This window comes from Sprattus sprattus (assembly GCF_963457725.1).
Source record: "Sprattus sprattus genome assembly, chromosome: 7".
Classification (NCBI taxonomy): domain Eukaryota; kingdom Metazoa; phylum Chordata; class Actinopteri; order Clupeiformes; family Clupeidae; genus Sprattus; species Sprattus sprattus.
The window spans coordinates 37,241,402-37,313,490 of record NC_137926.1 but is presented as its reverse complement, the minus strand read 5'-3'; the positions used below and the strand labels follow the sequence as shown (position 1 = coordinate 37,313,490).

The window sequence follows — 72,089 nt, the reverse complement described above, 5'->3', positions numbered from 1 at the left end:
TGTCTCCGGACACGGATGTCATAGTTATCCTGCTCTATCATCAGGCGAATAGATGGTGCTTAAAGGAGCTTCACCTCAAATCTGGCAGGGGTCGAACAAAGAAAATAATTCCTATTCATCTCCTTGCCTCAAAGCTGAACAGTTGCCTTGTGAGGAATTTGCCTGGCATACATGCCTTGACAGGATGTGACAGCACAAGTAAGGTTGTATCAAAGGTTGCCTGTTTGACCAAAGCATTGGATACGAGCTCCATTGATAATTTTGGGAAACTCCCGATTGATGATAACATGATGAAAGGAGCAGAAAACTTCCTTGTATGTCTCCCTAAGAACAGGGAGGTTGAGACCTTCGACCAATACAGGAAAGAGCAATACTACGATCAGGTCAATTTCAAAAAGCTTGTTTGTTGCTCTGCATCAATTCATGAGCATATCAAACGTTCTTATTCTCTGGCTTTTAAATGGTATCGTTCTGCTGACTCCACAAACACTTTCCCCAACCCAGTCGATTTTGGATACCAGATCAATGATCAGGGTATCCTGACCCCAATTGATGTACCAACTACTGCTCAGCGCCCTACAAACATCCATGAGCCCTGCCGTTGCTCTACTTGCGCCAAATCCACTTGCTCCTGCAGAGTGTCTCGTGTGACATGTACAAAATTCTGTAAGTGTCATGTAAATGCCACCAAAGCTGGGCTCCATTCATGCAAGAACATTTACAACAAATCGCAGTGAAACATGGTGAAACTGACAATTCAATTGACTGTAAAGAGTGACAGCTAAATGCGTAGTCATTGATAAGGTTGCATTACCTACACGTATTTTGTATGAATAGTATTTGCTTATTTGGGCAAAATAATTAGGAGTACGTAGATTGAGTGTTTGTTATCGTAAATTGGATTATTAAGATACATGTGAAATGCTTGCCACTGTTTTGTTGTGGTAGAAACGATTTGAAATGGTTACATGAGAATTAAAACACTATTTTCAGCCAAAAAACCTTGTCAGCGTCTAGTTTTAATTAAATTTAAGGGCCTTTTAGTTGGTTTATGTGGTTATGACTCAGTAAAAGAACATTAATTGGCCTAATACTGTTTTTAAATGGCTAAGAAGACATTTATAATGCCCTATTGAATGCTCCTGCTGAAGTAGAAATATAATTTGTGCGATTTTAAGCTTTTTGCGCCCCACGCATTGTTTTTCTTGTGTATCTCGAAAGTTAAAGGGTTTAGAGCTTAGAAACCTTAATAGTGCATATATAAACATATATATTCCATATAAATTTAAGTGTCTACGACCTTCAGAAGCTGAGATACAGATGCGCTGGATGGGCTGCAAGCGCGCTAAAAGGGCGTGGCAAAATCTCAATTTTCGCTCGGGTTACATGAAATGACAGCACCCTAGTTTTGTTCCTCATGGTCAAATTAGTCAGAATCCATTGAAAAAAGTCATGCCGCTCATACTGCATACTCAACCTATTAGCTGCTACTGGAGTAGAGGGAAAGGACTGAGAGAAAATTGACTGATGCAGAGAGATGGAGTGTGAGAAAGGGGAGTTGGAGAGGGATAGAAAAAACTAGTGGATGAAGGTTCTGCAGATAATGCAAAAGTTAAGAAAGGAAGATGAAAAGAAAGAAGAGTGAAAGGAGGAAAGAAGGAATGAAGGGAAGAAGAGTGACAGAAGGAAAGAAGAAAATAAATGGAAGAAGGAAAGAAGAAAAGAAAGAAGACTAAAGAAAGGAAGAAAAATGGAAGAAGGAAAGAAGAAAAGAAAGAAGAGTGAAAGAAGGAATGAAGAGTGGAAGAAGAAAAGAAAGAAGACTGAAAAGTGAGAAAAAGAAAGAAGGAAAAAGAGTGGAAGAAGGAAAGAAGAAAAGAGAGAAGAGTGAAAGAAGGAAAGAAGAAAGGAAAGAAGAGTGGAAGAAGGAAAGAAGAAAAGAAAGAAGAGTGAAAGAAGGAAAGAAGAAAGGAAAGAAGTGTGAAAGAAGGAAAGAAGAGTGGAAGAAGGAAAGAAGAAAGGAAAGAAGAGTGGAAGAAAGAAGGCAGAGAGGACAGAAGAGTGAACAAGAGTGGCTCTGGATAAAGATAGTGAGGAGAGAGTGAAGGGGGAAATATTAAAAGAAGGAGAGGAAAATGGAGTGAAGCAGAGAGATGGAGTGAAGCAGAGAGATGGAGTGTGAGAGAAAGTAGATTGGGACAGAGAAAGACGGAGAGAAAACAAGTAAAGTATGGAAGGTGTCTCTTACATTAATAATAGTTGAATGGAGAGGCACAGAGAGAAGAGGAGACTTGGAACCTTGGCGCAGGTGTCAGTGAAGCACAGGTGCAAGCTAGTTTAATGACCCTATTATGATGTCATAATGGACCAATGTAAGTCAATGGGAAAATTGACATTCGTTTTTCTTTAATATCTAAAAAAGTATAAAGTTTAGAAAGGTGAAAAATACATAGCATAAGTGTCCTTTACATTTACAAGACCTACGCGACAAAGTTTGAACAAAGTTTCTAAGTTAAGCGTATGAGCTGAATTAATTGCAGAAAAAGGTAAGAAGAATCAGAAGAAGAAGAAAATGCCTAGGAATAACAATACAGGGCATTTCATAACTGTAATAAGAAGCCTGGGAATAACAATACATCCAATGTGCGAAAGTGCTGCCAAAACATACGTCGGTAAACGTGCCGCTCCCTCCAGTGGTAGTGCGCTAGATTCATAGTTCTTGTAAGGACGGGTTTATATAGCCCTGAAACGTCATAAAACAGACACGTCAAACGAACGCAACATCAGAATTCAGAAGACGTTCTACACTAGCAACTGTGGGCAAGGCAAATGTTGTCAAAGACATCGGGTAACAGCCAATCAAATAGCATTATAGGCCTACCATCTCCAAAAGATGCATTTTGCCATCTCTCGGCTGCCAGCAAAAAATAACAATCTAGGCTAAGCAAAGGAGCAGAAGCTAACCATAACTTCAGGGATTGCAATTGTTCTCACAACAACCACAAAGTCCTCTTAAGTGAACACCTCGATTACCTAAGGACATGATAGCCCAAATCTGGTGAATAAAAACCGATGTTTTAGGTGCTAGAGCTGTATCCTTTAAGTTTCATAAGAAACCGCGGTGTGTGAGTTAAGAAGAGTTGTCTCAATGTGTCTGTTACCACGTACACCACTCAGTCTCACTAGTTTCCAGTTCCTCTGTTAAATTCCTGACCGTTAGTCCTACCGTTTCAATTTAACCACAAAAGAACGTTAAAAACTTTCCAGCATCAACTAAAGTTAGCAACGGTCTCCCAAACGCAGCATGCAACACGGGATTGTTCTGTGCGAAACATGACTTAAGAAAATCGATAATAACAGCAATCGCCGCCATTTTCTTTATTTATTGGTCCCGCAATAAATAAAGCAGGATTCCAGTCAATGGAAAAATTGCCTCTCCCCACCGGCGATTGTTGTTGTTTACGATTTTCTATCAGTTGTCACCACATAACCATCTCATCTTTGCTCCTTGAATGTCGATATGTAATGGTATGGAGTTATTGAAACTTACTACGTGAAAAAAGACTACAAATTGAATGTTTATTTTTCATTAAATGTTAATATAAAGTTGCACTGGGTGCCTTAAAGGCAGTGACACCTGCCATAGAGATTTTTCAGCATTCTAAAGCTGGTTTCTCCAGACGGCTGTTTCTCACTGTTTTGTTTAAAACATGGTTCTGCACATTGCATAAAAAAAGCATGAATGGCTGAAATGAAAGACACTCAGCTGCCAGCTGCTCACACAGAGCCTTTCTGAAGCTCTTCATCTTGAGAGGCTTCTGCCTTTTCACCTGTGCCATCTCCAAGGAGATAATGAAGCTGTTCACCACCACAATATCTACAAAGTGCAGAAACATCCTCTTGTACCACTGGTTTTTTATCGGGCCCACAGAGAAGTACTTGATGAGGGTGTTGGAGAGGTCCCCCCACCCCCCCATGTACTCGTCGTACTGCTTGACCGGGTCAGGCAGAGGAATCTGCCTCATGGTCCAGCCTCCATTAGGGTTCCGGACACGGCGATTCATAAACTCCCCACTGAAGGCTTTGTGGATCGTGGAACACATGGCCACGTCATGCCTGTCCTTCCACTTCATATAAAGCAGGGGGTCCTCACGGATCCAGCGCATTTCCCCTCGAGCAGCCCCGCTGCCCAATGCATTCTCCGCTGTGCATGGAAACCCCACACAGTCCGTCCGGATCATCCCACAGGCCCCAAAGCCCAGCTGGTGGAGATGGCTGAAAAGCTTGGTGCTGGTGTAGAAGCTGTCCACAAACACATGGTACCCCGTGCCGAGATGGGGCACCTTGAGCAAGCCGGGGACTGCGTCAAAGCTCAGACCATTGCCACTCGGAGACTGCGCCATTCCCTTGAAGACCGAGATGTCGCACGTGTAACCATTCTGGCTGTCGACCAGGACGAACAGCTTGTTACCCCTGCTCGTGGGCTGCGTACCCTTGGCTACCAGGCGCTCATCAACTACAAGGTTCTGCTGTGGGTGGTAGTGTGCCCTGCAGGCCACGAGGAGGCCGTCAAGAAGAGGCTTCACGCGGGAAAGGTCATCATACCCAGGCTGACCACGGAGCTGGTCATTCACCTCATCGGCAGCTGGGTCACTCATATGTAAATATGCAGTGATGGCTTCATACCTGTCGACTGGCATGACACTGGAAGCAAAGTCCAACCAGAAATGGCAATCCTCACTCCAAAAGTCCATGTCAGATGTCACCTGGACCAGGCCGATATACACCACAAGGCTCAAGTAGTTGAGCATCTCATCTGGCGTCACGTCTTTCCACAGCGGCCTTGAACCCGCCGCAAGCTTCCGGGCAGCGTATTTGTTGGTGTTGGTGCACAGCGTCTGAAGGACATCAGGTGTGAAATACAGCTTGAAGATTTCCAGGGGGCTGTATGGCTGCTGGAAATCGAGCTGAGCGCCAGGCGTCCTCTCAGGGCAGAATGGAAACTGTGGGGGGCACACGTCCTCCTCAGAACCATCATGCCACCTGTCCACCAGTGGGGCGGGTTTGCTCCTCCAGCCAGGAGGCTGCGTTGGGAGAGGGGTGGGGACAGATGCACTCATTGGAACCTTTGAAGAAACACTGGGTAGTTGGGGAGAGGATAGAATAAAAAAGAAATTGGCAAATGTTACACAAACAACCCAGCAATCCAGTAGCAAAAACACATGCAAGCATGCAGGGCACAAGCCGAAATAAAACTACACTAACCACATTACTGAGTAAGCATACCTGAACAACTACAAGAGACATTGTAAAATAACAAAACATAATTTGCCTATATTGTTATGCAGCTACGATGATATATAATTACATGTCCTCTGATTCGACCAACAAAACTCGGTAAATAGTCATTATATATATATATATATATATATATTACAAACAACATGTATAAGTTGTCATTAGCACATAACAAATTAGCAACTCATGAACTTCTGCATGCTAATAGTATTATGCTTGTGTGCAACCATGAATGCCAATATGTACTTACATGTCGAGGACAGGGTCCAGTCGTCCCCAGAACACCTCTTCTTCAGAGGAATCTAAGCTAGCTCCATCTGAATCGCCTGAATAGCATTCGTCAAGGCTGTGGTATTCCTCGTCGCTGTCAAAGAGCATCTGAATCACTTGATCTTGTGTATATGTCGCCATTTTTTAAGCTGCAGGAGTCACAAAGCAATGCACATGTTATAAAGAATATCGGCCATTTAATTGATCCATCCACTGATCACTAAAACCGTGTAAACTTGGTTGACTACTGTAGCGTCCGTGTTAGGGCTCTTTCAAGAACTCACACTGAGAATATCTCTTTGGATAAAACCGTAGCTCTCCGTTTAATAAAAGCGTATCTCTTTCAGCTTAGAACAACCACCACAACTCAACCCATTACCATGGCAACTCCCCAACAGAAATCCCGTTGCCACTAGTCCCATATGGAACGCTACATTCGTCCCCCCCATCAAAAAGGAACGTCCACGTTACTTAAGAGAATATAAACTAAGCAAAATTGCATTACACTGCACTCCTCCCAAACAAAACATAGCAGAAGAAAGAACTCCTTGCATAACATCCGCATACTGGAACAGGAACCTGTTGTGAGAGAAAGGGAGGGAGAGAGAGAGAAAGGGGGACAGAAAGGGAGACATTCTTTTTTTTTTTTTTAAGTTAGTCCATGACAAAGTTCCTCATATGTCCAGGACGTTGGATAGCCCTGCCTGCCCGTGATGTTCTCTCCTCTGCAGGCTGGGCCATGACTGGGCAGTCATCCTCTTCCACCGGCCCCTGAGGATCATTCAGCCAAACAAGGTCCCCCCTTTCATATGGGCGATGTCTCATGTTCAGGTCATAGTGGGCCTTCTGACGGTCCTGCGCAATGATCACATTCTCCGCCGCCCTCTTGAAAGCAGTGTCCAGGCCTGCCCTGAGTGAAGCAGCAAAACTCCCCAGGGAGGCATTTCCCCAGCCTGTACCCATGTGGGGCCCGAGGAGCACATCAGCGGGGATCCTTGCTTCCCTGCCGTGGGTGAGAAAGAAAGGGGTGAACCCTGTACTGGCATGCACACTGGTATTGTAGGCGAAAGCGACCTGCTTGAGAAAAGAGTCCCACTCCCCCTCACAGGAAAGCAGGGTCTTGGCTAATTGGTCAATTAACGTTCGGTTAAGCCGTTCGACCATACCATCGGACCGAGGGTTATATGCCGTGGTGCGGGTCTTTTTTATACCTAGTAACTCACACATATACCTGACTAGTTCAGACTCAAACTGCCTCCCCCTATCTGTGTGCAATATCTCCATTACTCCATGGTCCATCACATAGTCCTTGAACAGACAAGAGGCCACGGTCATAGCTGTTTGGTCTGGAATGGCATACAGATTGACATATTTAGTATAGTAGTCTTCCACCACTAGCACATATCTGTTATGCCGTGACGTCACAGGTAGCTCTAGAATGTCGGCAGCCACCCGCTGGAAAGGTCTCATCACCGGCTGTGAGGTCTTTAAAGGTGCCTGTTGCTTCGGAACTGGTGACTTCCTCCTCTGACATGCGTAGCACTCATCACACCACCTACGAATGTCACGGTGCATACTGGGCCAAAAACACATGCCACGTGCACGTGCCAGCACCTTCTCGAAAGCCAGGTGACACACCAGCGGGCCACCATGAAACTGCTTCAGGACCTCTGGAACGAGAAGATGAGGGATGACAGTCTGTGTTATTTTCCCCACCCCAGGCTGGTCCACTTGACGGCATAACAGCCCATCTATCAAGGTAAGGGCAGGGAATTCACTCCACAATCGCCTCACTGTCTGTGGGGCCTTTTTCACCTTCCACCGTGGTGGCCTCTGGCCTCTCTCTACCCACGATATCACCAAGCTGATGTCTGCATCCTCCCTCTGCATGTCCTTGATTGAAGCACCATCATGGGACAAGGAGTATAACATAGACTGGTCCGGTATGGCGTCGGGTGTCTGCCCGTGTGCAGGCTGGTTCACTGTGGTGTCCACCGGTGGGCAGACCGGACTCTGGGCAGGGAAATCCACAACACAAACGGATAAGGGACTGTCCCCCTCGGTCTGTGTAGCTACGTGTGTCTGCTCGGCAGGAGCATGACAGGCAACATCACAGACATTGTCCAATGATGGACGGCGAGACAGTGCGTCTGCGTTGGCATGCCGTGAGCCATCCTTGTGCACTATCACCCATTCATAGGGGTCTAGCTCCAGGGCCCACCTACTGCCTCTGCCTGTCTGGTCGTTATCCAGCGAGAGATGTCGTAGTCCAAGAAGGGGCTTATGATCAGTTACAATGGTAAACACCTGAAGACCCAGATAATGCCTGAAGTGGCGCACAGCCCACACAATGGCCCAAAACTCCCTATCAAAAGTAGACCATTTACGTTCAGTGGCTGTGAGTGACTGACTAGCATAGCCCACCACTTTTTCCACATCATCCACTCTCTGGGATAACACGGCCCCAACTGCAACTTGTGATGCGTCCGTGTATAGCACAAACGGGAGTGAAAAGTCTGGGTGAGCCATTACTGGCTCGGAACAAAGAGCCTCACGCAGAAAGTCAAATGAGGTCTGGCAGTTCGACGTCCACTGAAAAGGCACGTCTTTCCCGATCAAATGGTTAAGTGGAGCAGCATGTAATGCAAAGCCTTGGACGAACCTCCTGTAATATGAGCAAAGTCCAAGGAACGCACGCACCTCTGTCGCAGACCTCGGGATAGGCCATTTCTGCACTTTAGTGATGTTACGTGGATCTGGACGTATTCCCTCCTTTGAGATCACATGGCCAAGGAAAACCACATGGACTCGGGCGCTGTTTGATTGGGGGGTGGCCACCCATGCGAATGTGATGCTTGATAGGGCACCGTGCAGGTTGTCGGGTGCGTCCTGGCCGGAAGACCTCCCGACGCTCATGCAGCACAGACTCCAGTTTATGCCTCTGCTGTGGTGAGATGGGAGAGTCAGACACATCAGGCAAAACGTGACTAATTGACGGGACTGAGTTACCCTGCCATGAGTCTGCTGGAGTGGCAAGGTCATTTTCATTAATATGATAACACAGCCCTAGGTGTGAGCCTGGATGGAGTGTTAGTGTTTGCTCTGTGGGGTTAAGCAGACGGGCCACAGTTCTGCCATCACTAACCTGAGCGACTGTACGAGCCATCACAAGCTGCTTTTTGTCTCGTAGATCGGGCTCTAGGTAACCCACATATGAGCATACAGGGGCTCCTGTATCCTCTGAAGTGTCTATGTGCACTGGAACAATCATTTCACTGAGAGGAGGTATATTAACAAGAGTGGACACAGAAACATTGCAACAGTCTGGGACAAAGTCGCTGGTACGCATCAGGGGAATTGTGACGTTCCGCAGCGTCAGCACACCTTGTGCTATGTCCAGATTAGCCTGATGGCGACACAGAAAGTCCCAGCCGAGTAACACACTCTGCGTAGCTTCACGCACTACATGCACCTCTTGTTCCCAGCTCTCATTCCCCATATGTATTGAGAGTAACAACGTCCCAAGTGTATCCAGTAGTTGCCCATTGACAGCCCTAGCCAGTATATATTGCTTATTCAACACACGTTTGCGAAGTGAGGGAATGGACATTCTAAATCCCTCTGTAATCAGTGACACACTTGAACCAGTGTCCATTAGCACTGTCACCTCATGACCCTCAATAAGTCCCTTTATGTATGATGTGTGCTTAACAGAATTATGCACAGTCCCAGGCATTAGCATGTCAACAGGACTACAATGATGGCCCTCCGCAGGCAAAACTGGTGTTTGGGCCCCAACACCAGTCACTGGCAGTTTTCCTGATCCCTTCTCGTGTATGCCGGGGAGGGTGAACGGTGGCCTGGTGAGAGAAATCTCACGTTCCGCCTGAAAGTCCCCTCTGTTTCACGAGAGGACCAGGGTCCAGCTGTCGTCGTTCGTGCATCTGCCCTCTCTGGAGAGGGCGGGCGTTGGGCTTGGAAACTGCCTCCGCGCTGTGGAGAACGCCCCCTGGCATTGACATCAACAGCACCTGAACGGCAGCCATACTCCCCACAATCACATCTGCAGCCCCGGCGCTGAGTCCAGTATGGTGAGGGGCCTCGCCTGTCACGCCCTCCAGAGCGGTAAGTGTCCGATCGGTCATGTCCACTCCTGTGGCTGTGGTCTTTAATGTCCCTCATCTCCGTCTGTAGATTATCCACTTTCATGGACAGATGCTCAACCGCACTAAGGAGTCCAGCTGTTGCTGTGGCATTACAGTCAATGGAATCTAAGGCGTATACAGTAGTGTGTTGAGGGGCCAATGGAGGAGCCCGTGCATTCACACACAGAGCCTGCCTGGCACGTTCACATCGCGCAGCAATCGCCATGGCCTCCTCCAAGTTGGTGGCCCCCATCTCATGGCAGTTGGTTTGCAAGGCAGTGTCTAACCCTGCCAGAAAACGGCGAAACTTTTCCCCGTCCTGTGCTACTTTATCATATTCTGGAAACGCCTCCAGTACCAGCCTTGAGATCTCGGCAGCAAACACCTCTAAACTCTCATTTGCATTTCTGGGGCGCGCATTCAAACATGTCTGGAAATATAATATGAATTGTTTCTGTCCAAATGCATCCAATAGTCTCTCTATTGCACACTCATAATTACCTTGGACATCAAGTGGTAAACTGTCCCACAAAATGAATGCAGCTCCATCCAATCTGGTCGGCAAGAGTGTGCTGAGAGTGGCCAAATAACGTGCTTCTGAGCCCCCCCTCGTGTGAGCACGCACTGCAGCCTCGAACTGTTTGCTCCATGTTGCAAAGGACTTCGTGCCATCGCCTTTAAAGGGCGGGGGGAGTTCTATCTTCATATTGGAAGCTACCCAGATAGCAGGGAGAGGTTGGCCCAACGTTGGCCCAATGTCGTCACAGACGTTGGCACGACGGCGCATGCCAACGATGGGCCAACGGACTTTTGGCCGTCGGGGAAACGTTGGGCCAACGTTGGCAAATAGGAGTGAGAGTCGGGTTTTGGTTGGCTTTTAACCAATTGCCAACGTTGGCCCAACCAATTGCCAACGTTGGCCCAACCAATTGCCAACGTTGGCTTATAACCAATTGCCAACGTTCGTTTATAACCAATTGCCAACTTTAGCTTATTTTTGTTAAACCAAGCTATTTTTCGCTTTCTATGATTGTACAGAAGTCCAAGGTAGGCTATAACAACGTCATCCTAGGACGATCATACTCCAGCCGAAGTATAGGGCGTCCTCCTGGACCATCTTGCCACCACATTTAATGCATCCAAATACACTTAAACCAACCTATAGGAACGGTCCGAAAGGAATTGAAACAGACAGCAGTTACCTACAGGTAACAATAATTTATTAAAAACTTCGATAAATAAAAGAAAAAACGAACAAATAAATAAACTGCTAGTTCGGATCAGAGCCGTCTTCAAGTTCCAAGCTGCTGCTGCTGTCGCTGTCGCTGCACACCGGATCATCACCTGGAATAAAGAAGATGGTCATTAGACCTACAGATTGGCAGACATTCGGCTCCAGGTAATGTTTGGCGCTAAATCTGTGAATATTCATTTCAGTGGCTTGCATGATTTGTGTTGGCAGAAGCTGCGCGTAATTGTGTAACCGGGTCATATTTTGAGGTTGTTTTATGCCTGCTAAGTGGTAATGGGACATGTCTCGTTTAAAAAGCAGGGGAACTACTTTATATCACGTTGTCGTTGCTGGGTTGGTTTGTAGTGAATTGTGGGTAATTAGACAGGAGTGAGAACGCGGTGCAGAAGGTGGATTGCGTGAGGTAGAGCTGGTGGTTCTTTGTTAATATTGTTTGTAAGTGGGAAATTTGTCTTAAAATACGTTAATAACAATGAAATAGTATATATATTTGAGTTATATGAATGGATGAGTACGTTTTGGTAAGAATGCTTGTAGATCCTGACCACATGTCAATTAGCCAAGTCGCGCTGTCATTCGTGGGTGTCGCGTAATTTAAGTTTACATTTGTAAAATGCAATCCCGTTTTGGCTTATGGAGTAAATAGTGTGAAGTGCCGTAGTTAATGTAGAAGTTAATGTATTTTTCTAGGAAATGTAGTTGCATGCAGCCAGGCTATATTAAAGTGAATTGTGTCATGTTTAACCTAGCGGATTTAGCCATACTCGTTTCCACGTGTTGAGCATAGAGATGGGTGCGTGTTAAGAGCATGTAAGTGTTGGTATTATTTCTTTTTAACATACTGTTGTATATTTTGGTAGTATGTATTTACAATCGTTTTTTCATAATGTATTATTGTACTCGTCAAGTGTGTTTTTTTTATTATTCAAAAAAAAAAAAGAATAACCAGTTACCGAGTAATTTATCACAAGTACGTAATGTAGGCCTACTGCAGCACCTGCATGTCATGACTCATTTTTTCTTCATTTTCTTAAAAGCTGAAGCATCATGAAGGCTGTGCTTACCTCCCTGCGGTCTCACTGCTCTCCTCTTTCTCCCTCCACTCCTGTCCCCACTGTACTTCAGCCAGTTTTTTATGATCCCCTCACAGTCACTGGTTGTTACCTTCTGAACAGCCGACGCACCTAAAATAGGTAAGAGCTTTATTTAACTGGCAATGTAGTACAGGAAATACAAAGACAATTCGATGCACACTCACAAGATATATCAGGAATTAATTGATTTGGTTACACACCTCGTTCCCCCCTCTCCCCAGCCAATTAAACTGACTCGCTAGAGTGTCCACCATGATGTGGCGCATCATCCTCCTAATGACATCCCCGGGGTTTGTACCACCCAGGGTTGCGAGGTATGCAGTCTACAGATAAGAAAAGAAAAAAATAACTGTTCATTTGAATCTGAGCCCAGTTAATAGTTGTAGGGATTATAGTTATAGATTGTTGATAGTTATGACCATACCAGGGCTTTATTTTGGGGGCTGTCCTCAAGAATGTCCTCAACTCTCTTGAGGTCCCCTTCATTTTTGATGGGGAACTTGAAGTTTTCCGACATCTGGTGACTGGTGCTTTGGGCAGGTTGACGTTTTGTCAGAGCCTGCAAAAGAAGGGTGTTTTGGCGCACCTGCGCTTTCAGCTCCTCCAGAGCCCGAGTAACACTGACCAAAAGATGATCACGGTCTGTAGGATGGAGATAGTCACAACACTTAGTCTACACCTGGGCTGTCAATATTTAGTTTGGTCTTAGTGAGATTACAAATGTTTTGTACCTGGGTCATTTTGAGGCACTTGGGGGGTTGGTGGGGGTGGTGGTGTAGGTGGTCGCTGGAGCAGTGGCTGTGACCGGGGATACGATTTTGCAGAGGTTCTGTAGAACAAACAAAAACATAAAAAGGCATAACCTACTGCACAATGTTGGAGTTGTTAGAGAGGCTGACTGTCTTTGTTGTCAGCTGTCTGAGATCAAAGAATAAAAGTGTTTGTATACCTCTGTTTGGACAGGTGCATTACAGACTGCGCCTTAAGTTTCATAGAAGGCCTGCAATAGAAACATAACTTTAAGGTATAGTGGACTAGAATTGTTTTGTTGTTAGTTTATATAATGTTTACAGTTCTTACATTCTCTCTCTCTTTCCTCCTTCATCCTCAGAGGTGAGGGAGTTTTTCCTCATGGCCTTGGGGAGTTTGGTTCTTGCGGCCTCATAAGTATCTGCAATTTAGGAGACTTCTTAAGTAAGTAACCTTTTTGGGAATGGTGGGAAATCCAGCGGAAGAAAATATTAAAGAATGAAAGACATATTTTAAATAAATACATGAATTACGCTAGTTGTAAAATACTGGAAAGACAAAGGGAAAGATTATTGAACGTGTTAAGAAAAATCACTGTTCCAAGGCTGAAAGTAAAGAATCAGATTAAGAACATTGTAATGTTATCTATTATTTTTTGCATGTCAAGATCAGCTTTACTTCATATAAAAGTCTCACCATATGTTTTGAGGACCTTAACAAAGAATTCACCCCAAGTCTCATCTGGCTCCTCCATGGTGATAACGGCCGCCTTTGCTTTGTCACCTCTCTTGTAAGGCGGCCAAAATGAGACGGTTTGATCCACACTCAACCAGAAATTGGGTACTACCTCCACCTCATTGGATTCTTGAAATAAAACGATTGAGTACATCTAAAAAAGTAAATTAAAAAAAAGGGGGAACATTAAGAACTATAAAATTGATTGGATTATTGAATTAAAACATGATCAAATGTAATTTGAATGAGGGATATCAGTGTTTCCCCTAGGTTTACAGCTTAGGGGGGAGGGGGACGGTGGCAGGGGCGCGATGCGCCGCGGCGGCGGACATGAATTATGATGTTCATGTGTTTCTTTTAATGACAGCAGTCAATATAACATCTTACAGTAACAGTATGCAACAATTATACTTCAGGATTAGGGGTTAGGATAAAATAAGTATAATTTTACATGTTTTATGGTAAAGGTTACCTTAAATGACTTAAATTGTGATCTGGCGCTATATTTATATAAAAAAAAAAAAATATATATATTTTTTTTTTATATTATTATTTTTTTAAATCACAATTATCTTGAGCTTCCAGGGGTGGGCGGGGGGGGGGGGCGTTGTAGGGTAAACACTGAATATGATTTTACAAATGATTAAGAGGGAATATTACTATTTTTTTTTTTTATGGGATTGCCACCATTTTGCATTCTATGTCTCTTTCTGTAATAACAAATGTTTCTCTGGACATTTCTTTCACAACAGCCGTTCCCAGTTGAAGGGAGTTAATTGGGCAGGTGAAAAATGGCTGCTGTTGTAAAAATTGTCGGACAACAAAGGAGGTACCACCAACAGTTCTTATTATTTCCTCAATTTTTAATATGTTGTTGGCACACAATATTATATTGTTACCCTCTTGAAATGAAAGTCTGAATCTGTCACAGGTATAGTGCAACAGTGAGGCCCTGGGACTGGACGAAATGGATCCGGAGGGCAGACTGACCCTGCTGATACTTGCCCGTTCAGATAGCCGTCTGACAACCTGCTGTAATGGCTGGTTTGGCTTTCTAATTTGTTTTTTTAATCTGTGCAAGAAATTTTCAAAAGGAAAGGCAGAAATTTGGGGCAATGGGCCGAATTTTTTAACATCACTTGCCAGGTGAATCAAATTATGGACGTTGTAAACTACAAAATCGCCATAAATTAGAGGGAAATTGTGCACAAAACTCCTAAGAAGGTTATCTGCATAATCACAGTAGTGTTTATGCAGACGGTGTGAACTTAAAATGAATATGGCAACATGCAGCAGGAGGAAGTGATCGTACATTATCTTAGGTAATGTTTTCAAAGCAATGGGGCCAGTGTACAACAAAAATGTTCTAAACTCGGTGGCTTTCCACCGATCAACCTCCCGCAACGACCTTCCCTTTCTCCCAAATTCTTTAGGAAGATTCTTCCCCAGACTTGTCAGCCTATCAGATATGACCGCTATTGATCGGTTTCCTATTCTTGTCGGGAGTGGGCCTTTCATCCATAGCCATATGAGCTTGCGCATCACTCCCAGGCAGACAAGGTGCATGAAATCAAGGACAAATTGAGAGACCATGCCTACGTTAATTTGGAGCAGAGCACTCTCTCCAACTTTTTGATGGTCAGTATATGATCGTTCTCTAAAGTGCTCATCTGTTCTTAGGGCAGAATTGGTGTCTGTGTAGTTGAGGCGATGGTTTAACCAGACACCCTCTTGAACGCAACGCTCACACCCGTAGTAGGAGTTGTGAGCTTTAATGTTTTTGAGAAAGGCTCTTGCCGGTGCGTCACACACAAATGCAGAAATTTCGATGTTATGGTAATCAGACTGATACTCCAAGCCATCAGAAGCAAGCTTTCCCATCTCTGTGATGAAATCTGAGAGGTACTCATTTGCATCTGATGGCTTGGAGTGTCCACAGTACAGACCTATTATAAAAGGAATTCGGCAATGGTCTTCTTCAATAAGTCCTAATATAGGCCAAAATTGCTCATTGCTACTCTTGAAAAGAGGCAAGCCGTCCACATTAATTTGTAGATGAAGTGTGTGGGTGCTCTTGAGTATGACATTGTCATCTATTCTAGCTCTGACCCCATTTGCTACCCCAAAATAGTGCATGGAGCCCCCTGCTTTTGACTGCACTTCTGTGCAAGTTGGAGTAGAGAGGAGAGTGCGACCATCCTTCGGAAGGTTTGCATTAGGCACGTGCTTCCGAAGCAGAGAGAGAAGACTTGAGAGGTGACTAATAGGTGTGTTGGTTTCAACTGCCCATAGTTTTAAGTCATCACACAAATTGCTGTCATCAATGGGGCCTAAATCTGTGTCACTGTCTACCTCTGTCTCAATAGAACTATCACTGGTCATGACAAAGTTTTCCGGACCAGAGGTGGCGCTCGTATCGTCTGAGTCAGAGGCCATAAACCAGTCGCTATCTTCCCCACACTCGCTTATATCAAGACCGACCGTGACATGCGCAGTAGGTGGCAGCTCTGACATGGTGGAACCACATTCGAGGCCGGTAGTAAGACTATTTCGTTCTAGCCTTGCTAATGCGGTGTCAGTGTTTTTTTTAACGTGTCGTCGCAACGACCGTTTGGATAGAATTGACTTACAGGCGGACATGTTAATAAAAAAAAGTTGACGATCTATTTATAAAATGACAGTTGCTGGCTTGCGAACTAGCGTCGTAGTGCTAGCTAAAATGACGGGTAGCTAGCCAGCTAACAAAATGAAGCTTATTATATAGCGTAGGCACGAATACGAATGATGCTTGCGATAGTTGATATTAAATAACTAATTCCTACCTTTTCTGGTGAATGTGGATCAAATGAATCAAAATTAATATCTTGTTGAAAATAACTGGTGGATAGCAGGCAGAACAAAGTAATGAAGGCGGTTGACAATAGGTGGTAACGGTTTTTTTTATTTTAAATTTAGCTCGTGGCTATTTGTATTGTTACATTCAGTTCATATCAAGCTTACTTTCTCGAGCTCTCACTTCCAGGGGTACCTGCTGGAGGGCCTAGTGCGGTGTGGATGGAGAACCGCGGCAGAGCAGCAGTCGAGGGAGGACAACGCCAGGCTGTCATTAATGTAACGATGAACAGAATAAAAAAAAATACATTGTTATTCATGTATGGTGTGCATGTGCCTTTGTATCGCCACTATTCAACCCTGTATGTTGTCTCAATCCTGTGTTACGGACAGTCGGCTACAATGTATCCAAATTTCATGTTCACATAGTAATTTCGGTGGTTAAAAGAGTGTATTGATAATCACCTAACCGTTTTAATCAACCCTAATTAAACAAGGTATAGACCATGTGACACTGGTAGTCAGCAGTGACTCATCATTATGGTTTTCAGAATTGTGTTTTTGGAATTTGCTCTGGTGAATAGGTGCATACATTGAACATAAAATAAACACACAATAAGTACACATAACAAAAAAAAGAAGTGCATCCTTTGTCGGTGAGGTCCTGTGAGATGATGGGGCCCAGGAAGCGGAAGGAGTGATGGAGGTGAGTGGGGCTGGGTTCCTTCTGAAGCCTACAATCATCTCCACTGTTTACAGAGCATTTAAGCTCTAGGTTGTTCTGTCCACACCAGGTGGTCAATCTCCCACCTGTAAGCGGTTTTGCACTGATGCCGAGAAATATTTCTGAGAGTGATCACACTCACAGGTCTACACAGCTAATACCACATCCAGAAGGCCTTCAATGTTTTCGTCACCATGAGTTTAAAAAAAAATAAAAAATCCACAGGATTGATCACCAATATGCCCTGCAGAAAAAGGTGGAATAGTTAATATAAAAACCCACGAAGTGGGATTCCAGGTCAAACAAAATGTTGGGCTGCTGACGTTGGGCCAACACTGGCCCAACGTCAATTGCCCAACCAATTGTATTTTGACATTCATGTTGGGCAGTTGTCTAACTGTAAAAAACACAGAGTTGGAATTCCGACCTCGGGCCAACGTTGAACCAACGTCATCTGCCCAACCGTTGCATTTTGATGTTATTGGTTGAGCTGCCGACGTTGGTTCAACGTTGGCCCAAGGTTGGAATTCCAACGCCGACGTTGCCAACCATTGCCGACGTTGGGCCAACGTCTCCCTGCTATCTGGGTAGCACGTCTCTATCAGCGTCCCGCGACGCACTGAACTTCACAGCATCTTCATCCCAGCTGTGGTGATAAGCACTGTAGCTCATAATCCCTCAACAGTCACGTACAAAACAAACTTGATGACTCACGTGAAGAAGTCTTTTTGGTGTATGCCGTGACAGGGATGCTAGCTGCACGCTCACGGTAATATTAGCCAGTCTTTCACGCAACCAAAGATCAATCAATGTTCTGTTTAATCCGGAAAAGTTCAGAAGAAACACAAGTCCATTAAACACCGCTGCCACCAATGTAGCGTCCGTGTTAGGGCTCTTTTAAGAACTCACACTGAGAACATCTCTTTGGATAAAACCGTAGCTCTCCGTTTAATTCAAAATTCTTATAATACCAAACCAAGACGTTGACAATGGAACTATTTTTTGTTGCAGAGAAACAATGGCGAAATAAACCATTTTTAATCAATAACTTCGTGTTGAAATGTTAATTTGTTGACTGTAGAATTGCTTTATAAAAGCAATATAGCACTCGTGGGAGTGGGGTAGGTAAGGGATAATTCCACGGGTGTTGTTGCCTACGCCACTCGGCCTCCAGCCTCGGTGGCTACGGCCGAACACCACCCGTGGGATTATCCTTTACCTACCCCACTCCCACTGATACTATATTGCTTAAATGAGTGTCATTTTTGGTCATGGTGCTAACACAATTGTTATGACATATATTGCTAGCCAGTTAGATAACGTTAGCTTCAATTACTGCTAACTTGGTCATTTTAAACATACTATTAATTTCTCTAATTGCCAACTGTTACTAGGTTTAATGTGCTCTGTACCAGGGCCTGCTTGTCTATATGGCGATTGGGAAACGCATTGCCTACGGGAAATCAAAAAAAATGCTCCTGATCTTGAAAAGCAATTTCCTTAGGATAAAAGCATCTGCTAAATATAAATGTAAATGTAATATTTGTTTCTGTCAGATTTTTCCCCTAAATCGTCTGATCTGCTCTGAATGGCATTGTCTAATCAGGTTACAGTCAGGCAGTCAGGCAAAAGTCGCGCTTCAAATGGCCCGCCCCTCATGGGCAATTTGGGGCTAAATGAAAATCGCCCCAGACCTCTCTCAATGACTCCCATGTTAAATCCATTTTTTTTTTTACAAAACAGCTCTCAATGCTGTGATGACCCTGCCTCTTTGGGTCCTGGGCTGGCTGCTTGTCTTGGTCTGTGTTTTGTGTTGCAGATGCCCAGCAGGTGTGGTTGGCTCATTAGTAATTGAGAGCACCTGGGACAGGTGTTTCCAGTACTACAAAAGCACAATCTTCAGGGCCCAGTTTTTCAAAAGTAATCCAGTGGGATTTCGGATAACGGATTGGATCAAATCTTGAAAATGGGTTGCTCAAAACAAAAGATGGATTCAGAAAGAAGATCAGATCACGTAATCCGATCTTACATTTGATCTGGATCAAACCTTCCTTTTGTGTTGTTCAGAACTTTGAAGTTGGTTTGGGATACATTTGATCCAAAAAAACAAGATTATCCTGATCCCACCAGAAGGGTGGATTCAGTTTTGATTTTCTGAATTTTCTTAGTTTTTTAAACAAAATGAATGATGACAAAATCAGTTTTTTTGCAAATGATATACATTTATTCATATTTTGGATGAATTCAAATCATAAAAATGATAATCAAAATGATAATGATGAGTAAAAATAAAATAAAGAAAAGCTATGATACATTTGTACACAAAAATTGTACACAGTTATTCAAAGTTAAAAGTAGTTTCGTACCATTCCCTCTCTTATAGCATGTCCAGTGTGCCCCTCACTAGGTAGGACCATTCGTGGCTGTTCTGGGTCTACATCAGGCTCAGGTCCATCATGAGCGTCACTGCCATCGCAAGGTACATGGCGCCTGGTGGCGATGTTATGCAGAACAATACAGGCCAGAATTATGTTGCATGCCACCTTAGGTTCTACTCGCAGGTAGTTAAGACAGGCAAACCTTCTCTTCAGCACTCCATTTAAGCGCTCAATGGCACATCTTGTTTTGCAATGTGCAATGTTGAAGCGTGCTTGCTCAGGTGTATTTGCAACCAGAAAAGGGGTCATTAGCCATGGTAGAAGTGGGTAAGCGCTGTCTCCCAATATAATGCCATTTGGCCGGTTTGTTTGGAGCTCTCTGTATAGTGCACTCTGTCTTAGAATGCGTGCATCATGGACAGACCCTGGCCATTTCACAACACAGTTGGTGATGATGAGGTCGGCGTTGCCCACAAGTTGTACGTTGATGCTGTGCCTCCCCTTCCGATTTACATACTCCCACTCCCTCTCACAAGGTGCTTGGATATGCACATGTGTACAATCGATAACTCCAATCGTGTTAGGCATGTTCCCCATGTGAAAAAACTTGTGCTTAGTCTGAGCAATCTGGTCATCCTTGGGAAAGGAAACAAATTGATGGATCAGACTGCCCAGTGCCATGGACACAACCTTCACCACATTACTCACAGTGGATTTGTCCACTCCCATATAGTCTCCTATTACTTGGTAGAAAGTCCCACATGCGTAAAAGCGCAGCGCAATTAAGCACTGTTCCTCCACGGACAAAGCATGACTCCTTCGGGTTTTGTGTTGGAGTGTTGGTCTAATCAGGTCTGAAATGTACTTGATGTCATCTCTCCCAAAGCGAAAACGTGCATACAGTTCATCTGAAGTGTATTGCTCAAGTGGTTTGGCACGCTCAGCGTACACCCTAGCAGGGTACCTTCTCCTATGGTACCGATGAACAATACCCGCCATCTGGATGCCTCTGTAGGTTAAGAGAAATGTGTGCGAAACATGATGTGTTGTGGTCAAACCAATTAACCAGCAACGAGCTAATTACTAGAAGCCTAATTGATCACAGGCCAAAGCAATAATGCCCAAGGCTTATAAGATCAGTGAAGAAATCATGGAGACCAAGGAGAAATCATGGAGTCAAAAGGGCCTAATTTCACTGTGGCAGAAACGTACGCACTACTGGAGGGTGTTCGGGCCAATTTTGCCACAATAGTAGGTGGTTTCAGCTCGGCAAAGGGTGGGGAGGTCACCAAGAAAGGTAAAGACACCATTTGGGAAGACATTACCAACCGAATCAATGCCTTGGGGTCTGGCCAAAAGAGGACCTTAAAACAAGTAACAATGCGCTGGAAAAACCTACGGGCCAAGGCAACCAAGGACCTCAGTGAGGCAAAAAACCCTCGCACTGGTAACAAGCCATATAAAAGGGGTGAATACACTGATATGGTCCTCGATATCGTCGGAGGCGAAAAGTCAGAGGCTCTGCACGGTATAGAAGGTGTAGAAGGAAATGGAGAGGCCACAATGACAGAGGCTGGAGAATGTGAGCTGAACCCTCCTGCAGAGGAATTCGTCCTGGACCTTACTCCAGCGATTGAGGAGGAGGATGGATCCCCCCTGACCATGGAGCCAGTTGTTTCTAGAGTTGCTAAAACAAAGCGTAAACGTTCCTCGGGCCAGGATGGTGACGCCTATGAGGTGCTTCTGCGAAAGGAAACTGAAAGAGCAGAAATTCAGATTCAACTGGCAAAAGAGAAACTCCTGCTAACCCAACTGCAGCAGACAAAAGTCAAAATGGAGATACAACTCCTAAAGGCAGAGGTGGAAAGAGCTGGTCTTTGTCCTGTAAATGATCCTAACATTTTGTGAATATTGGACAGTGTTATTTTTTGTTCCGTGGAGGAACAGTGCTTAATTGCGCTCGCGCTTTTACGCATGTGGGACTTTCTACCAAGTCATAGGAGACTATATGGGAGTGGACAAATCCACTGTGAGTAATCAGTCTGATCAATCAATTTGTTTCCATTGGACAGTGCTAAAATTTGTTTATTACCAAAACTAAATAAGGAATGTAAATGTTTCAGTTCATTATCATTTTTCTGTTTCTTAAAATTAAAACAAACAATGGCTATTTGTGGCCACCTGTATTTTTCGGTGTACTTGTTGTTCTTTGCTAAGCCTGTAGGCTGCACTGTTGGTTCCATTCTAAAATTCGGTAATCGAGATTTGGTAATTCTGAAATTTGGGATTTGGATCACTTTGATCCTATCCAAAGTTTCTTTGAAAAACTGGCATAAAAGTAATCTGGATCAAGTGATCCTGGATAGCAAAACATGGGATTTCCAAATCCGGATCAGTTTGATCCAGATTACATTTTTTGAACAACTGGGCCCAGGTGCCAAGGAGATTCTGACAGAGCTTGAGACAGAGATCCAGAGAGAGAGAGAAGTGTGAAACCTTGCTCCCTTGCTCCCTTGCTCCCTACGCATTGCTCGTGCCATGATCATCTTTGCAATCTTGCAATATACAACACTCCACCTACTGACCTAGCATGCATGCATACACGCCAACACCACTGATTAACTGACTGCCACACCCCACCGTAGCTTTCCCTGCTAGTGTTCCTGTTGCTGTAAATAAATGAACAGTGTTTTGGTTTTAACTCGATGTGACTTCAGTTATTTGTCATGTCTGTGAGCCGGACATGACAGTGCATTCTCTATGGCTTCCGGGAGGGCTCGCCCCTCCAGGTCTCGTCGTAAGAAATGGACGTAAGTGCGTATAAGACCATCATACAGCTTCGACCAAGGCAAATTCTGTACTAATGAAGATAAATTAACAACAAAACAATTAGAACTTTCTAGACCAAATGTATCCATTCAACAGGCTTCTACAAAGGGAGGGAAATCCTACATCCAAGAATTGGAAGGAAAGAAAATCGTGGTCATGAAGTGGCTAACGTGGTCTGTATTTCTATATACCACCGTCACTTTTCATAGGTTTCACAGTGTGAATGTTCGCTTCTTGCACTTGCACTGAATAATTTTTCCATGTGATGACTTATTTTGCTTTTGTAAGCCAATACTTTCAAGATAAGTAAATACAAATGGTTGGTTTTGTCTTACATGTTGCCCCCTTCTTTATGGTGTTACTGGACATAGCATGTGTCCTGTTAAGCTATGTTACATCATCCAATATTTGAGATATGGATAATAAAAACTGGCATCATGTTTGCCTATGAAGGCTTCAGGATGCAACTTTCTTCCATAGCTTTCCACCTGTAACTAGCTTCTCTAGCTATTTAGCTCGAGGGGAAATATTTCTGCTGTATGCTGCCATCTAGTGGACAGAAGGGTATTGCTGTATGAGTCAATCAGTTAAATAAATTTTGTCAAAGACCACATTACATCCTGCCTGTCACCTGCATTAGACCCACTCCAGTTCGCATATAGGCCGAACAGGTCTACAGATGATGCTGTAGCTTTGGCCTTGAACATTGCTCTCTCTCACCTGGATCAGAACAACACGTACGTGCTGATGCTCTTCATCGACTTCAGCTCCGCCTTCAACACCATAGTACCATCCAGGCTCATCATGAAACTACAGGACCTTTACATTAGTCCCTCCATGTGCAGCTGGATATTGAACTTCCTGACAGACAGGCCACAGGCAGTACCGCTAGGTAATATCACCTCAACCAGTCTAACACTCAGCACTGGTGCCCCACAAGGTTGTGTGTTAAGCCCACTGTTGTACTCCCCTTTTCACCTATGATTGTGCAGCCACTAACAGCTCCAACAGTTTGCTGATGAAACCACCATTATCAGCTGCATCAAGAATGGTGATGAGTCTGCCTTAAGAGCAGAGGTGGCAACAATGGCAATCTGGTGTCAGGATAGCAGCCTGCTGCTTAATGTAGCAAAAACCAAGGAGTTGATAGTGGACTACAGGCGGCTGCAGGGAGAACATGCACCCATTCACGTCGGGGCACAGCTGTTGAGAGAGTCAAAAGTTTCAGATTTCTGAGGTGACTGCGGAAATTAGGCATGGACTGCACCATACTGACCAATTTTTACCGCTGCACCATTGAGAGCATTCTGACTGTAGGCATCACAACATGGTTTAGCAACAGCACTGCCCAGGACAGGAAGCCACTACAAAGGGTGGTCAAATCTGCACAGTGTATAACAAGGCCTGCATTACCATCCATTCAAGACCTTTACAGCCAGCGCTGCGGGAGATAGGCCAAGCGGATCATCTCTGACCCTAGTCATCCCTGCCGCAGTCTTTTCTCCCTCCTGCCTTCTGGACGGCGATACAAGAGCATAAGGACCCGTACCAGCAGATACAGGGATCGTTTTCACCCACATGCCATCAGGATGCTGAACTGTCCTTGAAATATCTTTTTGCACTACAATTTTTTTTTCTTTTTTCTACCCTTTTCTCCATTCTCCAGTATTTAATTTATTTGTTCTCAAAATTGAATGGACATTGAGCACAAAGAATTTCATTACTGATAAATGTTGTTTAGGATTTATGAGTATATTGTAGTGAATGTGACTTACATAATTCACCTTTGTTATAGTGTGGTTCTACACACCGTTGTAATACATACAGTGCCACTTGAAAGTATGTGAACCCCTTGAGCACTTAAGCGTTTTCTGTTGTTTTACCATGATTTTTAATTTTTTTATCACCAATTTTCCATAGATGAAATGTCAGGTTTATGTTTATCATTTGCATGTACTTGTTTAGAGGAAATTGTTTGAGTAGCCGAAAATCTACATGAAACATGGAATTAGTCCATTTCAAAAGTAAGTGAACCCCAGCTGAATTGATAAAGTCAAGCAGGTAACAGATTCAGTGAAACTTATTTGGGTGATTAATTAGTCAATTGAGCAAACCGATCATCTGAGACATCCTTAGGGAAAGGTTTGGGCAACACAGATTAAAAGAGAGAGGAAACCAACCAAACTACTGTAGTGCCAAGGTGTACCCACACAGATCAACAATGCCGAGAGGAAACGAGATATCTGAGAACATCAGGAAGAAGGTACTGTCAGCCCATCAGTCTTGGGAAAGCTATAAGACCATCTCCAAAAGATTCCAGCTCCATCCATCCATCCAAGACAAATAATTTTTAAATGGAGGGCATTCAACATGACCATCTCTGCCTAGAAGTGGACGCCCATCAAGACCATCACCAAGAAGCACCAGAAGAAGAATAAATCAGGTCAAAGTCAACCCACACATCACCTCTAAAGAATTTCTGACCTCTCTGGCAGCATCTGGGGTAAATGTACATGGGTCTACAATCAGACGAAAATTGTTGGTTTTGATTGTGACAAAATAATTCTATCTCGGACTCATCTGTTTAAAGAAGGGACTTCCAGAAGGCCTTTGGTTTATCCAAGTGCTCTCGGGCAAAGTTGAAACGGGCAGTTTTGTTCTTTCTTGAGAGCAGAGGCTTCCTTCTAGCAACCCGATCATGAATGTCATGTCTATTCAATTTTCGTCTGATTGTAGACCCATGTTATGTACATTTACCCCAGATGCTGCCAGAGAGGTCTGTACATGCAAATGTTAAACATAAACCTGACATTCCTTCTATGGAAAATTGGTGATGAAAAAAATGAAAAATCATGGTAAAACAACAGAAAACTCCTAAGTGGTCAAGGGGTTCACATACTTTAAAGTGGCATTGTACATATGAATGAATAATGCATACTGTATGACTGACTGTTACGGGAAGGTGGTCCCTTAACGAGTCACACACTTGTGTACTCAATGTGAGAAGATGTCTTTGATGTATTAATGCAATTTCCACACTGGTGACCCCGATGTTTGTTTGCTTGACGTCTTCACAAACACGACTCGAACATGACCGCGAACGTGTTACCCTCAAACTCCCCGAATTCTGGGAATCGTCAGCGTCGGCATGGTTTGCCCAGACGGAAGCACAGTTCGCATTGCGGGAGATAACCGCAGATACAACACGGTACTACTATGTTGTGTCAGCTCTCGGAAACTCTACAGCGACCCGTGTGGTGAGTCTGCTTAAACATCCTCCAGCTGTGGGGAAATATGCAGCGCTCAAAGCCCACCTGTTAAAAACTTTTGAACGGTCTGATTCTGAGAGAGCTAGCAGGCTTTTCTCCCTCCAAGGACTGGGTGATAGCAAACCGTCTGAGCTCATGGACCTCCTGGGTGAGCAACCACAGCATATTCTTTTCACCCAACAGTGGCCATGAGTGTCGGCCGCCTAGGCAGGCTGCTTTTTATCTGGGACAGCATCTCCGGACGACGTTTCCTGTGCGACACGGGTGCACAGAGGAGCGTACTGCCTGCATCCTGTTTGGACATGGTGACTGACAGCCATGGCCCCCCTATGGAAGCTGCTAATGGGACCCCCATTCGCACGTATGGCATGAGGTATGTTGAATTGTGTTTCGGAGGGCATCAGTTTGGCTGGGATTTTGTCACGGCAAAAGCCGCCGTTCCCCTCCTTGGTGCCGATTTTTTGTGTGCACATGGACTGTTGGTGTCAAGAACCGCCGTTTGATCGACTCCATCACATTCTGTTCATATACGTGCACGCTTAGCGGGGCTGACTCCATTCAACTGTCTAGCATGCTCTCCATTTCTGATGACTTCGACCGTTTACTGGCTGCTTTTCCAGCACTCACTCAGCCCACTTTCTCCGCATCTGCCGTGAAGCATGGTGTGGAGCACCATGTAGCCACTACTGGTCCACCCGTCTACGCCCGCGCTCGGCGCCTCGACCCGACCAATCTTGCCGTTGCTAAGGCTGAGTTTTCCAACATGGAACGCCTTGGCATAGTCCGCCGATCCGACAGCCCGTGGGCGTCACCCCTTCACATCGTCCCCAAACCTGGTTGCGGCTGGCGCCCATGCGGTGACTACCGGCGGCTTAATTAGGCAACGACACCTGACCGATACCCAGACCCGAACATTCAAGACTTTTCAGCGCATCTGGCGGTTATGGTGATTTTTTCAAAGGTAGACCTCGTCCGGGGCTATCATCAAGTGCCTATGCACTCACTGGACATCCAAAAAACTGCTGTGATTACGCCGTTTGGCCTTTTTGAATTTTTAAGGATGCCGTTTGGCCTTAAAAACTCAATCCCACTCAAGCCCAATCTTTCCAACGCCTCATGGACTCTGTTTTACGTGACCTGCCTTTTCTTTTTGTGTATCTGGACGACATTCTAGTAGCGAGCACGTCCAAATCTCAGCACAAACCAGCACTAACGTAGCACTAACGATTGGGACTATTTTTATGAGATTTGGGCGTGAACGGGGGGCTGAGTGACGTCACATGCCAGAAAATTCAATTTTGAATTACTCAAAATCCTTACCAGCACAAACGATAATTTGTACGGCACAAACCTGCACAAACCTAGCACAAACATCCCAAGGACGCTGAAAAAAGACAACCCAGTCAGTTTTTTATGATTTCTCTATGCCAGAAAAGATGTGCTTAGTATTAAACCGTCCCAGAGCCATGTAGAGAGCATTTCCTAACCTGGGATGTGCTGGCTTGTCAGGCCCCAGTCAGGGATTGAACCAGGGCCACTGGAATGCAATGTGTATCACATTGAGCAAAGTAAGGAGTGATAGATCTAAAGACCTAGCCTGGATACCAGCCTGAACTCCGCCCACAAAATTTTTGGTCTGGGAGATTCAGTCTGGAATCGAGTTAGTTGGGAGAGATTTAACGTTTCAAAAAGGTTGAAACGCAATCTAAACCAATCAAATTGTAAGGGCGGGCTTTATACGTTGATGGACAGATATAGATAGAAGATACCGGAATATACATCGAACAAAGATGGCGCCGTCTCGGGAGCTTAGTGGGACATATTTTATATGATTTAAGCTATCTACACGACTTTTTTATGTCTACATTGACTCGGTTAGTTGTGTATACGCAAAACGAGTGTTGCCGAGGATTTTAGGTCCTAACTAAAGCACTCTAGACCATTATTGATCGGTTATGCTAACGCGTTGGCCAAAAAAATCATCGAAACTAATGGTAGCTTCTAGCCTTGAGTGCTAATTAAGTAACGTGAGCAGGCATATCTCAGCAGATATTGACAGCGCATTCATTTTGAAAGAGGAACAGAGAAACGTGATCAAGGCATTTGTCGATTGAAAAGATGTTTTTGCCGTCCTTCCTACGGGAGCAGGTAAAAGTTTAATCTGTCAGATGGTAATACTACGTTGCGCTGATTGGTTCTAGGTATCCAATTCAGCGAAGAGGAATTTTCTTTCCTGGTTCGTTGAAACACGCCCCATAATCACAGCCCAATTGTCCGGTCTCAGACTCATATTCTGACTAGAATTATGAGTATGACATCGTCAGGCTACTAAAGACCTGCTTTTAGTCACTGAATTTTTGATGGTGAAAAGGTGCCTGTCTTATCTTTGAAGACAGAACTGCATAATAGTTCAATACAATTAGTTGGATATTAAAACTGTTGATGACATTATCAAATCTAAGTTAGCCATGTGGTTTGGAGAGAACCCAATGAGATGGCAGAGCCAAACAAAAACATAGCCAGGAGATGGTACAATATCAGAACTGCGCATTTTAAATTACATTTGTTGAAATCCCTCATATGTGATCCCTGTGCTAGACATGCAGTTTAGGATGAAGCCCTTCTAGTTCAGTATGCATAATATGATCTTAAGGTTGGTGTGAAAGAAATATTCTATATAGGAATTATCAGGAGATGGGTTACTATTATAAGTCTCATAATTGTAAGCATGTCTTATTTCTTTGTCTGTGTTCTTCTTGAAAAAGAAGTCTGTGCCTGGCATGAGAAAGAGGCCCACTGTGGATGTTAACTTAGAGATGTCATGAATGTTTATAGTAGCCTAATTTATTGCCTTAGTGCCTGGTACAGAGAAAACGAAAAATTCCCTACTGGAGAGAAATTGAAGGAACAAAGGACCTGGGAGGGGTTTCATTTTAAACTTGAATATGTGAATATGTGAATATTAATTTCAATAAAGAGCAGACATTTTGTAGGAGAGGTCAGTGCCTTGCTTGAAGACATTCATGCAAGTCCTCCTCTGGGGCCCAGAGTAAATGTCTGTATTTAATAATATTCTTGGGTGTGTGCGTCTCAATTCTGAGGTAAAGAAAACAGTCCTAGGTTAAAGGTTATTTCCTTGACAGTTAGACTTGAGCAGACCTTCTCTGATTTGGAGACTGTTTACCAGTAAAGAGATGCATGCATTGTCTAGTACAGTGTCATAATTCTGATGAAGTTCAACAGCTAAAGTAGTCTCATAGAAGTGATGAAAATGTATTTTCTACTATATATTGGAAGACACAGTCATGGATTTGTCAGTCATGATCCAGGTTTAATCTTGAACAATGACGGCCAGGTGAGATAGAGGCAGCTTTCTATAGAAAAAACTACAGTCTTTTATAAAGTCATAGAAAAATGAGCCCCCTGACTGAAGTATATGAATGAACTTATGAAAAAAGACAAACATTCAGATTCCTATTCAGATATGTAATTATTTATTAGGCATTATGCATTGTTGGAATAATCACATTAACCAGGATTTTTAATCCAGATAACAGTGACATGGATTTAGAAGTTTTACTCTGCAGCCTCCTTGCCCTTTAAAAAAGAAAAAAGGAAATGAATTAACAAGATCACAAATAAAAATCAATGTCACTTCCATTTTCAAAGTTTATTGGTGAAATAATTGTAATGTTTGTTAAGAAAACATTATCCTACCTTTCCGGCATCGCGGCTCTTGGTCTTGAGCTTGTTGACCTGGGACTCTGCAATGTCAGCACGCTCCTCAGCCTCCTCCAGCTCATTCTGAACCTTCCTGCACTTGGACAAGTGAGTATTGGCCTGTTCTTCCTGTTGTATATGAAATTGAGTGCAATTAATACAGAAAAACAAAACAAGAGTCAATGTGAAGTAGCAAATGTAGCATATATTTTCCTGTATAGCAAAGGCAGAAAAATACTCACAGCTTCCTCAGCCTGCCTCTTGTAGGCCTTTACCTTCAGCTGCAGCTTGTCAACCAGATCCTGCAGTCTGGTGACATTCTTCTTGTCCTCCTCAGTCTAAAGAGAAAATCGTTTGGCAAGAAATGTCCTCCCCTCTTAGATTTTGCATGCAGCTCTAGATAAAGAGGAGCGCTTTCTTACCTGGTAGGTGAGCTCCTTCACCCTCCTCTCGTATTTGCGGACTCCCTTGACAGCATCAACACCACGTCTCTGTTCAGCCTCAACCTCACCTTCCAGTTCACGAACCTTAACACGAAAAATATTTCCATTTCAGACATGACCCCTGTTTTGTTATGACATATTTATTCAGAGTCATATTTTGTTTCCTACCCTGGACTCCAGTTTCTGGAGCTGTTTCTTGCCACCCTTCATGGCCAGATTTTCAGCCTCATCCAGGCGGTGCTGCAGATCCTTGACAGTGACTTCCAGGTTCTTCTTCATCCTCTCCAGATGAGAACTGGTGTCCTGCTCCTTCTTCAGCTCCTCTGCCATCATGGCAGCCTACATGATGGAATAGTGTATTTTTAAATGATAGAAGTAAAAGTACTTTTAAATATAATGCTCTGTTTCAGAAAAAACAAACTTACATCAGTGATGGCTTTCTTGGCCTTGTCCTCAGCATTTCTTGCCTCCTGGACGATGTCATCAACTTCACCTTGGACCTGAAGGAAGTCAACCTCAAGCTTCTTCTTGGTGTTCAGCAGACTTGTGTTCTAGTGTGGAGAAATAAACAACCTCAGTTTTATTTTTAATGCTGGAACTGTTTGTTTAATGCATCGGTTTAAACAACCTTTTTTATTCTCTACCTGGGAATGCAGGAGGCCAACACGCTCACTGGCATCTACCAGCTCCTGCTCAGCCACTTTGCGGCCTCTCTCTGTCTGCTCCAGGGCAGCTCTCAGCTCCTCGATCTCAGCCACCATCAGGCCGTTCCTGCGCTCCACCATGGCAGCCTGCTCCTTCATTTCTTCCTGTCCTCTGACAGCATCATCAAGGTGCAGTTGAGCATCCTGGTTGACAGAGAAATGTGTGGTGTTCGCTATACTTCATTTGTGTGAGCACTGTAATATCAAAACACTGAATATTTATGCTACTCACCTTGAGCTGACCCTGGACTGTCCTCAGTTGTTTCTGGGACTCAGCAGCCTGGCGGTTGGCGTGGCTCAGCTGAATCTCCATCTCATTAAGGTCTCCCTCCATCTTCTTCTTGATTCTCATGGCATCATTCCTGCTCCTGACCTCAGAGTCCAGGGTGCTCTGCATGGAGTCAGTCACCCTCTGGCTATTCCTCTTAGAGGCAGGCCACACTAAGCGGATTTTCATACTTTTGCGGAAAATAACTTGACAAACTGGCCTCCCGGCCAGATAAATCTGCCATTTGGAGCGTTGCTTTCCATCAAGGTTAGAATCCCCTCTCCAGAGTGGGAAGGTTGCAATCTTCCCTGCTATCAGGGCCTGTCTGGCCGCAAATCGGGTTTGAATCCGCGAATCTGATGACGTAATTATCCCACGTGAACGCTCGAAGCCCCCGCCCCGCCTTCCGACCTCAGCTTGAACTCTTATTAACCCCGCTGTCACTCCACAATCACAACGATGGCGGACTCCAGAGCTGTGTTCCTGCTGCTGCAGCAGCTAATCAACCTACTAGGCTTAGTGCATCACAGTTTTCGCTTCTTCAATTACTGTAGAGATGTACGACAGATCGTGGCCAACAACATTCAGCGTTTGGAAATGTTAGACCAACCGCGGAGAGTAACCAGAAGGGCAACCAGAAGAAGGTTTTGGGTGAGACCCGGGAGAACTAGCACCTGGTGGGACAACTTTGTTGATGGCGTTGTCGTGGACGATGAATGGAGGGAGAACTTCCGCATGTCCAGAGCATCCGTCGTCGCACTAAGCGAAGAACTTCGCCCGCATATTGAAAGGAAAACAACCCAGATGAGGACAGCGATTGAAACGCTTAAAAGGGTTGCGGTAACACTGTATTACCTAAGCGATATGGGAAGACTACGGAAGACTGCTAACGCATTCGGCATCTCTCGTCAGTCGGTGTCCGTCATTGTCAAGGAGACGTGCAAGGCGATTACTATCCACCTAGGTCCAAAATATATTAAGCTACCTTTTACGGAGCCCGAGGCTGAGGATCTTGTTCTGAACTTTCACCGTGCTCATGGAATGCCACAGTGCTTCGGAGCAGTCGATGGTACCCACATCGACATCAAGCAGCCATCCTCCAACTCCACAGACTACCTCAACAGGAAAGGTAGATATTCATTTAATGTACAGGCCACCTGTGACTACAAATACAGATTCATGGAAGTCGTGATAAAGTGGCCTGGCAGTGTGCACGACGCAAGGGTTTTTGCCAATTCAAAGATTAACTTGGATTTAAAGACTGGCAGGATCCCTACCCTAAAAAAGCAAATTGTGGACGATGAGGAAGCAATTCCAATTTTTCTTCTTGGGGACCCAGCCTACCCTCTGTTGCCTTACCTCATGAAGGAGTACTCAAACGGTGGTTCCACACCACAAGAACAGTACTTTGGGCTGTCTTTGTGTAGAGCACGCATGGTCATAGAGTGTGCTTTTGGACGCCTCAAGGCCAGATTTGCTGCACTGAAAAGGCCTATGGACCTCCACCTGAATGAACTCCCCCATGTAATTTACGCCTGCTTTGTGTTGCACAATTTCTGTGAGGTCAGTAAGGAGTCTGTGCCTGAACAATCTGTGCTGCAAACAATACAAAGTGACCTGCAGCCTCCTTCACAGAGCAATAACTTTCTCACTGACAGTAATGAGTTGGAGGGTAAGAGAGTGAGGAGAGTAGTCACAAAGTACCTGGACCCTTGAGTGTCTTGTTTTCAATGCTTGTGCCATTTTTAACATGTGTGAAATGTATCAATTGAAAATAAACAAATGACTGCAACAGCTTCTAGTTTTATCTTCTTTCTATATTGACTGTACAAATGCAATATCAGAATGACTGTCCTTAGGGCAGAGGAGATGTATGAAAACCAAGCATTAAACTTAACACACATTGAATGCCCTCTGCCACATACACCTGCTTAGTTTTGCACTATTGCTGTAGGGTCAATACATTTACATTAAGTCATTTAGTAATTTATCAGACAACCTTTGTCCACAGCGACGTACAAAGGAGAGAACATTCAAGCTACAAGCAATAGAGACCTAGTGTAACAATAAATACTATATTTTACTTAAGAAAACAATATGCAGAACTGTGAGTAAGTGCAAGTAAAATAATGGAAGAAGGCAGAATTAGGGAGACTGTGGGACCAATACAAGGTGACAGTCTTGCAGCCCCCTTCACAATGCAATAACCATCCATGAATCAGCCTGATAGTTCTAGCTCCAAGACAAAACATAATCGTGTCTGATGGATCTCAACCAAGCCATCAGTCTTCACTCCTAGGCTTTTGTCTCTGGCCTGGTGCTATTCATACTATATGTGTGCCTATTTGAGGTGTTAAGTTATAGTCTGGTATATGCACGCCACCTCAATTTAACCTGAATAGGGAGACTGTGGGTAGATGAACAACCTGCATTGGGACCAATACATGGTGATTGTCTTGCAGCCTCCTTCACAATGCAATAACCATCCAACAATCAGCCTGATAGCCCTGGCTCAAGACAAAACATCACCGTGTCTGATGGATCTCAACCAAGCCATCAGTCTTCGCTCCTAGGCTTTTGTCTCTGGCCTGGTGCTATTCATACTATATGTGTGCCTATTTGAGGTGTTAAGTTATAGTCTGGTATATGCAAGCCACCTCAATTAAACCTGAATAGGGAGACTGTGGGTAGATGAACAACCTGCATTGGGACCAATACATGGTGATTGTCTTGCAGCCTCCTTCACAATGCAATAACCATCCAACAATCAGCCTGATAGCCCTGGCTCAAGACAAAACATCACCGTGTCTGATGGATCTCAACCAAGCCATCAGTCTTCGCTCCTAAATAATAATAATTCAATTTTCTATAGTGCTTTTCTAAATACTCAAAGACGCTTTGTCTCTGGCCTAGTGCTATTCATACTATGTGTGCCTATTTGAGGTGTTAAGTTATGGTCTGATATATGCAATCCACCTCAATTTAACCTGCATAGGGAGACTGTGTGAACAATTTGCATTGGGACATGGCAAGACAATCTCACTGACTGCCACATGATGGAGGGTAGGAGAACTCATTTCAAATAAACAAACGGCTGCAACAGCTTCCATTACTTTTTTTTTAATTAAAAGTGCACATGCAATAAAATACCAACTGTCTTTGGGATAGAGAAGTGGTGATAAAAAAAAAACAAGCATAAAAACATCACACAAAAGTATTAACTATATACAATAATTACAGACAAATGCAATTGTACAGCACAGTCAGTGCAACAAGGCAAAGCGCATTACTCTGCATCCTCCTGCATCAGTGCCCGTCTGAAAGAGTAGGATTGTGTGGGGTCATGTCTTGGTGGATATTGGGGTGTCATGTGCTGTGCGTGTGCGGTTTGGGGCCTAGGTGTGTGCCTCACAACCGGTGTGCTCGTGTGCAGTGTGGAGGGCATGTTAACAGGTGGGTGCCCATAGAACTGTCCGTGTCCATACCCACTGCTGTGGGGGTAGGGGTGTGGGTTATTGGCGGGCTGAAGGAATAATTCCCTCATCAGAGAGAAGCCATCCTTTATAGCGCTCGTTATCTCCGAAACACTTTCTCTGAATTGTGCTGAGTTGTCCACGTTCTGTCTGTTGGTGTCTTCCATCAACTCCAACATCCGTTTCTTAACCCATTTAGGCCTAAAGCGCCTGGAAAAAATGCCTGTAAAACCTATAGGCGATTTCAGAAAAGCCCCCAAAACCTGAAGTTTTTCTAGAAATTCAGCAATTGTGTCAACGCCTACTACATTACTGATTTCTCAGCCCCTGTAACAGATAGGAACACAATTCAAAAAGTATTTGAGAGCTTACACCTGTGGCTTTCATGAGAAGTTGAATTTGTATTTACAAATATTTACAATATTTACCTACACCTTCTCAAAAGTAAACAAAATATGTAAAAGTGCAGGATCAGCACAAAACAGTAGGAAAAAATGTAATAAGCTATATGACAAAGTATATAACAAAGTGAAATAAAGTATATAACTATATAATTATAAATATATAATTCTTATAGGGAAAGTTTTAACTTTTGAGTTGTTTACTTGTTTTATTATGAGCAGAAGGGAATACGATTAACATCTATTTTGCTGTCCGTGTAGTTTTTACATACCAGGGATATTTAATGCTCATTTGGACACTATGGATGGAGAATGGACCTGACAGTGTCAACCTCTGAGTTGTTTACTTGTTGTATTATGAGCAGAAGGGAATAAGATTTTGATCAACAATTATAACTATTTTGTTGTCCATGTAGTTTTTACATACCAGTGATATTTTTATGCTCATTTGGATACTATCACTGAGATACAGATGAACTAGTTTAGTGTCAAATATTCCATTAAAAGGGAAAAAACAGGAATAATTCAAATAAAAAACAAAACAAATTTCAAGTACATCTTATTTATCAACTGATAAATACTGTATGCTGGGCTGAAATGGAAGGCAACCAAAGCATTCACTATAATAAAGTCAAACGAGGATTCAGTAGCATTAACTGATTATAAACAACATTCTATAGGGACTGATTATTGTTTTGAAATACTAGAATATATAGTAATGCAAAGAATAGAGAGTTGTCGATATAATTAGCTCGTTCACACTCGCTCACTGGAGAAAGTTTTACCAACATAGCAAGCTAGCTTAGTGTTAATATAGCCCTCTATGATACCATATTCCCTTTCATTTACCTCGAGTAAACCTACATTTAAGCAAGTAACAATCGTTAACAACTACAGATAACCATATTCTGTAACTACCAGTACTCACAACTCACTCCTTGCCTAATTTACTTTGAGCTATAATCCTGGCTGTCGCGGAGGAGACGTTACTTAGCAAAGCGAGAAAGCCAACGATTTTTTTTTTAAACTACTAATGGCAAAACATTTGAGGCACTATCACATGTCTATTCTGATGCATTTCATTGGCCCAGAGGCCGACACTTTGGGCAAAAACCCCCCTTATACAGAGAAAACGACACAAACGCTTTCCCGGCCTTAAAGGTAGAATGACGCAACAGCGCTCCCGGCTTTAATGGTAGAACAGCGGTAATGCTTTCCCGGCTTAAATGGGTTAATGTTCAGATCGTCTTGATCAGCAGGTAGCTTTCTCTTCAGCCTATCCCCTCTGTGGCTGTTCAGCTTCGCCTTGGATTAAACAGAACAAATCACATTATAACACAAGCGTTTAAGTCCAAAGCTACGGTACAAATTGAGCACTAAATCACCATATAAAGTAACAATCGGATTCAAAACTGTATGCGTTATCAAACGGTAAGCGACAAAGAATATAGGTAGCAAAATATCTCGAGCTTACCTGCAGCAAATCCCTGCGCTTCTTCATAACCACCGCATCTGGGATGGCTCCGTCAGAGTCCGGTGCGTCAGGTGCCTCAATTGAAGACTCCTCGAGTTCGTCGATGCCCTCCAGGTCACCCGTCTCGATTCCGGCCTCGATAGAGCTCGTAGCAGGCGAGCCACCCCACAGATTCCCGCATAGCTCAAAGTACAGGTGCACCACTCGCCCATTCCCACTTCGACGTCCAGCATCCACGTTCCTGTAGTTCCGTTTTATATTTTTGAGCTTCGATATGACCTGTACTTTGGCTATCGGGTTCGCGGGGTGAGGAAAATCCTTCTGGGAAGAAGACTCCTTGGGGTATAGCTCGACAAACAGGCGAGTTATGTCCTCGTATTTGGTCCTGCACGTCTCCCAGTCGACACCCTCCTGTAGCCTACGAGTCTTGTAGTCCAGACTCACTTGCAAAAGGAGCTCAACCTCGTCGTCGGTCCATATGAAGAAATCGGTCTTTGCCTTTGTCTTCGACATCTTGTATTTCGTTATTAGCTTCGTTTTCGTTTTCGTTGTCGTTGTCGTCGTCGTCTTCTCCTTCTAACGGCTCCTGACTGCGCGCTTGAGTTTGTACGCGAACTCACGGACGGGAAGAGGAAGCTGGGGCAGCTGGGGAGTCTTCTTCTCCGTTTCCGGTAGCACCCTTCACAGCGCCACCAACAGGCCTTGCATATGTACTACAGCATATTCACCAGTTTCAATGGGTGTGTGTGGCCGTAGAACAGCGCAGCACAGCTTTGTCTGGCAGCGATTGACTAAACCCGAATACGTTCCGGAAAGAATGAAAATCGGCTTAGTGTGGCCTTCGCCTTAATCTGCTCCATCTCCTCATCCTTCTCTGCAAGCTTCCGGTCAACCTCACCCTTGACCTGGTTCAGCTCAAGCTGGACACGGAGAATCTTGGACTCCTCATGCTCAAGAGTTCCCTATTTTTAAATTGAGAGTAAAACCTAGACTTTTAAGATAGGATCAATTGCTTAATTTACTAAGATGTTCTATTGAATCTCTCCACTCCATCCTGTTGGATTTTGAACTTGTACCTCAGCCTCTTCCAGGGCAGTCTGGATCTCAGCCTTCTCAGTCTCAACAGTCTTCTTGGTCTTCTCCAGCTCATGAATGCTCTTTCCAGTCTCACCAAGCTGCTCAGTCAGGTCAGAGATCTCCTCTGCAACAAGACATTTAAAACCCTTAACACAAAGTCGGCATCTGCCAATCTTCTACTGATTAGTATTCCATGATAAAACGTTTTTAGCTTCTTTTAACAAGCTTTGATTTTGAAGTATTTTAAGGCCATCTTGACTTACGTTGGAGATTCTTGTTCTCCCTCTTAAGAGTCTCCAGACGGTCAAGAGCCTCCTCATAGGAGTTCTTCATCTTGAACATCTCAGTGCTGAGAGAGCGAGCCTCTTTCTGCGCACCCTCCAGCTCTGCCTGACCCTCCTCATATTTCTGCTTCCATTCTGCCAAGACCTTTGAAAAACAGTTTGGGTCTTGGGTTAATTTCACGTATGAGACACTGCTACCAAAAATCCATACGTCCATATTATGTAATATGAGTCCTAGTTGGTCCTACAACATCAAACAAATTCCAGATAGAGGTGTAACCTTGTCAAAGTTTCTCTGCTTCTTGTCAAGGTTGGCAGCCAGACCATTGGCTCTCTCCACATCCACCATGAGGTCCTCAACCTCACCCTGGAGTCTCTGCTTGGTTTTATCCAGAGAAGCACACTTGGAGTTGGTAGCCTCAATTTGTTCCTCAGCCTCCTGTAGACGCTGGGCAAGCTTTTTCCTGACAATGCAATCGATTTAAGTTAGAGGACGTCGTCAGGTTTTTAGTAGACAACATAACAACCCATATCTGTCACGCTCGGTGACAGATTCTATGACTTTGGCGCCATCTAGTGGAGATTGTTTTCTTTGTGTACCTGTTGCCCACCTGATTCTCATTTTCTGTTCTCACCTGTTCTGTGTTGGTGCTTGTTAAGCGGGGTATAAGTAGTGGGCTTTTTTCACTTGTTCTTTTCTGCGTTGTTAGGAGTCTCCAGTCAAGTGAGTAATTGGTTCTCTGTTCTCTGTTCTCGGTTTGCGGTTCTCTGCCGTACTTTTTGCCTCGTGTACCAATTGTATTTTTGCCTGTGGATTTTCTCTGCCGTACTTTTTGCCTCGTGTACCTTTTGTATTTTTGCCTGTGGATTTTCTCTGCCGTTCTGATTTTCTGTATCCTTTGGATTTATTGACTGCCGTTTTGACCACCTGTATCTCTTGGGATTTTTTGACTGCTGTTTTTGACCACCTGTTTCTCTTGGGATTTATGGACTGCCGTTTTTGAACTTTGTACCTTTTTGGGATTTTTGAACTGCCGTTTCTGCGCTGCTTCTTTTTGCATTCTGGAGTTTTCTTCTGTGCTTTTGGAACTGTTTGAACTTTCTCGTTTGTCTCCTGTGCGTTGGATTTTTGTTGTTTAATAAATCAAGTACTTTGACTGTTCACCGCAATTGGATCCGTGTATTAGCTCACTCCGTAGCTCGCTGGTTCACGACGCCAGCGACCCGGGTTCGATTCCCGTCTGACAGAACAACGCAGACATTATGGATCCAGCGGTTTCCGAACAGATGGAGAACATGAAGGAGTTGTTCCTTCGCGCTCAAGCACGCGTGGAGCAACATGAGCAGGCGTTGGTGCAACAAGGTGAGCGTTTAAGTCGCCAGCAAAGGGATCTTGAGCTCCAGCGGGAGGATTTAGCTCGCCATGAGCAGAGGTTGCAACAACTGGTTCAGGCTGGGGCAACATGGCAACAGCAACCAGCACCTGGGTACACCGCTCCTCCTTCCCATGCAAGCCCAGAGCCTCGGCTGTCCACTCCCCAGTACTACAATGGCGATCCAGGTGGGTGCAGAGGATTTTTTACACAATGCAGATTGAACTTTGATCTCCGCCCCTTAACCTTTCCCACAGACAAGTCTCGCATTGCATTTGTGATTACCACTCTCTCTGGCAGGGCTCTGGAATGGGCCACAGCTGTCTGGGACAAACAGGGTCCCGAATGCCGTACTTTCGCAGCATTCCAGGAGGAGATGCTACTGGTCTTTGACCAGAAGGCTGTTGGCCAGGATGCAGCAAGGCTCCTTATGACCATTCGCCAGGACAAGCGGAGTGTTGCAGATTACGCCATCGCATTCCGCACTCTCGCCAAGGAGAGTGATTGGAATGAGCATGCCCTGGTTACTGCTTTCCATTACGGGCTTTCGGACTCCCTGAAAGACGGGCTAGCCTCTGTGGGCTGCCCCACCGATCTCGAGCCACTGATCGCCCACGCCATCCGGTTGGACACTCGGATGAGGGAGCGCCGCAGGTGTCAGGGCTTCGTCCAGAAGACACCAGAGGGAGGCCCTTGGCGTTCTCCGGTCCAGGACGATCCTGAACCCATGCAGATAGGAGCATCACGACTGTCAACCATGGAGAGAGAGCGGCGACTGCGTGAGGGGCGCTGCTTGTACTGCGGTGAGCTAGGTCACCGCCGCTCTTCCTGCCCCGAGCTTCAGGGAAAAGGCCATGTCCGTCCGACCAGGGGAGGGTTGTGACGGGCGCTACCTTATCCTCCCAGCTCCCCGATCAGGCAGTATACCTCCCAGTTTCCATCTCCTGGGGGGAGACAGACTATTCTTGCCTGGCTCTGTTGGACTCTGGAGCGGCTGGCAATTTTATTGACGAAGGCCTAGCACGGAGGCTCAAGATTCCCCTGGTCGTCCTTGATAAGGCTCTGGCCATCACAGGCCTTGACGGACGAGCTCTGGGGAGTGGCAGTGTGACCCGGGTGACTTCTCAGGTGAGATTACAGTTAGGTAATCATCGTGAGGAGATTGACTTGAACCTAATCTGTTCCCCTGAGGTTTCTGTTATTTTAGGTTACCCCTGGCTGAACCGCCATAACCCCCATGTCGACTGGGTGACTGGCCACATCCTAGGGTGGGGTCCTACCTGTCATGCCACCTGCCTTTTCGTGGACCCTCTTTTTCTGCCTCCCCACCCTCCCGACCCCTCTGAACTATCTCAGGTTCCCGCAGAGTATCTGGACCTACAGGAGGTTTTCAGCAAGAGCCGAGCTGCTACCCTTCCCCCCCACCGGTCCTACGATTGCTCGATCGAGCTGCATCCGGGCACCAGCCCGCCCCGTGGGCGAATTTTTTCTCTTTCCCGCCCAGAACGGAAGGCCATGGACGACTACATCCGGGATGCGCTGGCCTCTGGCTTCATTCGCCCCTCCACATCCCCTGCTGGAGCAGGCTTCTTCTTCGTGGGGAAGAAGGACGGGTCCCTGAGGCCCTGCATTGACTATAGGGCCTTGAACAAGATCACCGTCCGAAACCGCTACCCTCTTCCTCTGATGTCTTCGGCATTCGACCTACTGGCAGGGGCGACCATCTTCACTAAGCTGGATTTGCGTAATGCCTACCACCTGATTCGCATCCGGAAGGGGGACGAATGGAAGACGGCCTTCAATACACCATCAGGCCACTACGAATACCAGGTCTTACCATTCGGTCTCACTAATGCTCCAGCTGTCTTCCAGGCCCTTATTAATGACTGTCTCCGCGACATGATTAACCGTTTTGTTTTTGTCTATCTGGATGATATTTTAATCTTTTCTAGCTCTTTGCAGGAACACCGCCTGCACGTTCGACAGGTGCTCCAGAGGCTTCTCCAGAACCACCTTTTTGTAAAACCCCAAAAATGTGAGTTCCATAAGTCTGAGGTGGCCTTTCTGGGTTACATCCTCCGAGAGGCCCAGATAGAAATGGACCCAGGGAAAACTAAAGCTGTGAGGGAATGGGAACCTCCTAGCTCTATCAAGGGGGTCCAGCAGTTCTTGGGGTTCGCTAACTTTTACAGGAAGTTTATCCGGGGTTTCAGCACAGTGGCGGAGCCTATATCCGCTCTCACCAAGAAGAGCAGGGGTCCCTTTGTTTGGAGTTCTAGGGCGGACAAGGCGTTCCGCGAACTCAAGACCCGCTTCTCATCCGCGCCCATCCTCGTCCTTCCCGACCCAGCCCTGCCCTTCATTGTTGAGGTGGATGCCTCGGAGGTGGGGGTGGGGGCTATCCTTTCCCAGCGGGCCCCGGACAGCAAGATCCACCCCTGTGCCTTCTTCTCCCATCGACTGAGTCCTGCGGAGTCCCGATACGATGTCGGCGATCGGGAGTTGTTGGCCGTTAAGATGGCGCTTGAGGAATGGAGGCACTGGCTGGAGGGTGCTCAACATCCGTTCTTGGTGTGGACCGACCACCGGAACCTGGAATATCTCCAGGTGGCAAAGCGTCTCAATCCACGCCAGGCTCGGTGGTCCCTTTTTTTTTGTCGCTTTGACTTCACCCTCTCCTACCGCCCTGGGTCAAAAAACCTCAAGCCCGATGCCTTGTCCCGGCAATTCTCCCCGGCAGGCCAGGATCGGGAGGAGAGGTCAGTCATCCCTGCTTCCAGGATTTTGGCGTCCATCCGCTGGGGAATCGAGGCCAAGGTGCGAAGGGCGCAGCAGGACGAGCCCAACACGGGACCAGAAAGACCCGGACTCCTCTTCGTTCCCCGAGCCGTGCGCTCCCAGGTGCTCCAGTGGGGCCATGCCTCGCACATCACGGCCCACCCTGGGGCCCAACGAACGCTGGAGTTCCTTAGGAGACGCTTCTGGTGGCCTGGCATGGCGAAAGATGTGGCGTCCTTCGTTGGGTCCTGTCCCGTCTGCACACGGAGCAAGAACCCCCACCAGCGACCTCAGGGGTTGCTGCATCCGCTCCCTATCCCACACCGCCCATGGTCTCACATTTCTATGGACTTTGTGACCGGTCTTCCGGTGTCAGACGGTAACTCTGTAATTTTAGTTATCGTCGACCGGTTCTCAAAGGCCTGTCGTTTTCTTGCGCTTCCTAAACTGCCATCTGCCCTTGAAACTGCTAAACTGATTTTTAATAATGTGTTCAGAGTTTTTGGCCTTCCTCAGGATATAGTCTCCGACCGGGGTCCCCAGTTCGCCTCCAGGGTGTGGCGGTCTTTCTGTAAGGTCATCGGGGCAACGGCCAGTCTCTCCTCTGGTTTCCATCCCCAGTCCAACGGGCAGACGGAGAGGCTGAACCAGGAGCTCGAGTCCACTCTGAGGACACTGGTGGCAGACAATGCTTCCTCCTGGAGCACATGGCTGCCTTGGGCGGAATACGCGCACAACACCCTCCAGTCATCTGCCACTAACCTCTCTCCCTTTCAGTGCCAGTTTGGCTTCCAACCTCCTCTATTTTCTGATCAGGAGGAGGACGTTGGGGTGCCGTCGGTCCAACGTTATATGCAGAGGTGTAGGCGGACCTGGAGGAGGACCCGGCAGGTCCTCCTGCGCACGGCGGAGACCAACCGTTCCCAGGCTAATCGGCGCCGGAGACCTGCTCCATCGTTCCGTCCTGGGCAGAGGGTGTGGCTGTCCGCACGGGACATCCCCTTGCGAGTGGAGTCTCGCAAGCTGGCCCCCAGGTTCATCGGTCCATTCAGGGTCGTCCGAAAGATCAACCCGGTGACCTACCAGCTCCAACTCCCCCGCTCCCTGAGGATTCACCCCTCATTCCATGTCTCCCTGTTACGACCCCTCCTGTCCTCACCCCTGGCTCCGGCTTCCAGGTCCCCCCCTACTCCTCGCATCGTGGGCGGGCAACCCGCCTTCACTGTTCGCCGGTTGCTGGACTCCCGCCGGGTGGGACGCGGGATTCAGTACCTGGTGGACTGGGAGGGCTACAATGCGGAGGAACGCTCATGGGTTCCAGCACGGAACATTTTTGACAAATCCCTCATCAGAGACTTCCATCAGAAGCATCCGGATCCCCAAGGGGGCGTCAGGAGACGCCCCTAAGGAGGGGGGTACTGTCACGCTCGGTGACAGATTCTATGACTTTGGCGCCATCTAGTGGAGATTGTTTTCTTTGTGTACCTGTTGCCCACCTGATTCTCATTTTCTGTTCTCACCTGTTCTGTGTTGGTGCTTGTTAAGCGGGGTATAAGTAGTGGGCTTTTTTCACTTGTTCTTTTCTGCGTTGTTTGGAGTCTCCAGTCAAGTGAGTAATTGGTTCTCTGTTCTCTGTTCTCGGTTTGCGGTTCTCTGCCGTACTTTTTGCCTCGTGTACCAATTTGTATTTTTGCCTGTGGATTTTCTCTGCCGTACTTTTTGCCTCGTGTACCTTTTGTATTTTTGCCTGTGGATTTTCTCTGCCGTTCTGATTTTCTGTATCCTTTGGATTTATTGACTGCCGTTTTGACCACCTGTATCTCTTGGGATTTTTTGACTGCTGTTTTTGACCACCTGTTTCTCTTGGGATTTATGGACTGCCGTTTTTGAACGTTGTACCTTTTTGGGATTTTTGAACTGCCGTTTCTGCGCTGCTTCTTTTTGCATTCTGGAGTTTTCTTCTGTGCTTTTGGAACTGTTTGAACTTTCTCGTTTGTCTCCTGTGCGTTGGATTTTTGTTGTTTAATAAATCAAGTACTTTGACTGTTCACTGCAATTGGATCCGTGTATTAGCTCACTCCGTAGCTCGCTGGTTCACGACGCCAGCGACCCGGGTTCGATTCCCGTCTGACAATATCCACATTTTATGTGTTTCTTTGCCTGTTTGGTACATACTTGGACTCCTCAAGCTCTTCAGTGCGCTGGACTGCATCAGTTTCATACTTGGTCCTCCACTGAGCAACCTCGCTGTTGGCCTTGGACATGCCACGCTGTAGCTCAGCCTTTGCCTCCTGCTCCTCCTCAAACTGCTCCCTCAGAAGGTCGCAGTCGTGGCGTGCAGACTGAACACCGTGGGCCAGGGCATTCTTGGCCTGTTTGTGAAAAATGAATGGTGTTCATTTAGGGCTTCACAGAATGTGGGATATGTACTCCAATTTCTTCATGTCATTCATGGGTATCAGTACCTTGACTTCCTCCTCATTTAGCCTCTTTAGCTCCTCAATTTGCTGAGTGAAAGCCTGTTTGCTTCTACTCAGCTGAGACACAAGAGCATCTTTCTCCTCAACCTGGCGGCCGAGTTCACCAGTTTCAGTCTGAAGTCTTGCTCTCTGAGAACTGAGGTCGTTGACCTGGCGCGCAGCCTCATCACTCTTGGCCTTGATTTCACTGAATTGGTCCTCAAGGGTACGGCACATCTTCTCAAGATTTCCCTGTTTTTGAAAGTAAAATGAATAAGCAACCCAAAAGTCATAAATGTTTTTTACTTGACAACATTTAATACAAAACGTACAAGAATATGTACGTTTTCTATCATTGTTTGCAGTATGATTTTATTTATAGTTAGAGTAAGCTAGAGTATTTAGGTTTACATGTCACAAACCTTAGCTTTAGCGACTGCCTCCATATTGCTCGAAAGATCATCAATCTCCATCTTGTATTCACTCTTCTCCTTCTCAAGCTTCTGCTTGACACGCTGGAGGTTGTCGATCTGCTCTCCCAGCTCGGCCACGCTATCAGCCTGCTTCTTACGGATAGCTGCAGCAGTGGCTTCATGCTGCAGAGTGGACTCTTCAAGGTCACGACGCAGCTTCTGGAACTCAGCCTCACGCTTCTTGTTCATCTCAATTTGAGCAGCAGTGGCACCACCAGCCTCCTCAAGCCTCTCACTGATCTCCTCAAGTTCCCTGGAGAGATCAGCTCTCTGCTTCTCAACCTTAGCACGAGCTGCACGCTCAGCCTCAATCTCTTCTTCCAATTCTTCAATGCGGGCCTATTGGTTGTTAAAAAGAAATAAGTGATACTAAGAAAGAACAGGCAGATGATAGTAAACACTATTCGGTACTGAAGATGCGAAACAAACCTGAAGCTCCTTGATTTTTTTCTGGAGCTGAGCACCCAATGATTGTTCATCCTCAATCTTGCTAAGGAGCTGGCTTGTTTCAAAGTCCTTCCTGTATAGTTGTGAATTAAAATAGTTGTTAACGGCTGCTAATACTAAAAAAGGGCTTAAAAAAGGAGTACATGTTTGCATGAATCATTAGTTACTAATTTAATTCTACATTACTTCTTCATCTTCTCATCAGACTGCTGCTTGTCATTCTCCAGATCCATGACACTCTCCTGGGACAGTTTCAGGTCACCCTCAAGCTTTCTCTTGGCTCTCTCAAGGTCCATGCGGAGCTTCTTTTCTTGCTCCAGGGAACCCTCAAGCTGCAGATACAATGCATAAAGTAATTAAGAAGCACAATGATATATGTGCATTTCTTTACACACACAGGCCCTTAACTCACATCATCCACTTGCTGTTCAAGCTTAGTCTTGGCCTTGGTCAGAGTGTTGACTTTGTCTTCCTCTGCCTGGAGATCATCAAGAGTCTGCTGATGGGCCTCTTGGAGGGCTTTCTTCTCTTTTGTAAGCTTACCAATGGCCTCATCCTGAGAGGCCATCTCCTCTGTCAAGTTCTTGACCTACACATAGAAAGTTTTATATCAATAAGTATAACAGTAAAGCTCACAAAGACTTCTTGAAAATAAAACATTATTTTTTTTTTTTAAGAATATAAACCTTGTTCTCAGTGGCATGTTTCTCCTTCTCCACTTTGGCCAAGGTCAGCTCCAGATCATCAATGTCCTTCTTGAGCTCAGAGCACTCATCCTCCAGTTTCCTCTTCTTGGCAGTCAGCTCAGCATTGATTTCCTCTTCATCCTCCAGTCTCTCGGTTGTCTCCTTGAGTTTGGCCTCAAGCTGGATCTTGCTCTTGATCAGACCCTCACACCTCTCCTCAGCATCGTTGATAGTCTCTTCGCTCTACAGTAAATACAAGATGAAAGGATGAAATTGATTGAAAACATAATTCTTAGACAGGTTAGTGATTTGAATATTGCAATGATACACTTACAGATGACATTTGCAGATGCAGGTCATTCCTCTCTTGCACAATAGCCACCATCTTCTCCTCAAGCTCCTTCTTCCTGGCATCAACCTTTGCAAACGTCTCTTTGAGTTTCGCATGTTCCTCCTTCAGGGCAACCAGCTCCTTCTCAGTTTCAGCACTCTGAAGCAGAGGCTTGATCTTGTAGTACACCTTCATCCATGGCCAGTGCTTCACATTAATGAATGAGCGGATATTCATCTGGATAGTGAAGATTGCATCTCTGCAAAAGAAGATGGTTTGATTAAACCGTGTTGAAGCTTACTGAATAGATCAGAGGGATTCTGTCAAACACTGACAGTGATTAGTCCAGTCTTTCTATATCCATCTGTGTTGATGGATATTATCTCTGTTTTGTATGTTTGTACTTTAATTCATAAGAGGTTGGCAATTTATTCAACACAACCTATTGTGTTACAATTAATAAACCTGCAATGCTATGTTTCATGGCAGATCATTTTGTGCGTGATTCCACCAAATACATCACACATTACCTCCTTTCCATCATCGCGACAAACTCCCTCCTCATCAGGTATGCACGGCAAAGAGCCTGAGTCATTGTGACCAGGGAAACCAGTTTCTCATCTCGCATCTCCTCAAGGGTACCAAGCAGACCAGCTTTGAAGAACACCTAAAAGAGAAGAACAAAAAATTATGAGTTGTCATGAGTTGAAAGCAGAAAAGGACACACTGTATATAATTCAATATTTATCCATAATAACAGATATAAGATAGAAACATTCTCCACCTTAGTGTGTCCAAACTTGTACTCATCGTGATCAACATCGATGGATCCTAAGAGCTTCTCAGCAGCCTTTTTGTTATCAATGAACTGACCCTCAGGAATAACACTGGCATTCAGTACTTTGTATCTGTTGTCAATAATAAGAAAAACATTATTTAACCAATATAATACATATCTGAAGTGTGTATTATAAGTTATTGTTGTATATTGTTGTATGTTTACCTCTGCTTGAAGTCAGCATACATGATTCTGCTTGGGAAACCCTTTCTACAGATTCTGATACCTTCTAGTACACCATTACACCTGAGCTGGTGGATGACCAGGAAGTTTTGCATATAACCTGTGAAAATACAGGGATGTAAAATGTTCAAGCAAATACAAGGTGTTGAATAATGGACATGTCTTAATTCATTCAAGAAAGGGCCCTTTACCTGGTTTCTTTATTTCATTTGGAATCAGACAACGCACAAAGTGAGGATGGGTGGCCCTCAGGTTGGTCATCAGTTTACCCAAGTTCTCCTGTTGAGGCAAGAATGTATACAATTTTAATCATAAAGTTAATTGTGCTGGGACAATTATTGATTGATTGATCATTTTCTTCTTGATATTGAAACACATACCCTGAACTGTGAGGACACAGTCTGCATGGAGCCACCCTTCTTCTTACCACCCTTCTTAGCACCACCAGTCTCTGTTGACATACAAATAATGAATCGGATAATTGAGTTATATGCATAAAATCTAATATAATATCTGTTTGTGTATTAGCCTTTTGACTTGAACAGGTTATTACCCTCAACAGGAGGTGGGTACAGGACAGGCAAAAGTTTGACTGCTGACTTCTGGTACAGCTGCACAACAGTGTCGTTCAGTGGATCCTTGTTCTTGTCCAACCATCCAGTAACATTGTAGTCCACGACTCCGGCATAGTGTGCCATGGAAAAGTGAGCTTCAAGTTTGCCTTTGCCAGGCTTGGGCTTCGCAAAGGCTGCGGTCTTACCAAGATGCTGGGCATACAGCTTGTCCTTGAAAGTGGTGTCAGAGGCCTTGGGGACAATGCACTCCTCTTCAAGGATGGCAAAGATACCCATGGGCTGTTGAAAAATAGGATTGCTTAGTTATAAAAGTGAACATCATGAAACTATACAAATCTAACACTGTGCTATTTGGATTGTTTGAAACTGACCCTTTCAATCAGCTCAATGCAGGCAGCCAAGTCCATGCCAAAGTCAATGAACGCCCAAACAATGCCCTCTTTCTTGTACTCCTCTTGTTCCAGGACAAACATGGTGTGGTTGAAGAACTGTTGCAGTTTTTCATTGGTGAAGTTGATACACAGCTGCTCCATGCTGTTGTACTGTGTTGGATACATATTCAAACATTATTTGAGAGTGGCACTCTTAAGTCACTAGAAACAAATAATGTTAGTGGAGAATCTTATAATTTTGTCCTCACATCGAAAATCTCAAATCCAGCAATGTCCAGCACACCAATGTAGAAGTTACTTGACTTCTTAGTGTCCAGCATCTCATTGATACGAATGACCATCCACAAGAACATCCTCTCATAGATAGACTTGGACAAGGCTGACACTGAGTTGTTGACCTAAAACAATATGTAAGAGTTACTACTTACTTACTATGATGAGAAAAGGCAGGGTTTCCACTGTCATGAAAGTCATGGAGTTTTAAAATCCCATTTTCCAGGGCTAGGAAAGTCAGTTAAGTCACTGAAAGTTCTGGACAAGTCAAATCATTATTTTGTTGAATGTAGGTCTAATGAAATTAATTTAGTTTTTGTACTCTTCCATGGATAATGGTTGTGTTGTGCCTGATGTAGTCTCTACTTGAATTAACATAGCCTGTGTAATAGAAAAGTAATGGAAAAGGATAGTATTTACTTTTCTTTCAAAGTTAAGGCCCAATCTGTGCTGTAAAGTATATCAGTTTGTTTATTTTTTATCTTGTGAAGATTCAAGGAGATTTGATTAAAGGTCCTTGAAAAGTTTTGAAATGTTGGCAATTTTAAAGGGTGTGAACCCTGAAAAAGGAAATACCAGAAGTAAAATTCTTGTCAAAAAATGTCAAAATCCTTGTGGTCTTTAGTCAACCTTGTATGTGAAATACCTGTGGCACAGTCTGACCCTTAGTGACATACTCTGTTCCGACTTTCACCCTTGGGTAGCAGAGAGCCTTCAACATATCAGCAGAATTGATGCCCAGAAGGTAAGCGCATTTGTCAGCATCTTAAAACAACAAAGACTGGAGTGAGTGTTTAAGTGAGTTATTTATATCAATATTTTACCCCTGAAAGTCATTCATAACCTAATTCGAGAGGCCACAAAATAAATCTAATGAATGACATTTTAGATATATTTTCAGGCTTCTGTTGTGGGAAATAAATATAATATATTAATAACTATAATCAGAGGAAAAATACAACTTGAAGTTAATATAATATACATACTGATCTATCTTTTAATTACATTACTTCAATGAATAAGACTACCTAGTAGTTATCACTAGAACTGACCCAAGTTCAGTAGAGTTTTTAAACCTACCCTCAGTGCCATCAGGCTCAGCCTGCTCCTCACGCTGCTTCTGCTTGAATTTCATATTGCCATGATGGAGCACAGCACCAGTCAGTTTCCAAATGGTGACTTTCTCCTCTCCAGTGAAACCCAGGATGTCAATGGCATCCTGCAATTACAAGCATAAATGAAGTTAAAGCGCATCATTATTTTTAATCGTTAGTGTTTTTAAGAATATCATTCTCATTGTATTCATTGTCCAGAAGAAAGACTCATGGATATCTCACATCTGTGGCATCCAACTCTTCTTTGTCATTAATGCTGGCCACAGTGATATGACCCTGACTGCACATGGGGAAGTCATAGGGGTTGCTTGTGAGCAGGGCCATTTCTGTAGAGGGGGGGAACAATAATTTGTTGTTGCAAATTAATAATTACAAAGTTTTTTGATTGTTGATTGAAAATAATAACCCCACCAATAATCTCAGGCTTGTGGTTGGTCATCATCTGGAAGAAGACGTGGTAGCCTCTCTCATCAGGAAGCTGGAATGACACTCTAGACTTTTCCAGCAGGTATATTTAGGTGGGGAAGAATATATTTTAACTTAAAAAAATGAAGGCAGCAATAATGTAAAACTTTTATATAAACAGGATAATTATACTTACAAGTCTCAATATCAGCTTTAGCCAGTTTTCCAGTTGTGGCAAAGTGAATTCTGATGAATTTTCCCTGTTTCAGACAAAATTATATCCTTTGTAATTTTATCTAAATAATAACCACAGAACTGAGGCCAGAGTTTAAATAAGAAGTTAACTTACAAAACGGGAAGAGTTGTCATTCCTCACAGTCTTGGCATTACCATAAGCCTCCAACAGTGGGTTAGCAGCAATAATCTGGTCTTCAAGAGAGCCCTGCAAGTGGAAGAAACATTCAAGGAATATCTTGTTATGAAGTTAATGTTTGTGTTGCTTTATGATAATTAGCACATAAATGGTAAGGGGCCTTACCTGCATCTTTCCAGGCTCTGGCACCTTTTTTCCACCACTGACTGCAATTGTTGCAAAGTATTGGATGACACGTTTGGTGTTCACAGTCTTGCCAGCACCAGATTCTCCGCTACATTAAACATAAGATATTGACATTTTTCAGGTAAGAATTGTGTGTGCCACAAGGTAACATATTAGATAATGCAAAGTTTTAAGTCATGCATTGACACTTACGTAATCAGAACAGACTGGTTCTCTTTGTCTGTGGGACAAATGCAATTTTAGATAAATCGATTTTTTTTAATAAGTTCATGAACAAATATGTAATTCAACCTTATTATTTAGTGGCTTTTAAATTTAAATGCTTACCTTGGAGCATGAACTGATAAGCATTGTCAGAGACAGAGAAAATGTGGGGTGGGGCCTCCATACGCTTCTTGCCTCTGTAGGCCTCCACCACTGCTTGGTCATACACAGGGAGCCACTTGTAGGGGTTCACAGTGGCACAGAAAAGTCCAGAGTAGGTCTAGAATGGGGAAATAAAGGGGATTGGTTTCACAGCTCTTTTTTTAACATAGTTTTTTTTTTATCTGTGATAAATCATAAAGCTTACGTAGATCATCCATGCTGCGTAACACTCTTTGAGGTTAAACAGGACAGAGGCTTCATTGAGGTGGGTCATCATGGCCATGTCCTCAATCTTGTCATACTTGGGAGGATTCAGGGGGAAGATCTCGTCCTCCTTAACGGTAACTTCCTAAAACAAATGGACAATATAAAGAGATAAAGGCAACAAACTTTCTGTTTAATGGAAATACTTTTCTTAACTAAGAGCCTTGCTAACATACCTTTTTTTCTATAAGCGTTACAACAGTGACCTTGCCATCAGCTCTACTCTTGATTGTAGCCTTCAGGTACAACTCCTCCTTGTCAACTACAAAACAAGCTGACTTTGCATCAAAGGGCATGGTTTGGGCCTCAAGCCTCTCCTTCTCAGGCTTACGGAGGTAAATGGCAGCCGCGCCATAAGTGGCCATGTCGCTGTCCCCCATGGTTGAGGTTTACTGTTGGAAGAAGAGGCATGAACTTGTAATTTTGTAATATGAAATATTACAACCAGGGACTGTAAGAAACATAATTCATCCTTGCAACATAGCATATCTTAAATATGTAAACAAACCAACGACTGGATGTTTGTTTAAGTATTTTGTAGTGACTGTGTATGAGGCAATCAAGAGCAACAGTACATATTTACAATTTATATAATGTGGGAAACAGGTAATAATGTTAAACCATGGTTATCTTGCTATTCAAAATGCACCGTACGGGCGTGGTGTAGGGTTGTTATTATTTAGCGGATTTAAAATGTTGTCTTTGTCTTTTGTCAAGATGTATGGAGTGCAGTCTTTTTCAAAAAATCCAAAAAAGAAAGAAAGACATCAGCAGATCTGAAAGTAGGTGTCAAAAATGTTTAAGCTGAGTGCATTGTCTGTTCTCTTATAGTATTTTTTATATTTGAAGTGATGTCTTCATAGAACCTCACTGAAGCCTGGTCAGAGGAGATATCACTTTTGAATAAAAGTAGCTACAAAGCCAGAATAGGTGATAACTGTCCAGCCAAAGACTGTGTGTACAGCCCAGAGATTTGGATTTAAGGACCAAATGTGGAAAATATGCATACCTATGCAAACCCATTTGATTAAAAAAGACGGTTTTGACTAAACAGGAAAGAGTATTCAGATCTATAGGCATATGTTTTCTTTGGTAGCCTATTGGCTTGCTTGTTATTATTTCAAAAGGTAAGTTAAGTTACTGAATAGATAGTTGGTTACAAAGCAGATAAACCTACCTGTTCTTTCCAGTACCAGATGAAATGTCCAGAAACGTCAAATAGTCTAAAATGATGGGAGTAAGAGGTCAGACAGTATATTATACATAAATGCAAATAGTAAAAACCGTGAAGCTGATCCAGCTCTCCTATGTTTCAGAGAATATCAGAGTTCATCATGCATCCACCCATGCTGTACAGCTCCTCCCTGATTAATCAAGCAGGTGACAACTTACTGTGCACTGGAACCCCCTAGTCTCTGTGAACTTCTCGGTTCCTCCAGGTCCTTATATTGTGAATATCTGCAAACTAAGCAGGATCCAAATAAGGAATACTGGAATGGTTTGATATATTTAAACACCACGTCAAGCATGCTATCACACACACACACACACACACACACACACATTTACTCATACATGTGTAACGGTGGTCAAGTAACGGGGAGACGGAGGCGAAACTGTTGTTCTTTCTTTAATTTATTTTCCTTTGGAAAATAACAAACAGATATTGCCTTCAGGCTATGGTATAAATCTGCATCATCTGATCAGAATCCTAAACTTCTCTGATCGTTACTTCAATAACAGAACATATAACCTTAGTGCACAGAGTTACAGCACTTCACTTAACCTATTTACAATATGGGGCCACATACCTTTGGAAAATAACAAACAGATATTGCCTTCAGGCTATGGTATAAATCTGCATCATCTGCACAAGCAAAACAAAAGAATGCATAGCGCAACACATAAACATCTCCGTCAATAGTCCATTATACACTATCCGCCAGCTAGCCAGCTAGACATCAGACAGAATGTCTGGACACGTGGAGTGACGTCGAACTCGCTTACATTCGCTGTTGCAATATCGATAATAATAACAATAGTATTAATAACTCTTGTTACGTAATTATACTCTTAATGCACTTCAAACTAAACAACTAAATACATGCATGCTCCATAAAACAGTAAATTAAAACAGTACAACGGCGGCTAGCAGGTTTTATGGCTAGTCGGGGAACATACTGTACAGTGTACAGTACAGTGCTTTTTACAGTAAACCTACCCGATCAGAATCCTAAACTTCTCTGATCGGGAAGGGAAGCAGCACTAGACTATACGCATCAGATGCAGTACACCATATGTCCAAAGGTGGCTCCCATTCACAATTTAATTTTGGCGAAAATCATATACAGTACATTTTTAACCCTATTACATCCACCTCCCCTGAATTTCGCCCAAAATCTACTAATCTGCAAAGGGATTATGTTCATCCCTACCGAAAAACACAACCAAACAATCAAAAAAAAAAATGACATGGTTACACATGGTTTCCAACTGAAAAAGTATCCCCAAAAAGGATGAAGTAGAAAGAGAGTGACACAAAACTCACTACCAACTTCTGGAAGCAGGAAGCCGTCTACACCCCACCCAAACCATGTCTCACTGATAAAAGCATGTCCCTACAATGGGACTCTGACTCAGCAATGCTTTATCAAATTATTAAAATACACTGAGATTACCCCCTAATCTCACTGAGACTTCTGAAACATTGCCTTAGAAACAGCATTCCTTACAATTCCCTGTTTGGACATCTGACACAGTAACCGGTTAACTGGCTTCACTATACGTCCAAAACGAGTCCTAGCTGTGTGTAAGGTGTTGGAATCTGAGTGAGTGGAGGGTGGCCGAGAACTACGTGCATCGTCTAAGTGCTCTGCGTTGTGTGTGTGTCTATTCCGAGAGTCAGTGAGTGAGGCATGAGGGAAGCCATGTTCAGAACTCAACTCTGTCTGTGACTCTAACTGCAAACTGCCTGTATGCCCAGGCCCATTACTTATACTAAGGACGTCTTCTGGTGAGCTACATTCTGCATGGATATCAACCCACTCTTGAGTCCTACTTCCAGCATCCTGTCTACCAACAACAGACATCGATACATCCACATCAGTGATGTCGCTTGACTCTTTCCCGCAAGAGGACACAAAGGTCCCATCTGAAACACTGTCCTCATCAATGGGCAGAAAGTTAACGAGCATCAGAAGATTGCGATGGACAACTCTTTCTTGGCCTGTGTCCGGGTGTCGGATCCGGTAGGTGTGGGTTGAGGCATTGATGCTGGCAACAGTATACACTGTGGACTCCCAACGGTCTGCAGTCTTTCGTTTCCCTCTCTCCCGCTTGTTGGACACCAGGACACGATCACCCACAGCTATCAGCTTCCCTTTTGTACGGCGATTGTAGAATTCAGCTTGCCGATTCTGCTCTTTGTTGACATGCCCTTGAGCTATAGCCATGGCCTCTTGCAGGTCTTTAGTCAGAGACACCACATAGTGGTCATAATTGCTAATCTCTGGATCTTTCAGGATGTTCTTGAAGAGAATGTCAACAGGCAGGCGTGGGACTCTACCATACATAAGGTAAAATGGGGGATAGCCTGTGGTTTCATGTACCGTGCAATTGTACATAAACGTCAGTGTTTGGAGGTGACGGGGCCAGTGGCATTTGGCTTCAGGTGGGAGGGCGCGAATCATGTTCCCCAACGTCCTGTTGAAGCGCTCCACACTACCGTTGCCCATCGGATGGTATGGGGTGGTTCGGGACTTCCTCACACCGGCGACCTTCAGCAATTCACTGATCAGTTGACTTTCAAACGAGGCCCCCTGATCGGAGTGGATTCTTTCGGGAAAGCCGTATATGCAGAAGTACTTGTCCCAGAGTTGTTTCGCCACCTGTTTGGCGCACTGATCACGGCAAGGGAAGGCTTGAGCCAGCCTGGTAAAATGGTCTGTCACTACCAGCACATCAACAGACTTGTTGTTCGAGTCCTCCGCAGTCCAAAAGTCAATACAAACAATTTCCAGAGGAGCAGACGTCTTAATACTCTCCAAGGGTGCTCTTCCCTCTGGATCGGCAGTCTTGCTTATGACGCATCTCGAGCAGTGACGGACATACTCTTTTACATCCCTGTCTATATGAGGCCAGAAGAAACGCTGGCGGGCCAAGCTCAAACTCCTGAACTGCCCCTGATGACCAGCACTGTCGTGAATGCCCTTGAGAACCTCGGATTTTAAGAGGTCTGGGACAACTAACTGGTGTCTTTTCTTCCTGGTCACCTGATCTTTGGACACTCTGTACAGGATGCCATTGCAAGTGGTCAGTTTCTCCCAGTGCTTCAGGTATCTTACAACCATAGCAGGCTCCTTGGACTTCTCTCTCCTGGAAGGACGTCGGCCTCTGTCCACATAGTACAGCACCCTAGAGAGGACAGGGTCACTCAACTGCCCTTCACGCAATTCTCTCTCTGTAAATGCAGGTAGAGGCTCTTCATCAGTGGGAACCAGCTGTGGGAATTGTTGGAGAGTGCCAACAGCTCGCACCCTGGCACTTGACTCCCACAGACTGTGCGTCTCAAGAATGGCAGAGACTTCCTCTTTGGAGAATGACTGGTTCTTGGCACCGTCAGACACATAGGGCTCCCCTCTTCCACATCCTAGATCATCCTGAGTGGCGGACTGCCTAAAGGTGTCCTGGACAGTGTTAGCTGAGACAGGGACTGCCTTGGCAAGGAGCTCACTGTAGGGGTCTTGGAGCAGCTGTCTCCCAGTAGCTGATTTCACAAAAGGCCGACGACTCAGCCCTGTAAGCAAAATGACGTCCCCTAGACGTCCTGTAATGGTCTCTCTGAACGTTCTAAAAACGTAAATGTGTATGGTTCCCGTGACAACTTTAGGACGTTTTGCACGACGTTCCAAGACCGTCCCGAGGACGTTGCGGTGACAACTGGGAAACGTTTTCTATAGGTCATGGGGACGTTATGCAGGACGTTGCAAGCACCTCCCGAGGGCATTGTGGTTACGTCTGGGGAAAGTGTTTCTATAGGTCCTGGGGACGTTCTGCAGGAAGTTACAAGAACGTCCTGAGGGCATTGTGGTGACATCTGGGAAACGTGTTTTAGACGTCCTGGGTACGTTATTCAAGGATGCACCGCGGACATAGCAGGCACGACCGTTTTTGCTGAGCTAAATGAAGAAAATAAAATAATAATAGATCGCGGAGCCGTCATTTTGCTTACAGGGCGCACACACACACAAGTTCAAGTTCATTTATTTTACACATTTCATATGATATGCATAGACACATACACAGACACACACGATTACGGGCATGGGAATTGAACCGTAAACCTTCCTATTACTAAACGAGATCGCTACCTACTGTCCTAACACTGTCTGATTACGATTGTGTCACTTTAACAGGTTTATCACAGTGTGAGACAGCCAACAAACTTAGTCTTTTTTTCCGAGGGTTTGAGGAAAAGCATATTGTAGCAATCTCAGTCACTACGCATTGAGGGTTTTCCGTAATGATTACTTTTTAAATTAACATCCATGGCACATCACGGACGTGCGGGCAGGGAGGCAGAATTACTAGCCAAACTAAGAATGATGAAATAAAATAAATATGAATGCTTCTTTACTGATCTGTGCTATAAATGTAATGTCTGCATGATTCCAATACAATGCATACATAGGAAGGTGACCAAGTGTCTAGCTTTAACATATTGAGCTTTCCATAGGCCTTCAAAGATGCTGCAACAGAACGAAGAGCTCACCGGTCAAATTGTCTGATTGGAATTTCTTTAAAAATCCCGTCTCGCAAGCAGAATCTGGATTTGACAACAATTCTAATATTTAGGCCTATAAAGCAAACGTGCACTGCCCTTATTATGTTTTAAAGGAACAGCCTAATCTGCCGTTAGAAAGTTATTTAACAACACGCATATGCTGCATTTTAAATAAAGCGCAAACCCTCGGTTTCAAACGAGGAGCGAACTGAGTGAGAAGGATCCAACATGGCCAAGCAGACTAGCCTTAAAAGCTTTTTTTCAGAGGCCAACTGAACTGAACAACAGTGATGAGGGTAAACCTTCTGACGAGGATGAACCTGTCCTGTAATACCTGCAGTGTTGCGCGTTTCCTTTTATTATAGGCCTACTGCGCGCCGAAGAGCCGCGAGCGGTATTGCAGACAGAGATTTTGAAAAATTATAGCACTCGCAGCATATTGAAAATTGGAGCTTTGAACTTAGTTCAAAATTTTGAATTATGAACAATGAACTGAGCAAGTTCATGTAGAAAGTGAACTTTCCAAACACTGAATACCTGACTCATTGAACAGAGCAATGACCATGTTGCGGCGCTCATTTTAACGCCACAGCAGGTTGCGCTTAAAGGCCACTCATTGACGCGCATCAGACATAAATGTTTTTGTTTCCCATTGTAAACTTAGGAAAATAAACATGTTGCATTCTAAACTACCTGATTATGTTATTATTTAAGCTATGCAGGCGGTCAGTTTTCTTCAATAGGCTAATTTAGAAGCAGAAATAGGTTAGATATTTGGCCGGCTTTTCATTAAAATGTCGGTCAAATGAAAAACATTTTTCTGGTTCAGAGAGGACCATCAGAGGACGTCAAGGGGACGTTTTGTAAGGACCAAATGCGAATGTCCCGCAGAGGACCACAGGTAAAGGTTACGGGGACGTTTTTAAATGACGTCCTGGGGACATGTGCTGATCAAATTATAACGTTCCTTAATAGTCCGTTTTAAGGCTCATGCGAACGTCACGCAGAGGACCTGCAGGTAAAGGTTACGGGGACGTTTTTAAATGACGTCCTGGGGACTTATGCTGAGTGACCAAATTATAACGTTCCTTAATAGTCCGTTTTAAGGCTCATGCGAATGTCACGCAGAGGACCTGCAGGTAAAGGTTACGGGGACGTTTTTAAATGACGTCCTGGGGACATGTGCTGATCAAATTACATCCTTCCTTAATAGTCCGTTTTAAGGCTCATGCGAACGTCGCGCAGAGGACCTGCAGGTAAAGGTTACGGGGACGTTTTTAAATGACGTCCTGGGGGCGTGTGCTGAGTGACCAAATTATAACGTTCCTTACTAGTCCGTTTTAAGGCTCATGCGAACGTCACGCAGAGGACCTGCAGGTAAAGGTTATGGGGACGTTTTTAAATGACGTCCTGGGGACATGTGCTGATCAAATTATAACGTTCCTTAATAGTCCGTTTTAAGGCTCATGCGAAAGTCGCGCAGAGGACCTGCAGGTAAAGGTTACGGGGACGTTTTTAAATGACGTCCTGGGGACGTGTGCTGAGTGACCAAATTATAACGTTCCTTAATAGTCAGTTTTAAGGCTCATGCGAACGTCACGCAGAGGACCTGCAGGTAAAGGTTATGGGGACGTTTTTAAATGACGTCCTGGGGACATGTGCTGATCAAATTATAACGTTCCTTAATAGTCCGTTTTAAGGCTCATGCGAACGTCGCGCAGAGGACCTGCAGGTAAAGGTTACGGGGACGTTTTTAAATGACGTCCTGGGGACGTGTGCTGAGTGACCAAATTATAACGTTCCTTAATAGTCAGTTTTAAGGCTCATGCGAACGTCACGCAGAGGACCTGCAGGTAAAGGTTATGGGGACGTTTTTAAATGACGTCCTGGGGACGTGTGCTGAGTGACCAAATTATAACGTTCCTTAATAGTCCGTTTTAAGGCTCATGCGAACGTCACGCAGAGGACCTGCAGGTAAAGGTTACGGGGACGTTTTTAAATGACGTCCTGGGGAGGTGTGCTGACAGACCAAATTATAAGGTTCTCTAAAAGTCCGATTTAAGACTCATGCGAACGTCACAGAAGGACCAAACGTAGACTTGCTACGAACGTCAAAAACGTTCTGGTAACGTCCTCTAGCGAACGTTGTGGCGGGGACCAATTGGGGACGATTGGGGACCTTGCGAATGTCCTGTTAACGTCCTGGGGACGTTCCCTGTTTGCGGGGAGTGCATCTGCGACAATGTTCTTGGGGCCCGGGATGTACTTGACATCGAACACATATGATGCCAACTTAGCCACCCAGCGCTGCTCGCAGGCATCGAGCCGTGGCTTGGTCATGATGTGTGTGAGGGGGTTATTATCTGTCCACACAGTGAACGTATGACCCTTAAGCCAATGACTAAATTTGTCACACACGGACCACTTCAGTGCCAGAAATTCCAGGCGATGAGCAGGGTACCTTTTCTGAGCTCTTGAAAGGGATTTGCTGGCGAAAGCCACTGGTCGGGCCACAGTGTCACCTTTCTGAACTTGCGATAAAACTGCTCCCAAGCCATCCAAGGAGGCGTCGGTGCATAAGACAAAGGGACGTGTGAAGTCTGGGTGAGCTAAAACTACTGAGGTCAGTAACGCCATCTTCAGGCCCTCAAAAGCTTTCTGATGGTCTGGCATCCAATCATCAGGGGTCAACTTCCTGTATGGAGCAGGACGTTTTGTGCAGGGTCTTCCCTTGCGCTTCTGCTTCTGACCAGCCAAGAGGTCAAAGAGAGGCTTAGCCACTGTGGAGTAATTGGGCACAAAGTGCTGGTAATAGTTCACCATTCCCAAGAAAGACCTCACACGAGTCTGAGACGGGGTCACTCCATCAAGTTCCATCAGGTCAGTGGCCACCATCTTGTTGACGGCCTCAACTTTTGCTGGGTCTGTTGACACACCTGACTCATCGATGATGTGTCCTAGAAATTTCACAGACCTTCTGAGCAGCCAGCATTTCTTCGGGGCAAGCTTCAGGTTGTGCTGGCGAAGCCGACTAAAAACCTGCTCCAGCCTCTCGAGAGCCAACGCCTCAGTTGGTGCAAATACTAGCAAATCGTCCAGGTAGCATAGCAAGCTTAGAAAGTTCTGGTCACCGAATATGCTGATCATCATCCTCATGAAACTGGCTGGGCTGTTGCACAAACCCTGCGGGAGACGGTTGTACTCGTACAAGCCCATGGGTGTTGTAAAAGCAGAGTACTTGCGGTCGTCTTCATGCAGCGGCATGTTGTAAAACCCGGAAGTGAGGTCCATTGTGCTGAAGAACGTGTTCCCACCCAGGGCAGCTAGGCAGTCAGCTTGGTGTGGAAGGGGATGGGCATCCTTCAGTGTTCGTTTGTTGAGCCATCTGAAGTCTGTGCACACCCTCAAGTCACCATTTTTCTTCCACACCAGGACAAGAGGTGAGGCGAACTCACTAGCGGACTTCCTGATTATCTCCTTCTCTTCCATCTCACTGAGGACCAGGCGGAGCTTCTGATATTCAGCGGGTGGAATACGTCGGTAAGGTAAACGGAACGGCCTCTCATCTGTGAGTCGAATTCGATGTACAAACTCTTTGGCCTCACCACAGTCCAGGTGATGGTGGGAGAAGATGTCCTCATATTTGACTACGAGGTCTGCCAGCTTAGTTTGCCACTCTGCCGTCACGTCACAAGACTCCAGGTCAAGGTCCCTCAGGCCAACATGCTCCAGTCTCTCCCGCACAGTTTTGATATTCTCTGTCGGCGCAGACGTTCCTGCCGGACTGACAGATGTGGCCTTTTGAGCGGCACTGAGCTCAGGGGCTTCCATGTCCTCCAGCGCTAGACAAGTGTAGACATCGGCGAGCTTGGCATTCCTCCGCAGCGTGACAGGGCTGTCCGAGATGTTAAGAATCTTGAGAGGGACCCACCTGTCGCCCCAGAGAGGTGTTACGACTCTGGCAACCATAATGCCTCTGGGCGCGGAATGAGATGACGTCGGCTCAGTTAAAACAGTGCTACCGGGGGATATCTTGGCATCTTTAGGAAGCATACCCCACACTAGAAACTCACTGCCGGCCGGCAGGGTGACAGCTCTGTTACACCTGACTGTTCCAACCTTGTCTGGTACTTCATCATCAGACCAACGTTCTAAGCCAGCGAGAAGGGAGAGAAACTGTTCATGTTCTTGGTCGCCTGAGCCAGAAGATGACACGTGTAAGATAATTATTTCTTACACTATGCGTTTAGTTCAGGACCCGGTAAAGTACGCCAGTACGAAGGTTTTGTTGTAACAAGGTAAGAGCTTTACTTGATAAGTTGCAGCACAAATACAGTTGAGTTCACAAGACAATTGCATCCAGTAAACACAACAGGAGACTCCGGAGTCCTGATTTGCCCCAAAGAAGAAACAATTCTTATAGTCCATTTCTCACTGATGTCATTTTGTGGGCCCCTCCTGGTAACAGGTGGTGTCATGGGATCTATGACATGGTTTATCTGTTGTTTTTCAGCAATAGGACATTTACGTGTGAAGTCCCTGCACCTCTGTTTCTCACAGACTAGCTGACCATGTTATCTCCCTAGAGACATACTATGTATCACAGGCCACATTCTCCTGTCCTGGCCTGCTAGAAAGTCTGTAGCAAGTGACCTGACCTTACCAGGCCTGCTTTTCACTCTGGTCTCTGCAAAACAGTTTAGAGATTGAAACCTATTCTACCTAATAAACCTATACTGAACTGATTTTATCTTACATTCCCTCCTTTGACCTCATTTATGAGGTCAACACCACATCAAGCAAAAGCACTAAGAAGCACTAAGAAAGCACTAAGAAGCCAGGTTAAATTTTTTGGTGTGTGGTTTTTTACGTTATACAATTACTATCAAAGCACCCTCTTAAGCCACTAGCACAGCGTAAGCAATGTACACTTCAAACGCTACCTCGCCATCGGGATGTCTCTGCCCCTCCCAACAGATTATCCGTTCCACCATAAGCTCAGTGGAACTGCCGATGCTTTTCACGAGAGGTCACCCTCGAGGCGCAACTTTTCCGTGTCTAAACACCTATTCTTATGAAAAATGAAAAACCCCACACTTAGATTTCACTATGAATGGATATAGGACTATGTGATCGACTTATAATACACACAATGTTATACTAAAGGAATACATTTTTAACTAAGGAATACATTTTTAATCACAGACTAAAGGAATACATTTATAATCACAGATTACGATATTAACTTTATTAACTGGTAAACATAATAGAGGGATAGAAGAAAACACCCACAAAGACATACCCAAATACATCCTACCACAAAATCTTAGCACATGAAGCAATATGAGCAGCACATTTAAGCTAGCAGCATGTCCCCTTCCCTCTGGACTGTCTACTCTTCCATTCTAACAAATCTGATTGAGCCTCCAACATCTCCTCCATTGGTTCATCATCACTCCGCCACTCTTTGTCCTGTAAAAGGTTATTATCCAACACATCCTCCTCTCCTTGGTTAAACATTTCATTCAATGCCATTTTGAGGTGACTCAGCATTTGAGCATCTGGTATCATAGGGCCTAGGGTTAACAAGGGGTCTCATTCTCATATTTGCAGACAAGCTCTAGTTCGTATGTAATAGCCATGCTATATCCTGCTATCTACATCCCCCCCTTCATTCCATCTCAGACCACTGCTTTACCTGCTTCCCCTAAATCCTCCTGTGAACCCTGACCCCATTATAATTACTCTGTTTAACTTTCTTTCGTGTCTGTTCTAGTTGTCAAATTTTCATGTCTCCCTGTGTTTTTCTGTCTCAGTTCTCCTCTTATCTTACATTCACCCTCCTTTCATAATCCTCCTACACTGTGTCTGCATTCCATTCTTACCCACCCATCGGAAGTTTTAGCCTTGGCCCATCTTACAATGGCTTTGGTGTTTCCAAGTGGCTCATTCAGCTATTTTTAGGGCAAAAATAGGGGTAGTTAGTTTCTTGTTGATAATGTTGTTAATGTGTAGAAAAACATAAAATCACAAACAAGACAAGACAAGACAAATCAAAAAACAGTCACCCGTCCCCTCTTTAAGTCAGCTGTAGGTTGCTGGTACTATGTATAGGCTACTGTGTAGCATCCACTTAACGCATTGTATACTTCATATAATTATTTGTGGGTTCAGAATCTTAACTCAAATCGTGAGGTAGTAGGTTGTATAAACTCCCCCTATGTGTGTGTGGGTGTGTTCGCTTAGTGCATCGGTCCTAAAGGCACAGCTGGGATGTGTATGTGGTGCTTCTAAAGGCATTTTTATGCTACTCCGTACGACACGTTTTTGGGCACATAGGAACGCCTTCAGGTAAGTGAAACGCCTTCTCCGGTAGCTGAAACGCCCTCTCCGTGCTCTCCAGAGACGTCGGACAGCTCTCCGTGTCCCCGCAAAAATTTCTGTCGGTCCGCTCATGGCGACGGATACTCCTTGGCCGTGATTGGCACACTACAACCTCATTTCCATACGACATCAACTCCGGAAACAAACATTTCTGGACCTAGCGTTTCCTGTTTCATTACCTTTATATCCATATATATGCATATTGCATAACAGCCACTGTCAACGGCGCAGATCCTTTCCTTGAAAACTATTCCCTGTATATCACAATACATGAGCCGGCCCAAGTAGCCTACTGCCAGAGAACCAGCATGAGCGACGGCAATTAAAGATGTGTTTCAACAACGGTAGAAAACTGTGTTTGCTCCGTATTTTACTGAACTCATAATTATATGACAGTGGTATTAGTTACAGTTGAGACACCCGAAATAACGTGCATGCGCAGAAATCCTGAGACGTGATTTTTAGTCTGCACATGAATACATGAATTTCTTTGATCCCAGGAAATTTGAGCACACAACCCATCTCCCTTACGGAGATATTGGCGAAAGTTGTTTTACCTACTTCATTTCAAACGTTGCAAACGTGTCTAGTTTTTGTGCAGTAGTGAATAGAGTCTCAGTTTACTACACCGCATATCATGTTTGTAGAAAATGATTAAAGTGCAACAAATGGCAATGATTAAGGTGCAACAAATGGCAATGATTCACATTGCAAGTAAAATGGTGCGGCTGGAGCAGATACAGGGAGGGACAACGGTGACGCAGTTTGGATGTAGCGACAAACGTTTATGTGCTGTAACAAACAGTGTTAACCAGTATGTGAGTAACGTGGGTTTTATTAAAACATAGTGTGTAATGTGTAGCTATTTCATTCTGTTTATTAACCTTTCCGGCTGTCTGTAGGCTATGTATTAACTAGCCAGCAGTAGACGAAAGGGAATTAACCCCGAAGTTAAAAACATGTAATCTACTTCGGCAGCTTTTTACTCCCCCGCATTCTCTCTACAAACTTCCATATAGACGCGGGATCAGCAGAGGAAAATCTTCTTTCCTTTTGGGAGAAACAAGGCCAGTCGTTCCCATATAGAAATTGACTGTTGTGGAGGAGAGGTAAAGCCAACTAACGATTTCCATCGCACAAAGACGTCATGGGGTAGCTTGTCTTTCGGGACTTAAACCGTTACTCCCCCTACTGTTGTGGAAGAGAATTGTTTTCAGCACCCACAGCCGTTGGAGTACTATAAAGGGACACAAATGCTAACTAGTACGTACTATCCGGCCGCCCGCCCACTGTCCAACCATCCGACACGACCGTTTTGTGTACTATATAAGGCCCTTAACACCACTCTCCCAAGGTGGGGGTGTGTGTGTGGCTGCTCCTGTGAGTGTGTCATTGTTCAGTAAGAGCTTGATGAGTGTGGGCCTGGCCCCTCCTCTCTCTAGTACAGCAGCGCGTGTGTGAGAATTTTTCTCCCCCTAAGGGTCTCTGTCTCTGTCCATCTAGCATAGACCAGTTGGTTACAGCCAGGTTTTTCTTTACACTCAATCACAATGGCTTGTTCCTAAAAAGAAATAAAGGTTTGTTTGTTAGCAATATCACGTCGTTATACAATCAACTATTGGGCAATGTTAACCCATGCTATAATTTGTTTGTTTTCCCCACTACCTTTAACTTTAACATTGTTGCCCCTGTCACAGTTTCATTGTTCAATGTGCTCTGAGGCTGACTATTTCTTGTGACAATTTTGTTTTTCATTAACATGTATTTCAAGCACCAATTCCCTTTTTAATTGCCTAGCTTTTGATTAAACATTTTTATAACTTTACATTTAAAAACGAAATTCCCCAGTGCATGTTACAAACTCCCGTTATCATCACAGTTTCTGTATGTGTCCAGTGTTGGAAAATATACATCTTAGCCCCGCAACCTTTCCCCTGCGGCTTTATTAGGCAATTTCAATCATTGGATAGAGACTTTTGGTTGATCAGGCCAAACTCCTCATCCTCAAATCGATATGCACTTGTATTATTTTATTTAAGCAGTATTGTCTTTATTATCTATCACAATCCCCTTATATTTCCTCTATCAGGCTGCTATGAAAAATGCAGTCCATCGTCTGCATCTATTTTACAGACTGTCACCCTCTTTTTCTCTGAACTTCCACCTCTTCTTCAACTTTGTTCATTTCGCCTTCGTCCTTTCCCCTTTCTGATCCCCTATACCTCCCTCTGTTATCACCCTGCGCTCCTAACATAAGTGGCATGCACTCACCCCACGTTCTCGGGCTGATGGACCGCTCGCAGTTTTGTGCGTAATGTCCATTAGCTCCGCATAAGAAGCATTGGACACCACTCATGTCTCTCCTCTCCCATGGTGGTATCTGCTGTGTCTGGGATGCATCATGCACCTGTGAGGCGGTGGGTTGTCCATGCTTTCTGTTCCCAAAGTGGTGTTACAGATATTATTTTAACTCCTTCTTCACCAGGGTAGTGCCTTAGAGTCGCTCCACCAATCAGAGAATGGTTTGATTATTCTATAATTACCACCGTTTGTTCGTGGCTTTTCTATATTCATTCACAAATTTCTCCAGACTATGAATGATATCTTTTACCTCCCCCTCGTGTTGTTTATCGGAACTGGTTATGATCTTATAACATTCCCTCCTTTCCCTGAATTTATACAAGGAATAAATGCAATAAATGCAAAAGTCAACAGCTGTGGGTGTAATTCCACTATAGTCCTACACCCACCCACATACAAATTCAGAAAATAAGCTGTAAACAACTGTATTCTCTACAATGACTACCGCTTGTAAAAGAGAAAGCGCTAAGGTGTATGCAACCTTATTCTACCGACTACCGTCTGTTAATAAGAAGACGCTACGGTGTATGCAACCGTATTCTACACAATGACTACCGCCTGTTAATAAGAAGGCGCTACGGTGTATGCAACCGTATTCTAGCGAGACTGTCGTCTTCAGATCAGCTCTTGTCAGAGGGTTTGCGTGCTGGGCTGCTACAGTTATACCACCGGTGATATAAGTCCACCTGTACCAGTGCTCCACCGCAAATTGCCACTGACTCACTGACCAAGCAGTCTCTCAATTCACTTCCAAGGCGTGCGGCCTATGCGGCCCTCTCGTGTACAAAGCCTCACTGACGTCTCAGTATGTAACACTTCACTCACTCGCTCACTCACTCCACTCCAATGCAATACCAACAATTCTACTGTCTGTCTTACAATAAGAACACACAAAGCCAATCAATGTGCACTTGTTCTGTAAATCACAACACAGCAATGTAGTCATGCAGATTCTTTGTGCCACAAAATATCATATATTCACTCTCTTGTACTTCGCCCGTGTTATTCAGTTCTGACAGTCAAAAACTAACTATGAATGATATCTTAACTATGGACATTTAGTTAAATAGGCTGTCCTTACCTTTTAGTTATATATAGGCATGCCTTTTTGACTGTCAAATCGAATTCCACGGTCCCTCCTGTGCCAGCCTCGTGCCGCAGGCAGGGAAGCTGCGCGCCTTTACGGGTCCTCACGTCGGGGTCGAGCCAGCTGTAAGATAATTATTTCTTACACTATGCGTTTAGTTCAGGACCCGGTAAAGTACGCCAGTACGAAGGTTTTGTTGTAACAAGGTAAGAGCTTTACTTGATAAGTTGCAGCACAAATACAGTTGAGTTCACAAGACAATTGCATCCAGTAAACACAACAGGAGACTCCGGAGTCCTGATTTGCCCCAAAGAAGAAACAATTCTTATAGTCCATTTCTCACTGATGTCATTTTGTGGGCCCCTCCTGGTAACAGGTGGTGTCATGGGATCTATGACATGGTTTATCTGTTGTTTTTCAGCAATAGGACATTTACGTGTGAAGTCCCTGCACCTCTGTTTCTCACAGACTAGCTGACCATGTTATCTCCCTAGAGACATACTATGTATCACAGGCCACATTCTCCTGTCCTGGCCTGCTAGAAAGTCTGTAGCAAGTGACCTGACCTTACCAGGCCTGCTTTTCACTCTGGTCTCTGCAAAACAGTTTAGAGATTGAAACCTATTCTACCTAATAAACCTATACTGAACTGATTTTATCTTACACACGGCTTTCCAGTAGCTTGCATCACATTTGAACTGACGAACTACATGTCTAATGACATTTGAGCCAATGATTAAATCATCTTGTTGGTTCTGTACAACGAAAGTGGGCACTGACACTCTGCATCCATACACTGCCATCTCCAGGTTCACCACCGATTCAGGCTTCACACGCACACCTCCACATCCAACAAAGACAACGTCAGTTGTCTCTTGATTATTCAAATAAACACCAGCATTAATCAGCTTTTTACGCGCTTCAGTGCTTAATGAACAAGCCATTGAACCGCTATCTAACATAGCACCAAGAGTGACTTTGTTTTCAACTTTAACAGGAGTATAAAATAAACTGTCACTGCTCCTGAGTTTTTTGGTATTCTGAATGACAACGGTCTCTGATTTATCCAAATTCTTTACTTTGTCAAACAGCTTAGCTGCATCATTAACGTGGGAGTTTTTGTCATGGCCTGTGCGACCTCTCTCAAAGCACAAGCCAACTAGTTTTCCTGTACGTGGCCCCGGGCAGGGGAATGACTGGGGCACGACCGGCTTGTATGGCCGGGTTTGAAACATGTGAAGCAGAGACGGTTAGAACGGCAGTGTGACTCGGTGGTGTGGCTTGTATCATTACAGACCTGACAGCTCGTAGCACGGACATGAGGCTGGCCTCGAAATTGTCTGCCGCCTCGGCGCACAGCGGGCCCTGTGTGTCCAACTTGCACATTAGACAGCAGCTGTCTGAGCATTGACATCATCTCGCCAAGCATAGCATCATTGCCTGGCTGTTGATTCAGCGGCAACTGGCCCTGAGGTGCAAAGGATGGGGACGGCCTCTGATACTGTGGCAGTGAAGAGAGAGTTTGTTGTTGCCGATGCTGTGGTGGCACATATGACTGCTGGCTCTGAGAGGTAGGAGAGAGAGAATGCTGCTGGTTCTGTGACAGGACAGATGAGGGAGAGAGAGAAGAGATAGCTGGAGGAGAGAAGACATTAGGACAGGACGTTTCCATGTCAGAAGTGTCGCGGGACTCCATGTGTGATTCGTGGCAAATCAGTGTAGCTGCATGAGTCTTAGACAAGTGTACCTTCACCGAGGACACCTGCTCACGCTGATACTCATCTATTCTCGCCTGCACTTCCTTTGTTGACCATTCATGAATCTGCTTATGTTTGAACACAGACGCAAACTCTAGATCTGGGCAGTGTTTTACAAACATCTTGGCAATCTCGCCTCCCATATTCTCTGTGTGTCTGTCCTGACGCTTCAGACCCTCTTCAGCTACATCGGCAGCCTTGTTAAGGCGTAGCCAATAATCAACAGGATTTTCTCTCTGATTGGGCAGAGTTGAGTAAAAATCTTGGAGGGGCATGCTTGAGGATGTGTTACTGAAATACTGTGTCAGCATGCCATACATGACCTCTGGTGTGCATGACAACTGAAGTGAGGGGTCGCTCCTCAGGCCTACCCTAACTACATCCCTGGCTTTCCCCATCAACCTCCCCATTACAGCCTCCACCTGTGATGAAACGTCAAAGTTCTGTTTCTTGATGTATGCTTTCATTAACTCAACCCATTCCTTCACTGAGTATTTGTCTGTATTATCACCCCTGAAAATCACAGGCTCCTTGTCAGACCGTACAACAACATTAACTTGTGTGTTCTCACTAAGTGTGCTTGCACTACCACTTGGTTGGGCATTCTGGGTGTTGTGTAGACTGGACTGTGTATCACCTGCATGGCGCATAGGTGTATTACCCTGAACACCCCCACCAATGACGCCATTAGAAACAAGAGTTGCTGTGATAGACTCGCCTATCTGTGAGCCTAATAATGAGATCATATTAGTTAACTGGTTCAATGTGGCATTTTCATCAAAAGGAGTTGAATAATGTGGCATATCTCGTGACATCTGCCTAGGTGATTCCGTTGAATCCTGTTCCAAACTTAAATCCCTATTTCCTGCAGGTAACACAGGAGACGCACCCACATCTATCCCAGACTCCCTCCACATTAAACTACCTCCTATCGGGCCCCTTATCATACCTCTACCCCTCCCGAAAGAGAACTGGCTAATGTCAGACACATCATCTGGCTTTATCTTACTAGCCATTTTACCACAAAAACAGAAATGAGAAGAGAAAAAAAAAAAAAACAGCATAAACCTAGTTTTGCCCTGAATTGATATTAAAACATTTCACTCAGAATCCTCATTCATTGACAGCCCCGAGTACCTGACCATAAACAAAAATGTGGCACAGACAGCGCTCCTAGATGTCAAAGCAGCTCCCTCGGCGCGGCGATCTGCATCAAGCTGATCTGGGATCACAGGGTCACGGCACCAGTGTAACGGTGGTCAAGTAACGGGGAGACGGAGGCGAAACTGTTGTTCTTTCTTTAATTTATTTTCCTTTGGAAAATAACAAACAGATATTGCCTTCAGGCTATGGTATAAATCTGCATCATCCGATCAGAATCCTAAACTTCTCTGATCGTTACTTCAATAACAGAACATATAACCTTAGTGCACAGAGTTACAGCACTTCACTTAACCTATTTACAATATGGGGCCACATACCTTTGGAAAATAACAAACAGATATTGCCTTCAGGCTATGGTATAAATCTGCATCATCTGCACAAGCAAAACAAAAGAATGCATAGCGCAACACATAAACATCTCCGTCAATAGTCCATTATACACTATCAGCCAGCTAGCCAGCTAGACATCAGACAGAATGTCTGGACACGTGGAGTGACGTCGAACTCGCTTACATTCGCTGTTGCAATATCGATAATAATAACAATAGTATTAATAACTCTTGTTACGTAATTATACTCTTAATGCACTTCAAACTAAACAACTAAATACATGCATGCTCCATAAAACAGTAAATTAAAACAGTACAACGGCGGCTAGCAGGTTTTATGGCTAGTCGGGGAACATACTGTACAGTGTACAGTACAGTGCTTTTTACAGTAAACCTACCCAATCAGAATCCTAAACTTCTCTGATCGGGAAGGGAAGCAGCACTAGACTATACGCATCAGATGCAGTACACCATATGTCCAAAGGTGGCTCCCATTCACAATTTAATTTTGGCGAAAATCATATACAGTACATTTTTAACCCTGTTACACATGTTATTAAATGAGCAGCACGTACACTTTAATTATTTTAGCTGTTGATTAGGATTTGTGTCATTTTGTTTTTACACATTGATTATCTAACAAGTTTACTTATACATGTTATTAAATGAGCAGCAACCATACATTAATTATGTGATTTAAATCTAACTTGTGATACATTTATGTTGGTAGGCCTTCATATTCTTTAATTAGAAAAATAATACCCTTACAACTGTTAATGTACTGTATTATTTTTATACCACACACACATATATGGCATGGCAAGGGCTTTTTGGCAGGGCAGAGCTATTCAATTTCAGGGAAATTTTCCAAAGTATTCCAAAGAGGCACTGTGGCGCAAGAAGTAGCCCCCACCATATACAGGCTTGAACTCCCACGGGGACAGGTCCGAATCCAACCCGCTGTCATTTCCCGATCCCACTCCCCAACTCTTCTCTTCATCTCATTTCCTGTCCAAACCTTCAATGTCCTATCTGATAAAAGGCAAAAAGCCCATTTGTGTTATAATTTCCTTCAAATCTTGTTTACTAATCCACATTTTTAGCTTGTCCAAGAAATTAAAAACACAAGCTATAGGCTCCTTCACTGAAAAGATTAAATATTTCAAATACAAAAAACTAAACAAAATCCCCACCTTTACTTCACTGTCGCTGCCTCGTGACACTATTTATATGTCTGACCTTCACCAGGGTTAAGCCTTTCAGGCAGATGACATTTTTATTGCTTGCATTTTTATGAGACAGATATCTGGCAGGCACTTGTGATTAAAATTAAGTTCTTCAAGTTTCACTGAGTCTCTTCACCTCAGACCAGCCAGAGAGCGACTTGGGCTTTCTTTGGGAGACCTAGAACATGTTCAATGTCTTCTTAAAAGAAGAAAAAGGGTGCAGACAATCGCTATTCACACCATTTAGGCCTATGTTACACTGTAAAAAAAAAATCTGTAAAAAAACAGTAAATTACTGGCAGCTACGGCTGCCAAACAAAAACCGCAAAATTAAAGTAAAACATCCTAATTCAAATAAAGTGCAAAAACCCTATATTTACAGATATTTCCATTTAAGGATTTGCAGAGAAAAACTGTTTTTTTTATAGATTTTTCCTCAATTAATACAATCAAACACCATTAATAAAGTTACATCCCTAACAGTTTAGCAGAGAAAAACTGTTATTGTACAGATTCTTCCTAATTTATTACGAGCAAACACCTTTTATTAAGTTAGGGTACTAAAAGTATAGCAGAGAAACACTGTTATTTTACAATGTTTTCCTCGATATTTAAGATTAAAAACCTTCAATAAAGTGGCAGCCCTAACAGTTCAGCAGAGAAAAACTGTTATTTTACAGATTTTTGTATCTATTATTAATATCGAACACTTTCAATAAGGTGACAGTACTACAAGTTTAGCAAAAAATGCTGTTATTTTACAGATTCTTCCTAATTTATTACGAACAAACACCATTCATTAAGTCAGGCTTCTTTAATTAAGATTAAAAATCTTCAATAAAGTGGCAGCCCTAACAGTTCAGCAGAGAAAAACTGTTATTTTACAGATTTTTTTATTATTAATATCGAACACTTTCAATAAAGTGACAGTACTACAAGTTCAGCAAAAAATACTGTTATTTTACAGATTCTTCCTAATTTATAACGAGCAAACACCATTCATTAAGTCAGGCTTCTTTAATTAAGATTAATCACCTTCAATAAAGTGGCAGCCCTAACAGT

At 44.4% G+C, this 72,089-nt stretch overlaps 2 protein-coding genes across 2 annotated transcripts; both read right to left on the bottom strand.

The window, feature by feature from the left end:
• Positions 1 to 19,448: 19,448 nt before the first annotated feature.
• On the bottom strand, positions 19,449 to 20,477 carry LOC308368002 (putative nuclease HARBI1; the record flags this gene model as incomplete). The annotated part of the gene is made up of 1 exon (XM_080842035.1): positions 19,449 to 20,477. One exon carries the CDS (start codon positions 20,475 to 20,477, stop codon positions 19,449 to 19,451), a length of 1,029 nt encoding a protein of 342 aa, XP_080698161.1.
• Positions 20,478 to 29,152: 8,675 nt separating this feature from the next.
• LOC308367845 (myosin heavy chain, fast skeletal muscle-like) lies at positions 29,153 to 51,324 on the bottom strand (the record flags this gene model as incomplete). Its single annotated transcript, XM_080841830.1, has 39 exons — positions 51,114 to 51,324; positions 50,879 to 51,022; positions 50,635 to 50,791; positions 50,500 to 50,527; positions 50,287 to 50,395; positions 50,098 to 50,190; positions 49,946 to 50,008; positions 49,755 to 49,854; positions 49,566 to 49,669; positions 49,309 to 49,447; positions 48,875 to 48,993; positions 48,204 to 48,353; positions 47,935 to 48,105; positions 47,542 to 47,842; positions 47,369 to 47,439; positions 47,180 to 47,267; positions 46,971 to 47,088; positions 46,752 to 46,875; positions 46,498 to 46,634; positions 45,971 to 46,226; positions 45,637 to 45,879; positions 45,363 to 45,539; positions 45,137 to 45,282; positions 44,933 to 45,023; positions 44,453 to 44,842; positions 44,037 to 44,282; positions 43,747 to 43,943; positions 37,701 to 37,884; positions 37,400 to 37,565; positions 37,136 to 37,260; positions 36,905 to 37,021; positions 30,676 to 30,867; positions 30,384 to 30,587; positions 30,165 to 30,290; positions 29,908 to 30,078; positions 29,719 to 29,823; positions 29,539 to 29,634; positions 29,294 to 29,425; positions 29,153 to 29,173 (listed from the first exon to the last, which is right to left on the bottom strand). Exons 1-39 carry the CDS (start codon positions 51,315 to 51,317, stop codon positions 29,153 to 29,155), a joined length of 5,805 nt encoding a protein of 1,934 aa, XP_080697956.1. The 5' UTR covers positions 51,318 to 51,324.
• Between the last annotated feature and the right edge of the window lie 20,765 nt (positions 51,325 to 72,089).